The 72,089-nt window shown below is 37.9% G+C and overlaps 1 protein-coding gene and 1 long non-coding RNA gene across 2 annotated transcripts; one reads left to right on the forward strand and one right to left on the reverse strand.

Annotated features, from left to right (window-relative positions):
- Positions 1 to 4,547: 4,547 nt before the first annotated feature.
- On the forward strand, positions 4,548 to 34,612 carry SLCO4C1 (solute carrier organic anion transporter family member 4C1). Its single transcript, XM_027739281.2, has 13 exons — positions 4,548 to 4,875; positions 9,680 to 9,943; positions 13,856 to 14,050; positions 16,742 to 16,838; positions 17,734 to 17,855; positions 18,833 to 18,948; positions 19,245 to 19,389; positions 21,338 to 21,533; positions 25,695 to 25,851; positions 27,615 to 27,802; positions 29,854 to 29,918; positions 31,770 to 31,907; positions 33,460 to 34,612. The coding sequence occupies exons 1-13, from the start codon at positions 4,632 to 4,634 to the stop codon at positions 33,582 to 33,584; spliced, it is 2,052 nt and encodes a 683-aa protein (XP_027595082.1). The 5' UTR covers positions 4,548 to 4,631; the 3' UTR covers positions 33,585 to 34,612.
- A 35,053-nt stretch (positions 34,613 to 69,665) lies between these two features.
- Positions 69,666 to 70,265, reverse strand: LOC120323699. Its single transcript, XR_005564441.1, has 2 exons — positions 69,902 to 70,265; positions 69,666 to 69,797 (listed from the first exon to the last, which is right to left on the reverse strand). It is a non-coding gene; the product is annotated as an uncharacterized LOC120323699 (long non-coding RNA).
- Between the last annotated feature and the right edge of the window lie 1,824 nt (positions 70,266 to 72,089).

A 72,089-nucleotide genomic window follows, 5' to 3' on the forward strand; every position in this document is an offset into this window, starting at 1 on the left:
CTGAAAAAGACTGTGAATAGGGTTGGAGAGAGAACGCAGCCTTGTTTCACTCCATTAGTTATTAGAAAGGGCTCAGAAAGTGCATTGCCATATCTGACTTGGCCGTGCGGATCCTCATGGAGTGAGATGATCATTTTAAGGAACTTGGGGGGACAACCTAAACATTCCAAAATCTGCCACAGACCTTTCCTGCTCACAGTATCGAAAGCTTTGGTGAGGTCTACAAAGGTTACATAGAGACCTTTGTTCTGTTCCCTACATTTCTCTTGCAGTTGTCTGAGAACAAACACCATGTCTGTGGTGTTCCTGTTGGCTCTGAAACCACATTGGCTTTCAGTTGGAATTCCTTCTGCTATAGCGGGTAATAGTCTGTTCAAGAGTATTCTTGCCAGGATTTTGCCAGCAATGGAGAGCAGAGTAATACCATGGTAATTTGAGCAGTCTGATTTAATTCCTTTCTTCTTATATAGGGTAATGATGACTGCATCTCGAAGGTCTGATGGTAGTTCACCTAGTTCCCAACAGCGCAGTAAGAACTCGTGAAATTTAGCATGGAGTGCAAGGCCCCCATGTTTCCAGACTTCAGGTGGAATTTCATCAACCCCAGCTGCCTTGCCGATTTTCACCTGCTGTATGGCCTTGAGGGTTTCTCCTAAAGTGGGGGCAATATCCAATTCATACTTTACCGGTTGTTGTGTGATGGACTGAATTTGCTGTATCTTGGACTACCCGGTTGGTACTGAAAAGGGTCTGAAAGTGTTCAGACCATCGATTCAGAATGGAGGTTTTATCTGTCAGAAGTGTTTGACCATCAGCGCTGAGTAGAGGGCTTTGTACCTGGTATGTAGGCCCGTATGCTGTTTTCAGGGCCTCATAGAATCCTTTGTGATCACCCGTGTCAGCGCACAATTGTGTTTTTTCAGCTAGACTGATCCGCCACTTATTCTGGATGTGCTTGGTGGGTGGTTCTCTTCTTCCTCAACAATTCCTGGATTTCTTGATTGTTTTCATCAAACCAGTCCTTGTTCTTCTTGAGGGAGAACCCTAAGGATTCTTCAGAGGACTGCTGGATGCTGTTTTTTATATGGTGCCAGAGTGTTACAGGAGAGGTATCTGTAGAATCTGAGGAATGGTTATCTAGCCTAGTTTGAAGATTAGCCTGGAATTTGTGTCTCACTGTGGCTGATTGGAGATTGTTAACTTGGAGTCTCCTCCTTGGGATACTGCCCCTTTTAGGTTTGAATTTAAGAATGAGGTTGAGTTAACAGTGCACAAGCTGATGGTCTGTTTGGCATTCTGTGCTGGCCATCACACGGGTATGGTGGACATCATGGACATCTCTCCATCGCACCAAGACGTAATCAATGAGGTGCCAATGTTTGGATCTGGGATGCATCCATGTTGTCTTCAGACTATTTTTCTGCTGAAAGATAGTGTTAGTGACAGTGAGCTGTTGCTCCACACAGAATTCTAGCAGAAGTCAACCATTATCATTGCAGTTTCCAACACCATGCTTGCCTAATACTCCTTTCCAGGCTTCAAAATTCTTACCTACTCTGGCATTGAAATCACCAAGGATAATGATCTTATCATCTGCAGGAACCTTTTGGGTAAGGCGGCACAGGTCAGTGTAAAATTTATCTTTTTCAGCAGGGTCAGCTTGGAGAATTGGGGCACATATACTAAAGAGGACAACATGTTGGTTGTTGTGGAGTGGAAGGCGTAGGGAGATAATTTGGTCAGAATGAGCTGATGGTAGATTTTCGAGTTTAGGAACAATAGAGTTTTTGATCATGAAGCCAACTCCTGAGAAATACTTTTCAGTTCTGGGTTTACCTGACCAAAAGAGTGTGTAACCGGCACCATGTTCTCTGAGGCTGCCTTCCTCGTGAAGGCGAACATCACTGAGAGCAGCAATGTCGATGTTGAGACGTGACAGTTCATGGGCAAACAGGGCAGACCGGTGCTCAGGACGTCCACTATCTGCAGAATTGAGCATGGTGCTGATGTTCCAGCATGCTAGAGTTAATTTGGCTGCACCTTTGGAGGCAGGTGTATATGCCTTTGTCTTTTGATCTTTGTGTGACCGCATTTGTAGAAGATGTCGATACAGAGCTTTGCAAATGTGGGTAAGGCCTTTGAGCCTGCGCAATGGATTTTTTAGGTGAGACACCGTATGCGCTGAACTGAACCCACCCTTTAATTCTAAGGTTCATCTGCCAGGGCTGAGCGAGCTTGGATGGTAGCAGCGAGGTCCTCAGGATGTAGGTTTAATTAGAGTGACCTTCTCTTAGATGGATGGCCTTACAGGGTTGATCGAGCTCCATCTGCCCGGGTTTGGAGTTTTCCTTCTCTTCTGTGTGTTCCGGGGTCCCACTCTCATCTCCCACGATGGCACAGTCCACACCAGCGAAGCTCCTCCTCTCTCACTCCTGTCCGTGCCTGGGGCCGGGCCCAAGCGCATGTGTCCTGGGGCCAGGCTGAGGCCGGGCCGCGCCGAGTGCATTCTAGATACTTTCCTGGAAACCACTCATATTTTGCCATTTTTGGGTAGATTTTGTAACCAGTCTTGGATTGCCAGGAACTTAAACTTCTGTAATAGCTTTAAGTATGGTCTCAGAGTAAAGCAGTTTATAACAGCTGGTTGAATCTACTGCATTTTTCTGTAAATTGCTTCTGGGGACATAACCACTGCACAAATACATCATATTTTATTCCCTATCTCTCTCTTTCTGTCCCTCTGGCTTTCTTCTAAAATCTGTGTTCTGCTAGCATAATATAAATTCTCAAGAGTTCACTCCTATTGAATTTCCTGGATTATTCAATTCCCTATTTAATTCCCAGACTACGCCTATACTGGACACCGCAATGCTATCCTCCCCACTTTTCTTAAAAATGTTGGCTTTATCTGAACACTTTATTTTTCACAGTGAGCTCCACTCACTTCTCTTTTTCCCTTCTGTTCTGTCACCTTCCTGTGGTGATAAAACCAAAACCACCAGATGACAGCTAGATGAAGATAACAACAAACCTAGCTGATCTGGTAGAAAAAGGGAGGTTTTCAGGTATCCTTAGCAGTAGAGTAATTTAGCAATTTTGTGGATTATTCTTACTACTGTAGCATGTAGGCACTCTAGCAAAGATCAGGGTATCATTTCTAATGCCATGTCCTACTTTATTTTAATTAGGAGGGCAAAACCCCAATCAATAAAATGCAAACAAAAAAAGAAAACTCTACTAAAATATTCTTTCTGAAACAGACTAGTGTGCCAGCTGGCTCAGGCACATCCTTAGACCTCTCACAAAGCTGTTAACTGGGATATATCTTGATGACCAGCAGAGGAAAAACCACTCCAGATTATAACCTGAAATGATAATAAGCTAGTTTCAGAGTTTGGGCATCAGCAGTTACCAGCAGATGAATGCTTCACTGGAGAGCAGCTATCTGAGCTCCTGTGGGCTTGGGAAGGTCACTGCTCTCTATGGGGATGGAGTAGCACCTGGAAGGGACCCTGTGGTGGCCAAGGAGGAGCGTGAGGAAGGCCCAGCTGCCAGGGATTCCATGGCCCTCCAGCTCTAGCCATCACCCACTGCCTCTGCAAGATGCGTCAGAAGAATCAGAAGCAGCTGATTTCCCATTTGCAATTTATCTATAAGAATAAACAGACACATATTCTCTTGTCTAAGTTACTTGTTATCTTTTACAGAAGGTCATCTCCATGTTGTTTCTGTGCTGCTAATGAGTACTTGAAAATGTGTGCTTCTCTCCTAAGAGCAGATGGATGAGAATGGAAGAAGAAGATGCCCTGGCTTTCACTGTGAAGCCAAGGTCATTGATGATATCTCTAGTTTCAATCTTGTTTCACCTGTCTCTAAAATGTAAATGACTCTTAAGAGGGGAAGGACTTTTCAGGACTAACTTCCACTGCCCAGAGATGAACACCAGCAGTGACAGTTAATTGATCCCCAGATTCCCTCCCAACTGTTCTTGTGTAGATGAGTAAAATAATTTACACTATATACAAACAAACTTGGATTCTCTTATACATTTGACAAATTCTAATGGTTGATGTCTGCAGCTGAATTAATGTGTTCAATGACTGGGAAGTGCTGTATGTGGAAACACTCACTGGTACAGGAAGGGAATAAGTATTTTCAAAGGATGACATCCACAAATGTCCAGGGCTTTTGCTGTGGGTGGGTCACGTTGCCTGAAGTGGGAAAGCACCGTATCTGGTCCATTTTGCAACCTTTCCCTTTTTGCAACACTTACGTAAGGACATTTTGAACTATTTTTTTTTCATTTCCAGAAAGAAACTTTCGTGACGACTTTTTTTTTTTTTTTATTTTCTTCTCCGCACGGAACGAATGACGCTGGATAACACACTTCTCTTGGCGGCTTACACCGACCCGCCGGTGCGGGGGAATTTCCCTCAGGGAGCGGCCGAGGGGGCCGAGCCGTGTCGGGGCCGTGCGGGGGAGGTGCCAGCACCTGCCCGGCGGGGCGGTGCCGGCCGGCTCGGCCCTGCCCTTCTGCGCTCGGTCCGGCCCTGCCCCCGTGGTTATTCAGCGGCGGGAGCGTTGGGCGCGGGTGCTGCTCGCAGCCGGGGGTGGCAACGGCTTCGGGCGCCATGAGTGGCGGCGGCGGCGGCGGCATCGAGAACGCGGCGTTCGAGACTCCCAGCCCCAGCCTCGGCCGGCAGCGCCCCTGGAACTACACCAGCTCCAGTGCCAGTTCTAGTGCCTGTGCCCCCTCCGATCCCGACTTTGAGGAGGGGCCCTGCGGGTGGGGCGGCTGCACCCCGGAGTCTCTGCAGCTCTGCAACAACCCCGAGGGCTACCTGGTTGTGTACAGCCTGCTGGCCACCTTCCAAGGTAACCCGTCCCTGTGGGCCCTCTGGTGCCCGGGGCACCTCTTCTGCTGCTTCTCTTTCCTGGGGGGAAGCCGGCCGGGAACCTGGACTGGGGGAGGCAGGAGAAGCATGATGATGTTTTAGGCAATGGGCAAGGAGAGACAGGGTTCCTCTAGAGACGGTAATGGCTTTGCTAGGGGAAGAAAGTACAGTAATGCCTTGTATAGGGAAGTTGCTCGTACAGTGTTACTCTCTCTACTTCTCTCTGTTCTGCCTCTTCTTTTCCCACCTACGTTACTGGACGCTGCTGAGTCCGTGGTCCCACCAGGTCTGTGCTTCGTGCTCTTGTCAGTGCTGCATCCGCATTGCTCACGCTTCACGTGCACTTACGGGTTGGGACTTAGAAGCCAGGGAATAAAACACCAATATAAACCAGTAGACAAAATTCTAGTACCCGAGCATGTACTGTGTTACTTCCCTGCTAACTGAAACAGTATCTTGACCTGGTTGGGTTAGGACTTTGGGTAATGAGGATGGCTCTGAAGACAAGCAAATAAACAACATGTTCTTGTTCTATGGATCCCAGTGCAGCCGTCTTCCCAAAACTTAATGGTTTAACTTGATTGTGGGGGAAACCTGAAGTTTAGCTTGCCCTAAATTTCTGCTGTTCAGCTTCAGAGTTTCTTGTCCATAGTTTTGGTTTTGTGTAAAAAGATTTGTTAGGGCCTTAGCAAGTCTGAAGCTTAGGAAGCAGTAGTAGTGACTGGATGGAGGAGAAACATTAGTGTACCAAATATACAGTCTTGAGGTTTGTCCTTCAAATGGAGCTATTGGATTCATGTTCATAACCCTTCAATTTTGTTGGGCTGACTAGAAGTGAAAATGTGTTTCCTGGAAGAATATGAGGCTTTAAAGCTCATCGTTGTTGCTCCTAAAGAATGACACCGCTGTAGAAGGGTGAAGGGAGATGTTGGAGATTTGATGCTACAGGAGCTGGCATCATACTTCACCAAAGATATGCGGGATATGGATGGCTGCATTCCTGCCTGGAACTGCACTGAGATAACTGGGGTGGTATGAGGAGAACTGAACAGGAGGTTCTGCTTAAAACCTAGAAGGATTTGAATGCTGTTTGTGTTGCTTGGAAAGTCCTTGAAGGACATTGTCTCTCAGTATGAGTTTCTGTGAACTTTTTCTGATTTCAACCTGTTCAGAGTCTAATCTTAGCATACAGGTCTTGTGTTAGAAAAGAAATATCTAGGGAGTTTTGAGCAGAGCCTGTTATTTCTTAGTTGGATTTGAAAAGTCATGCTACAGCTGCTGGGATCAGGAGGTGATTACTGTTACAGTTGTCCTGCTGTTAGCTCAAATTTATTTTCTTCATAAATAAAAAGAAAGGTAAAGGTGGAAGAACTTCTTACATAGCGGATTTCAATGGCAGTTGAATAGTAGAAGACTTTTAGAATACACGTCTATCTTTTTTTGAGTGACTTAAGAGTACTAAACCAAGTGTCTTGAATATTTCTAGCACTTCTAAGTTTCTTCAGATCTGGTTTGCTGTTGTGATCTGGTTGCTGAGCTGAATAATAAACTTCATGTCATTGAAAATTTTTCTCTTTTTAGTAGTCTGTGTAGGTTGCCAGTCATAAAAGCATCTTGTACCGTAAGAATTTCTGTCCCCTTAAGAAGGCATAAATGTTGTTTGTGCTGCTTATCCAGCTCTTGGTCCTGTTATCTAACTTTATATATATTCCAGGTAAGTAGTCTAGTTCAGGTTTAGGGCCTTTAATGTAAGGAAACTTCTGATGTTGGTTTTGGAAGCTGATGTAAGTGTGGCTATCACAAGTCTTGTGGCATTCCTGATGTTGTTACTTCGATTTTCTGAATAAGAGCCTTTCCTTTGGTTTAGAACACAGAAAGGAAATTGAGTGCTAAAGACTCAAGCTGCAATTCCTTTTGAGAGGCAGGAAAAACAAGAGTCCTTATCAGCAAGAAATTCAAGGTTGTGTATGAAGCTTTGTGAAAACATTCAAGTCTGTAGCTTCAGACTTTAGATAAAAGCACACAAAATACGACTGGAATTTTGAAGTTTTGTGAGCTAATGCTGTGTGGTGGTTTTGGGTCTAATTATTTGACTTACCCTCCAAATTACAGAAACAATCATTGAGGAAGATAAAATATATCTATTTAACTTGCTAGCACACCTCTAGAACAGATTATAACGTAAGGTATTGAAGACTAACGAAGGCTTTTTTCGAGAGTGAACATAGTGGGTGATTATCTGCAGTGACCTGGTACCTGTGTGTAGATTTCTGGATGTATCTAACTGAAAGCATGTATTTGTCAGGTTATTTTCTAGCTGCTTTAGAAAAGAGATTATTGTTAGCACCTGATGTGCTGTATTTCAGCTTCTCAGAAGATTCCAGGTGGAACTTGTAATTTCTTGCTGTTTCTGTGTCAAGTATGTATGAAACCTGTATTTCCGGAATAGAAAACAATTTGTGTAGAATGTTGTTGCATGGCTAATACCTGCTTTCTGTACAGCACATGGAGTTGCATAAATGTATGTTGTGTCTTGTAATACAGTAACTGGATGTGCTGCAATTCCTAGCTGTAGTAGGAAACAAGGTAGAAATTATCTCACTATTTTGAGTACAAGAAGGACTGTCAGTAATTTTTATTAAACAAAATAACAAAACTGCTGTTTGAGGCTGGTTCATTCTAATATGTCTAAAAAAATTGAATAGCACAAATATTTTATAGGCTGGTTGGGCCTTTTTATTTTTTTTGTGTGCCTGCAAACTACTGTGTTAAAGCCACCATGCTTATAACAACTGCAGAGCAGTTTTGTTTTTTTTAAGACAGGATAAAGAAAAAATACTCTTGTGTTTCACTAGAGCAAATTAAGTTGGTTTATAATTAATCTGGATTTTATGGGTCAGTACCCACTGAACCTAAAGCTCTAACAGATGTAGTGGGACAATAAAGTTTTGGTTTAGAAGAGTTGAAAACTAGCTTCTGTGCTACAACTTTAGAGTGTTGAGATGGCCTTGCAGAACTTGTTTTTCAGATCAAGTATTAGCCAGGTTCCATCTTTCCTAGTGATTAGTCACTAGATGATGCCATTGGAGGAGTTATGCTGCCATTCATCACATCTGTGTGTTTACAGATGAAATCTAATTATTCAGTAAAATTAACTATGAGGTTTTATGGCTTCTAGGATGCAAATTAAAGGTGATGACTAAACTACAGTAAAAGACAATGCCTTCTAGCTCTGTAATCCACTTACTGTGTAGCACACTTGCTTTAATATGAATGTCTCAAGGCCTTAGTAAATGTTTGAGGTGCTGGCAAATGGGGGAAAAAGTTGTTTGTTCATTCCTTCATGCTATTATTGTTCTTTGGTAAATGCTCCTTAATAGGAAAAAGTTGCCAAATGTATAACCAATGGCAGTGGAGGAACACTGTAATACTTCTGTTCTTGACTGATAGGTAGAATTGTCAACATTAATAAAGAAGCCATAGGGTATTGGAATTAAGATTGTGCCAAGAGCTGCCTCTGTATAAAAAGTTGAAATGTTTGCCTGTGGTGGGGATTAGAAAACAACTGGCTGATTTGGAGTAATTTTTTTCAATATGTTGGAGCACTTGAAGGAATTGTTGAAGTTTGTCCTCAGTAGTTGTACTTCTGGATGGTACAATGCTTGTTGAAAAGTAACTTAAGCCTATTGCTGTCACCAGTCCTTCTGTTCTGGTTGTAGAATGACAGTAGAGAATCATGTTTGAATTTTAGAAAGAGTAAGAATAACTGTAGGGCCTGTGTCATGAGAGAGGCTCATCAGTCATCTATGAGGTTACATAACTCCAACTTATTTGCAGCTGTGACTCCAAGACTTCCTAACTTCTTTTCAGGTATATATTTTATTATGGACACAGTTTAATTAGACTATGATGAAGTTGCCTGGCACTGTTATGAACTACTGCTATTAATCTCTTTGGTGTTTCACATAGAAACAGAATGTGAAGCAGGATGGGAGATTCGAGTTAGAATCTACAGACAGCGCATTTGTAAAAATGGACATGCACTGGCAATTGCAGCTTACTTGCTCCTACTTTGGGATAATTTTTATTTTTTTGAGGTTCATCTGTGCTTCAGTAGGGCAGCTTGTGCAATGCCTTTTTTTCTGGGTCATTTCATACTTTTGCTTCTGGGAACTTCAAGATTCAGAGGACAAACTTTTTATTTTTCACTTAAAGTAAATCATCTCAGTTGCTCTAGAACAGTTGTGAAGTATTTTTAAATAGCTTTTTTCAATTATAGGGGAAGCATGTCTATTCAAGAGCCTTCTTATCTTCCCTTGTGGTGGCAGGGAGGAACTTATGTTTTTTGACAGTACTTTGAAAGCTATGTCCTGAACTTAGTTCACTTGTAGCTTTTATTCTAGTGCAAGCCATAACCTTGACTAATTTCCGTTTAACTTGTACAGTATCTTATGATACTGTAATGCATTCTGTTTGGAATCTGTGCTTCAAACAGAATCTGGAACCTTAATACATGAAAAGAGTTTGAGGCATGGTATATTTCTGGCTTAATGCTTGAGTGTCCACAGGGGAATAAAATTGAATAGCCTGTGCAATTTTGCTGGCTTAAGCTGGCACTGTATTGATCTACTATATACCTAGATTTTAAAGCTAATAAATACTTACAATGGAGCTTTGTAAATATGCTAATTTCATAGCATTGCAAGGGTAAACTTACCATTGTGTGATGGAAAGGTTAAAATGAATATATCTTTGACTAATTATCTCTTTTTTTGGTTTTGTAGGTATTGTGGTAAATGGCCTGGTTAACATTAGTATTTCAACAATTGAGAAGCGTTATGAGTTGAACAGTTCCCTGACTGGCTTAATCTCTGCAAGCTATGACATTTCTTTTTGCATGTTGTCCCTGTTTATATCTTTCTTCGGAGAAAGAGGGCACAAACCACGATGGCTTGCTTTCTCAGCATTTATGCTAGGACTGGGCTCCCTTACATTTTGCTTACCACACTTTAGTGTTGGAAAATACCATTATGGAGCTAAACCTGAAGGTAAGCTTGTCTTTGTTTTGAAAATTATACACACACACACACACACACAAAAAGAATCTCTGTAGTGACTTGGTGCAGCTCTTTATTTGGTACAATGTAACTAATCTCTGTTAAAATCCTAAAATAAAGTATTATCTGTGACACTGAAAATAATGATTCTGTGAAATCTGTAAGTTCAAGAAGTTACAGAACTCTGCACAGTGAACTTTATTTAACAGAAGTGATCTAACTGTCAGTATCAGTTCTTGCTCATAAGCAACATTTGAATAAAATGCCTTATTTTTACTTGCAGTGATATATGCAATTAAAATTCACTTTTGAGAAAAATATCTGGCACCTATTTGTGAATTGGAATCAAGTTAGATCAGTGAGGTAGACTAAGTGTCAAAGTAAAGCTTTGACTGTAGTCAAAAAAATTAGACTTGCCATCTTGTTGAAAGGTGGCTACTTTTTGCAGTTCTTTGGGGTTTTGAACCATTAAAGACATCTTGATTCATTTGTTAACAAGTTTCTAAGTTCCTTTAAAAGATGTTGATTAAAACTTGTAGATTTATTTGAAGTAGAGGCAAGAAGCAGTACTGAACAAAGCAGTATTTAAATCATGGAAGTAGTTAGCTCTCAGTTCTTACATAACTTTTCTCGTAAAAGAAGACTTCAATGCAGTGTGGTTAGTGCAGTGTGGTTTGTATTTCAATTTAGTGGCACACCTGTAACTAATACATAAATATTCGGATATGTTTAAAGCAGGATGACTTAATCTTAATTGTTATTGCAATGTTCAACCAGACTTACGCCTCCAATGACTAAGCATACTACTGTGCTCACTTAAAAAAATCAGTAGCTGTTAAGCAACCTGATGAAAGGCTTTGATTCTCAATTTCTTTAGTGTCGATCATGTCATACACTTGCATAAGCTGTCCAGACATTAGTTAAACAAGTTTGGTAAGCTATTTTTCCCCTATCTAATAAAGGAGGATCTGTAATGGAAGTTAATTGAACATTTAACTGAACAAGGCCAAAAGAAAACGGTCTTCAGTGTTTGAGGGCTGTGAGCAGATGATTATTTGCTACCTTTTAATAGAGGGGCAACAGGTTACTTGCTCCTGGCTCTGTTGCAGTCCCATTTCTCTACAGTTTTGGTTCCAGTATTGTACTTCCTCCTTCGCTGTAATATGGAAGGGAAGCTGAATTTGATATATAAGTTTTAACCTGATTGCAGGTTTTTTTTAATTGAAACAAGATACTGATAGTGTGGGAGAGAAGACCAACTATCACAACTGATCTCTTTCCTTTCAAACAACTGTAGTTGAAATCTCAAAGAATATGTTACTGTTTTATCAGACATCTACATGGATGTAGATGTTGATGCTTCATTAGGAAGATGTTCTACATGGACTTTTAAAAATTCCCCACCACTTCTAGATTTCAAAAGGAATGTGTCTCCTTCACCATGGCACTGTCAGCTGACAACATTCCTGCTGTTTTGACTGTTGTAGTGCAGGTGCCTATGCTGGGACTGTGGTGAAAGACTTAGCTGACTTAAACAGAACACTATTAAAGATAAATGACTAAGTGTAGGGAACGTTTGCGCTGTGACAGAGTCAACTAAATCTTCAGGTGCTGTGCAATGGCATCCTTTAACTGTCAAGTACAGGATCATGGGATGTCTGGTTTAGCTAGTTCTGATGTTGATGAAGCATCTTAACTATACAATTGGTTGTGGAATTTAATAGCACCACACCCCTAAGACCTTCCTTTTTGATTATTTGTTTGAATGAGTACTTAATAAAAAATATTGAAGTTTCTATAAAACTTTTATTTGATGCTTTGTATTAAAATCTACCACCTAATTTATTTCTGAACTGTTTTACTAGTTGGTTACTTGATTATTTATGTTTGTCTGCTGTATGTCACTACAGTAAGTTTTACCTGCAGGATAATTTCAAGTACAGTTCAGTGCAATTTTTAATATGGCTGCCAGGCTAATAAATAGATCTAGACTGGAATACAAAATACATATAACCTCCAGTATAAGGCTTACAGACTTCATGGAACTTACTGTTTTACCTTGGGATATTAATTTACTTTTATTCTGAGTATATACATATCCTACTCTACAAAACGACTTCATTGTTTATTTATCCTAATACCACTTTTTAGAAGTCGTTTAGTTTCATATTGAAGGAGTTGTTAATGAATGGTCTCCCTATTATTAAAATTTTTTAGCCATAGCAGACATTTCTTTTCTAATCTCCAGAAAGGCTTCAGACTCCGATTTGTAGCCTAGGTGTGACCAGCTGTTTGTTCTGAACTTTTCCAGGTTGCAGAGTCGCCGGTGCCTCGGCTGGCTCCGATGTGTGCAGTCAGGGCTCCACCTGGTGGTGTGTCCGTAGCGGAAGCAGCCGAATTTGATTAATCAGAGATGGCAGAGGGGACTGTGAAAACTGCAGATGCTATAAGCAGTGTACCTTTAAACTTCTGTCTCGGATTTTATTTTAAAAATTTAAACATATTTCAATATGTCTTTCATAGCAAACATGAATAGTAGTTTTTCACTTGACACAAGGAAGATAATTTCATTGTGAAGACAGTCAAACACTGGGACAAATTACCCAGGATTCTTCTTAAGTGCAAAGGAAGGAAATCTTTGACTCCTGCTCTTGATGTGAGGTTTTATTATCCCTTATGTTGGCCTGTTTCTGTGTAACAGCACTGTATCACCTGTTGTGAGCTACAGGGAGTAATGGTAAAGTCCATGGATGTATTTATAACACCAGTGTAGACAGTTTGTTTAAATATCTGCTGTGTGGCAAGGACTTCCTTGTACTTTGTTTTGTGAGCTCAAAGTGTGGATTGAGCTTGCCCTTTCTTTGCTTAAGTAAAAAGTGTTTTAAAATGTAAAAGGACCTGAGGAAGAAAAAAAAAAGTAGTAATTTTGTGGCAAAGTAGTGTGAATGAATCAGTCTGCTTGTTGGATCTGAAGGATGTTTTCATATGTCTGTTCAGTGTGGCTTATTCCCACAAAACTGATGAGTTTGTTGTTGTTCTTAAGGTTTCATGCTCTTCTATGGAAAAAAAGAAACATGCTTCTCTTTTATCTCATCACTTGGCACTCTTACTGAAAGTGCAGTGATAGCAAGGGGAAGGAGAAGAGAACACATACTCCCTGTCATCAGTTCCTCTTTTCTCTTCCCTCCTTGTAGTGCCAAACAATACAGGAGCAGACACAACCTCACACTGCTGCACCACTGCTTTCCTCTTTGTGTGCTTAAGTACAGAGGCTTTACCTTAGCCACTTGTTCTGGAGAGGTGGCAGTGTGTGTGCTCTATGAGAGGTAGTGGTGTAGGTTTCAAGGTGGGTTTTCTTTTCTCCTAGGGAAACATTTCTCAAAAGAGTGAATGAGAAGGGAGGATTATCTTTGCTAGTGCCTGACTGCACTTTCTAGCAGTCCAGCTTTCCTTAGGTTGTTCAGGCTGGTCTGTCAATTGAGTGGAAGTTGTTAGTGCTCCTTAGAATCATTATAACATACAAGAACAAAATGAAGTGTGTTACCCAGGAGTATTCACAACCTGTGGAATGACCATTTGACAGATAGTTGTTTGTTTGTTTGTTTTTTCCCATAAATCTGATCAGTAATGCTTTCAACAAGGCAAAGCATTTTAATAAGGCTATTTCATTCATCTTACCTTCCTGGTGAGGAAACAAGAACCAAGCCGTGATAGTATTTCTTTTGGGGGATATAAACCTTGGCACTGCCATATGGGATACCTTAATAGGTGTGAAAATTGAAGTGGGAGCCTGACATAACAGCACTTCATTTGTAGTTTAGCTTTCAGTACAGATTTTTTTTCAGCTAGACTGTGATGAGCTGGGTATCAGAATTATAAAGTCTTGTTGTCTCTGTTTTTCAGACACTTGTCAAGCTCCAGAAGCTGTGTCTGCTAATATAACTTGCAATGCCAGCATGAAGTCTTCACATCACAAGTATATGTATGTCTTCATTCTGGGACAGCTGCTGCTGGGAGTTGGAGGAACGCCGCTGTATACTTTGGGAACAGCTTTTATTGATGATAGTGTCCCAAAACACAAATCTTCCCTTTATATAGGTAACTTTTAAACTGTTTATAACATATCGTCTGGATTGATCATAAACTACAATACCTTCCAAATGCTTTTATGAATTACTCCAAAAATCTTGTAATTGTTTACTTATGTGCATAAAGTGTTTCTACATCAGTTACTGTGCAATCTAGGTATTAGTCTGCTTGAAGTATCAAGTCTTTTCAAGTTTTATTTTGTAGAGCCTGATAAAGTTACTTTGAGCACCTCTCCTGTTACTTTTTGATGTCAGTAACTGAAAATGGTTGTGGTTAATGTAGCCTGTCTGTTAACAACAGAATAGGCTGTAGCAAAAACTTGCTTTTTAGTGTCACAGGTGTTGAAAAATACTGCATATCAATTAGTCAGTAGCTAGGTCATATTGTATCCTTTAACAATTTGATTTAATTACCTTCTGTTAGTAAGCCGTCCACTCAGTAGGGAGACAGTGCTGTGCATTGTGTGATCAGTGCAGTTCTCTAGCCACGTACAAATCTGGCACTTTAGGAGGACATACTGGAAGTATCTTTCCTTCATTCAAAGCCATAGTATTGCTTTAGGGTTAGGGTTAGGGTTGTTTAAAAACTAGCAGTAGTTTTTAACTTTTTTCAGTCATCATTCTCTGGGTTGTGTGCATTTTTACTGCCAAGTTCATTGTAGTTGAAGTGTGTTTTCTCTGGGTTTAAAGATATTTGCTTCCCCCCATTTTGTGTGTAAGCTGACAGAAGCATTTTAGCTATATTGATAACTTGTAGGAGGAATTCAAGGCACCTCAGATTCCTGAACTCGTTTCCAGACTTGATTTTATGGGGCAAAATTGAAATCATCACCTATTTGCATACAAGTCTTGCACATTTGTTCCAGGCAAGCCACTTCATTTGATGCCAACAAATACAATAGTTGCATATGATAAATCTAAAATAACAAAACGGGTTTTATTTTTGCTGGTATTATACTTTTTTTTCATTTCCCTCCCCCCATCCCTGCCCCTGAAGCCAATGAAATAAATAGAGCAGAATTAGGGCTGTCCGCACGATTGGGGGATTAAGTAGTGACCTGAAAACTCAGGAGAATTATGTCAGTGTTCATACTTAAAAAAGACGAGTACAATAAACTAATGTATGCGCAATCTTCAGGTATATGAGTTCAGAAGAGCAGTGTATTCTGCCTAATATAATTAAACTGAAATGCAAGTGAGTGGGCAGGTAGCTACCTTAAGCCTTAATTCTTTTTCTTGCTTTTATGCAATGTATTAAGGATTTAAAGTATATTGTGTTGCCTTGCCTAATGCAATAAGGCTTATACAAGGCAGCAAAAAACAAACAAAAAAACCCCTAAAACTTTCTGTAAATAGCTGCTAGCATCTTTGACTATGGGCTTGCATCTCAAAAGTTGGTAGTTTCTTTCTCTTGTAAACTGGGTGCATTTTCATGAGGACTGTTCTGCTCTTGCTGAACTGGGACATCAACAACTAAAGCCACTGAAAAGTTAAGCAATTGCAAATGGTATTTAAACTGAGTGATGTGTAGGAGGAAATAGGTATCTTTTAAGCTTGGTTTGAAATTCTGTAGAATGAATGTGAACTTAGAAAGTTCTGATAGGCATGTCACTATTTCCAAAATACAGGAAAACCTGGGATATGTTTACTCAGTATTTATTTTGACTTGGGTGTCACTTTTGCTTTGGTTTCCCCTCTCGCACCCTTCTCACCTTCCTGCCTCCCCCATCATTTCCTTTTGCCATCTAACTAGAGTGAAATTAATACTAAGTACTCAGGATCCAGACATTTTGGAAACATCAGAAATCCAGATTCTTCAGCCTGGGGAAGCAACATAGAATATCAGCAGTAAGAATGCATGTTTACTAATTATTTCAGATCTTGTTTCTGTTAGTTGCAAGCCTTAATCTGCAGAGTGCTCCTGATAGCAGTGAGTGCTAAACTGCCACAGAAATCTGTGGTAGGTCAGGGAGACTATTGTGATATTGAAAGTCTTGTACTTTTTAGCAGGATATGGTTACACCTGCTACTTTGCAGGTTAGGGTTTGTTTTTGTTTTGGTGGCATGTTTTATTTTTTGGCTTTTTTTTTTTAGATGGTGTGTCTGGATTTTTGTTGATGTGTGTTGTTGTTGTCGGTATTTGTGTGTTGGTTTTTTTGTTTGTTTGTTTGTTTGGTTTTTTTTTAGTGCTGTCAGGCACTGTCAAGAGCCCTGGCTTTGTATTTTAACGCAGATATTACTCCAGTCAGACATTTTAATGGAACCTTGTCTTTTAGTCTTGAAAGATGTAAAAATACTTAAGATTGAAAAATATAAATAACTAGATTCTTAAAGATTTTGGTCATGTACTGTTAACAACTGGTGCTCATACTTTCACTTCAACTTTTTCCTCAGCTAGCTCTTGAATGTAGGCACAAAAGGTAGGTGCAAATGGCAGTCTAATAATACTTAAAGATGCAGTCAGTGAGATGTTTTTTGCTGAACCTCTGAGTTGCAGCTTTTAATGAGAGCTGCAAATTTCCTTGTTGAGGCACAAGTATAAATTTTGTCTTCTACTGCTGTAGTTGAAGTAATGAGAGTGAAAAGAACAAGTTGAATTACGGAATTTTGATCTGAAGTTGATTTAAGAATTTTATTAAAAGAAAGCTTTAAAAAAAAAAAAGCTTAAGTTATGGTGGACTCGATGTATTTTCTCTTCTAGGAATTGCCTATGCCATGTCTCTGCTGGGTCCTGCTATTGGATATGTTGTAGGAGGGCAACTGCTTAATGTTTATATTGATATCCAGATACCAGAAAGGCAAGATACAACTGAATTTATTGCTTTCTATTTTCTTTTCCTAATAATTTTAATTGAAATCTTCAGCTTTTCTTCCTGTGAGAAAGAGTTTTTGTTCAGAAAATACTGCATTAGCAAGAGCTTCATTGATTTGTAAGCAAGTTGCACTCATAAAGGCTTCAAGTAAGTGAAGTACTTCCCACAGGGAGTAGTGTGACCCCATTATGTGTGCAAGTTCCTCTACAGTGCAAATATTTAGTTCTAGCTTTTCAGATATTGGCTATTTTAAACCTGAGTAACAAAAAATACTTTGTCTTCTGTTTAGTTGCTCGTTTAGTGTTAAACTGCACCTATTGATTTCTTGTGCAGAAAGTTTCCCTGAGTTGCAATGAGAGGTAGGATAGTGCTGCTTTACTCCTGGCAAAAATCTTGTGAGAAAATCTAACAGGTTGAGTAATAGTCCACTATTAAAAAAATGTTATAAATTGTACTACTGTCCAAGCCAACAACTTCATTTAGATTTTTATTTCCTGTGTTTTAGAGCAATGCAATGGCATTCTTGGCTTTGACATAACTCATTGGTTATGAAGATTCTTTCTAAACCCAGCTTTTTCAGTATCTTAGTAATGCTTCAGGATCTTGAAGTCAGGGCCAAAGAGTAGCCTCTAAATCAGAATGGCATTTACTAATGAGATGAAAGCTATATTTGGTAGAATGCAATATTTTTATAATAGACCCTGTGAATGTGCAAAGAAGCAAACAAAAAACTTAATACATGTGGAAAACAAGAAAATTACAATATTAAAAGGCTTTCTGTTAAATCAGTTTTAAGAATAAATATTCCAGCTCATGAAATCTGAAATTGCTGATTGAAATTCAGAATGATAAACCTGCTTTTTCTGAATTACTTTTTCAGTACAAAGGTGGATCAAGATGACCCACGTTGGCTTGGAGCATGGTGGATAGGATTTCTTGCATGCTTTTTTGCAATTTGGCTTCTTATAATACCTTTTTCAATGTTTCCAAAGCACCTGCCAGGTAAAGGTTTAGCAATACTGAGTTAGTTTGGAAGAGGGATTTGTTTATACTTGTGGTTTATAGTCTGCTGGACTGGATGTTTCCTCTGATTCCATTGTTTGGTTAACTTAAGTCTTTGGCTAAAATCTGCTAAATACTTCCCCCCCCCCCCCCCTCCCCCAGTATGTAGCCTTTAAAATAAGGCAAATGGACCAGAAGAAGGATCTTGTTTATGGTATCCCCGCCCATGGCCAGGGAGTTGGAACTAGATGAGATGTGAGGTCCCCTTCAACCCAAACCATTCCAGGATTCCATGGTTCTTTTCCAGTAGAACTGGAAACAGGTACCTGAATGTGGAGACTGATGGTCAAATTTTGAAGATGCTTCCATCTAACTACCCAGAACTGTATTTAAAGCTGCTGTGTTACCCACCAAGAATAATGTGGAAACTCTAATGACTTAACTCGTGCACTGTTGTCTTTCGTTTTTTTATTAGTTTGGATGGAATAATAAAGCATGAATCAAAGTATCCCAGAACAGTCTTCTAGAGAGATACTTAGAGTGTAATCTCTGTTCAGGTAGATATTATCTAGGAGTCCCTTGGAATCCAAGCATCCAAAGGAACTTAGTATACTAATATTGAAAGAGAAATGATGGAGGAAAAGAAACAATGAAGTAGGGAACAGGGGAGAGTGTGAGGATACTTTAAAAAAAAAATCGAATGGGCTTCATACTCTGAAGATTTTAGGATATTCCTGATAATATCTTATTGCAGCCAAGATATTCCAATGGAAGCATGATGCTTTCAACAAAAATCTCCTTTCAATTTATTATTGATCTCTTTATAAATCTGTACCAATAAAACACTAAGAAGACCTGCAGTATCTGAACTACTTTTTCCAAGTAAAGGAAACATGAATTTTTCTGCCCTTTTGACATTAAGTCTATGAGCACAGGTATTCAATGTTTTCATTGTCAATAAATATGACTGTTTGTAGGAACAGCAAAAATACAGGCTGAAAAAGTCTCTGAAACTCATGATGATGGAAGTGAGGCCCTAGTTCGAATCAAGAATATTGGAAAAAATTTTAAAGACTTTCCTATATCTCTCCTGGTAAGAAAAATCTGAACTTTGCTAAAACTGGTATATTCTGAGGAATGAAATGCTTTTTTATATAATCTATAGATATTTAGAAAGGTAATTGCTTCTTTATTGTGTTGTGATAGTGGTCTCCAGTGCTACTGATAATATAAGAGATATTCATTTTGTTGATACTTGAGGTTGTTAAAGCAGAAAAGCATATTACTGAAGTTCCATTAGACTATCTACTTTAAAATATAGTGGCTTCTACTTTAGTTGGTACCAAAATCAAATGATTTCTGGAGCATTATGATAATTTCTCTCCATAGATACTGTTGAGGAATCCAGTGCTTATGTGTCTAATAATAGCCAGTTCTTCAGAAGCTTTAGTTACCACTGGATTTGCCACATTTCTACCAAAGTTTATAGAAAATCAGTTTGGAAAGACGTCAAGTTTTTCAGCAACTCTTGGAGGTAATGTGACTTTTTATTTATAAATCTTAGATATATTGTACTGAACACCTCATTAACATGGTGGAAGATTATATGGGTATCTTGTTTGCCTGATATATTTGTAAATGTGATTACATGGAATGCAATTTCACATCAGAAACAGTATTTTTGTTATTCTTGCCTGCTTTGTGAAAACTTAAGTTTTAATGTATGAGTTAATACTTGTTAACTTAAACTTAATTCATCAAGGGTGCAAATCTACTTGTCTGTAGGTTTTTTGAAGACTGTCAATCTCATATTAGAAGTAGGATGAGAAATTTATGTGCTGATGAGACTGTAGTTTATTCCTTTCTTATTCTTGGTGAAAAACTTTTAATTTTCCTTACTTAAAATCAGGTGAAGTAGCATTAGTATCTTAGTCCCACTAAAGCAATCAAGATAAATGGCAGTTGGAAAAAAAGCAGTGCTTATTGCAAATAAGGGGTTGTCTCTGCCCTTCTCTTCTTCAATTCTGCAGTAATGTTACAGTGAGATTTATTTACAATAAAATGACTAATCAGGATATGTTATAAAACAATTATGTAACAGCTTCTATAGTTGGCTTACTGTCACTTATTCCTATTATCTGATATGGAAAAGTAATAGGCAAAATTCTATGAAAAGCTGAGTATTAGAGAAACAGAAAAACTGGGTGGAAGAGCTGCGCTCAGTATGGTGCCGTGATTCACTCTGACACAATTTCTTCCCAAGAACAGCACCCGGATCAAGGCAGACATGGTCCATAATGTCCCACAGATGCTTGCAGTATGGCAGACTCAATGTTTCTAAACATGTCTTGCCAAGCTGTAGAGTGCTGCAATATAAGGATGAGGTAGCTGAGCTGCTCTTTCTCCAACAAATATGTTTGGGAGAGACTTCCTGACTGACTTACCGCTCTGGACAATACTAGATATAGTACTGTCACTATTCCTGGCTTCAGAACAAAGTATCTTCAAATTTTGCATAGAAATAGATTGGAATACATGCTCAATTGTTAAACAATAACCAGGGGTGAAGCAGAAAACTGAGTGTTGCATTTTATGTCCACAACCTTTATCTGGATGCCTTTGAGTTGAAAATATTGATAGGGCTTATTAAATGCACAACTTTAAAGAAATGGCTACGCTAATGTTGAAAGCTGTCTGTACCTGAACTGAGCTAGCTAGTCTGTTACCAATGACCGTGAAAACTACTAAAACTACCTTTGACTATGACTGATTGTGACCTGTGCAGTTTTGCCACTGTACTTGAACTGTCTCTGAAGTTAGCTGTCTCGGGTCAGTGCAAGTTATACTGAATTCTGTGTTATTTTGTAGGTTAACCATGTAGAAATGCCCAGTTATTTATCTGGAGTACTAATAGAGCAAAGAGGATAAATCATTGTGGACTATATGGCCTCGGACAGCAAAACTGACTCACTGACCTAGATTTCTTTAAATCTTTCAGTAGATGCCTCATTGCTTCTTGTGCTGTCTCTTGTATAATAGTGGTTATGTTCTTTTAGTAACAAGTTCAGTACACGTGTACAGCAAAGAAATGTGTTGAAATTTTTCACATATGGACATGTGAAAAAAGACACTGAAGCAGTGAATGGGCATTTTGTATTTTCTGAAGTGAAAAGGCCTACTGGTGTTCAGAGATTCCTGCCCAATATGTAGTACTCCTAAGGCATCGAGTTTGACTGTGCTGAAGTCAGGTTTTGGACAGCTGTAAATTATGCTGTCAAGGTAAGCTTCTGGAAAGGCTAAAGGTCATGTAAGGATAGAATAAATGACTCGTACAGTCAGATTCTGGTAGTATAGTTTGAAAATGACATCATGTGGACTGCATTTTACAGGTAACTGTTATGTTTTTTTTTTCTTAGTATAAAATTGCACTCTTAATTGCTTCACAATTATGTCTTGCATTTTTGTGTCTTGTTTTCCTCTAGGACTTGTATTAGTTCCAGCAGCAGTACTAGGCCAAGTCATAAGTGGCATGTTGGTTTCCAAGTGCAAAATGGATTTGAAAAGCATAATCAAGTTCATGATAAGCACTTGTTCAGTGGCCCTGCTATTAAACACAGTCTTTTTATTTGCCAAATGCAGGAATGAACCTTTCGCAGGTGTCTCTGAAACATATAATGGGTAAATATATTTTAATGCACTATGGGTTTGGTGTTAATGTTTAAAATAAAAAGGTTACATTACAGAATATAAATCCTTTTAAAATGTCATATTTTGCTTCTATGTATGAATCTGAAATGTTTTATGCAACTTTATAAAGCTTTGTTTTGGAATCTTCATGTAATAGATGAGAGAAGGTATGGATGCCTTGCCTGCAAAATGTTCTGAGCAGTCAAGCCCTGCTTGACACAAATCTCAGCATCTGTAACAATTTTAGGTGTGGTAGGCGCATGGCATTGACTACACCTAAATTTGTATTGCTGTAAAAGTAGAGTACTTTGTATCTTGTTTCATTTAATCAACTCTGGATAATCTGAACAGTTTGTTCCTGGAAGGAGTTGTCAATTTTGTGAAAGGACACGGAAGTGCACTGCAACTTACACTAATTGCAAGTTTTTCGCTAGGAGACATAATTGTAGCATCAAGTTCTAGGGCACTTGGCCTCCTTGTGCAAAGGGGCCTTTCTTTTTTTTTTTCCTGGTCTAATGGCTGATAGAGGTAGAAACTTAATGCAAAGAGGGAATAACTCAGTGACAAAATTTGAGACCAAAACTGGTGGAGTAACATGGTTAATTGAAACACAGTTAAAATATTTTTGCCTAGCATGTATACAAAAGAATTCTCTAAACTTAATGTGCTTTACTTTCCCTTAAACAACGTAATTCTGCTTCCTAATGAGAATGTAGTCTATCACTCATTTTTAGATATTTGTAGTAATTGTAAGAAATTCTAGGATAAATTCTTCCTGTTGCTGTGAACAAAATTTACTCTGGAAACCAGTAGGGCACTGAAGGAAAAGAAGTCAGAAAAGTGAAAGCAAAAGGAAACAAAATAAAAAAGAAATGTTTGCAAGGATAAACTTTCTTTAAATACTGAATTTTTAGGTCCATACTTGAATAAAATGAATAACTGAATATGATCAAGTCACCACTGTAGACACTATATTGTAGAAAATGCCCAATCATGCTTTATTAAAGAAATAAGTAAAAGATCATAATGTTTCAATTCTTATAGTTCTAAATAGTACAAACTTCTGTAGCACAGGCAGTGTTTAAAAGCATTGGTGTTCCAAAACTCTGCTGTCAAGCAGTTGGTTACTCTGTTGTTAATTAACAGAGCCAGAGGCAACTCCAGCTGTTTGAGGGTCTGCAAAGAGCCAGATAGTGCTATGCAAAATAACTCTACTAGGCTGGTACCTAGGGGCTGCTAGCTACCATTTGGAAAAGTCATAATAATGAGCAACTGACTGAATAACTTCCCTATACCTTTGTATTGTTTTCCCCAGTCCCCCGTTTTAGACAAGGGTTAGGTACCATTATCTTGTGGTTAGGTACCATTATCTTGTGTAAAAGCAAAATCTGAAAGTTCTCCTCCTGTGGAAAAAAAGCATTGAAACCTAAATAGGGTGGGCAAGAGGAGTATTGCACTTTACTGCCGCAATAGCATGAAGTTCACCATGAAATGCAGAAGATTGGTTTGGGCGCATATTGCTTTTGTGACCTCTAATGCACATGCAAAGTGGTAGAAAGCAGAAACATAATGTCATGATACCTCAATAATTAATATGTATTTCCTTTTCCAGAAGGTATGCAAAGTGAATAAACAAAGTTTTATATATTGGTGACCAAAAGAAAAATAAACTTACCACTCATTCAGATTTGGTCTTTACAACTTGCTGTAAAAATTGACAATATATTTAAAGGCCAGTGTTGAAATCTGATGCATAAAATATGGCTCTGCTTCAGCGTCAGAAAAAATTCTAGCAGCAAGATGACTTGAACAATTCAGGACTGTGAAAACCAGAATTCAGACTTTGGTTTTAGAAAGGTTATAGTTAGATACTGTGCAAAAGAATCTGTATTCATCAATTGAATACTGAAGAGGTGGTCTAGAAAATATAATGTGAACAGGTTGTATGATAATGAGCAGCTGACAAAAGGTAGAGCTGAACTAATTTTCATCTGAAGTTAAACACAGTTAACTTGTATTTAACAGTTTTGCGTTGCTTTGTCAGTTATGTACATTAACTGTTGCTGAAGACTGCTTGTCTACAGCATTTTGGAGTTAACCAGTCCTGAAATAACTCTCTTGCCTCAGTATCCATTATAAAAAGTGGTTTAGTTTTAGTTAATTCAATGTTAAATGTTGAACTATACTATATACAGGTCACTATATACGTGTGATCTGCATCAGAATAGTTAGTGGCACTAATACAGTGCCAGTTCTGAAACTGTATAAGCTTGTGAAAGTACAGCCAAGTGTCTGACTCTTGCTTATACTACTGAACAAATGGTTCTGAAAGAATAAATTATGAAACTACTCTGAGAACTGACTTGGAAACTTAATCAGATTCATTTTTGTGGAGAATTTAAAGAAATCCTTCATCGCAAGCATTCTCCTTCTATTGAGAAATAACCTAGAGGAGTGAGGAAAGCTTTCGTAGGCTTAGTTCCAGAACCATACCAGTACAGATTCACTTTTGAGTACATGTGTTAGTGGAAATAGTATACAGTTGGTAGTAACACTGTTCATTACTAAATTTGGCTATCAGCAGAACTAGCATGGCTTATTTTGTCTTAACAAGCACTTCAAAAGAATTGTTTTTGCCAAATTTAATTGCCCAATATTTCATTGAAAACTTAAAGGAAGAGAAATGCATTAACTATTTATGTAGTTCTGTTCATTTCCACGTGTCTTTGGGTTTCCTTTGCTGTGAAAGAACACCCAACTGATAGAGTTTTTAAAGGGCATTTCATGGTCTCATCTGCTAGGCTTTAGAAAAGCAGTGGTATCTTTTTTCAATGTTTTTCTCTGACCATACATACCTAAATGTTCAATCCCTCTTTGAAGGTCAGGGAAGAGAGACATTGTCTGCACACTTAACTGATTAAATATTTCTAGCCTTTGTGTGCCTTGCAGGCTAACAAGGCACTGTATGAACAAATCTGTAATTAGTGAATTTGCTTATGATGCACCATAGTTAATTCTTCGTACACAGAAGAATGACAGTTAGTTTGCTTAGGTTTAAAGCACTAATGTAATTTAGAAGGATTCCACTGTACTACAACCAAATGGATTCTATCAGTTTGAATTCATATAACTTTTCAGCTTAATTCCTAGATAAATTTTCTCCTACTAGTATTTTTACTATCTTAAATTCTTATGCAGGAGAAACCTGCTTTTATATAATTAATGTGGAACTTTTATTTTACAGTACAATATTTAAACTACTGGCAGTGTCAGAATCCTGGTTTTAGGTGATGGAACTCTGAACCAGTTAAACTTCTTTACTTATTAATGAACTACTATTAGAAAATCAAAGGGTGTTTTTTATTCTCTCTAGTTACACCTCAAGGCAATCCTCACACATCTCAAACTGATTTTTCATACTAATAACATTGTGGGACTACTTCAAATACAACTAGACTATGGCCTGTTATTGGAAGTAAATGCCTAAAATGAGAGTAGGTAGAGTAAGCAAGAGTTTAATTTAGCTCTGTTATTCATTAGTTATTCCCCAAACAGCCAGGAAAAAAATGTTTCAGGTCTTCAGGGTGTAATAAAGACTAGTTTCTATGTTATTGAACTCTGCGGTTAGCATATGCAGTTGTCTTGGTGCTTGTACAATTTAGATGTCTGCATAGCAGTCTTTAAAAATAGTAAAAATGCAGTGGGTTTGCAACTGGACTTGAATAAAAAATGGGGCAAAACCTTGGAATATGATCAAAAGAATAAACAACACCAAATAGTGTTTTTAATCTTGTACTTTTTTTCTTAAAATTGTAAATTGAAGAAATTCAAGTACCAAAGTGTGAGGGAGGGAGAAGGTGGTATAAGATAAGAATTGGGCTGATATGCAGAATTTTTTGATCTGTTTTGTGAATGGAAACTGCAGGGATAATCTATAGAAGGAATAATAGCATAAAACCAACTAGGTGCACAATAACTAGAAATTCCTGGAGATGTAGCTACTATGAATGTAACTTTTAAAATAATCAAGTGCATCAATAACCTGACTTAAATACTTTGAGATTTATTATGCTGTAAGTCCTGCAGTACTTATTTATGTATCTTTTGTTTTTCAATTACTTTATTAAAAGCCTGTAAACTTCTGCTTTTCAGAACAGGCACGCTGCGTAACTTGACAGCACCATGCAACGCTAACTGTGGATGTTTACGCTCTATGTACTACCCAGTGTGTGGCAGGGATCGAGTTCAATACTTTTCTCCCTGTTTTGCAGGATGCAAGTCATATCTTGTTGATAGCAACATGACAAAGGTACTTTATGCAGTGAATATAGCTGACGTGGTCTGTTCTGTTCTGGTTTCCTGCAAAATGCATTGTATTTCAAAAGCATCCTTCCCTTAGTATGACAAGAAATTGCAGTATTTATGAATCTAAGTCGTAGTCACTACAAGAAAAACTTGTTTTTTTTTAACTTACAAGTTTAAGTGGAATGAACACTGATATGTGTCGCAGTCCAGTACACTCTGACCAGGTGCTCTTAGGCATTCCACCTGTAGAGGTGTAATGTTTAATACCAAATTTACTTGATAACAGTTGATGTTACATGGGATTTATGATTTAGCAGAGTGATGCAAAATATGCTAAAAACACAACACAAATATAAGTTACCTTTAGCAAAATACACCAATTGCAATACACAGTTCAGTTATGGTACCAGTGTGACTACTGTTGCTTCTCTCTAATGTGTTCACTGTCACAATGCTGGGCTTCCTCAGTTGTTGGGAAGGCATATGAAGCCAGCTCAAGCCTATTGCTCTCTGATTTTTCTCTGGTAGTTGTCTGGCTTTTTATGCTTTATGTTGGGCTGAGCCACACTTCCCAGCTCCCCATGCTGGTCTGGCTAATTTAGAGAAACATTCCCACTCTCTTAATGAACTCAGGGAGAACCATTTACACCATTGGTTGATTGACTCAGCTGTCACAGCTGTTTCTTTTCTGTATGGCATTCTTTGCAACAGCTCTGGTCATTCACAACCTGCATTGTTCTGTGAGCTTCACGGGCACATCCCTCTTTCCCATCTCCTCTGAGCTTCTTCCCTGGTAGGAGTTTATTGGTCAGTCACAGTGTTTCTCACTTGTGTGGTCGTGTCATTTTGCAAATATTACTTCTACTAGACATTCTGATGCTGAAAATGAGTTAAATCTAAATGTACTTTAATAGAATTGTCAATCAGAAAACTAGAAATCAGCAACTGTTTTGACATTACCTACAGTTCTTTTCTACTAGATATTAAACTAGAGTTTAATATTGCTTCTGTGAAGTTTTTAAAACTTGAATGTCAGTTGCCCCTGATGCAGGAATGGTAAACCATGAAATTGGCTGGTTATCAAGCCCTTCCAGAACTCAGAGGCTTTCTGTGCTTGTCTCTACTAGTATAACAAACTCTTGAGCAGGGATGTGGGAGGACTGTAGGAAGATTCTAAAGACATGCAATCCCCTAGATACTTTTTATATCAGAAAAGGACAGTGTTAAATGAGGAGGTATTATCCATAAGAAACTATAGGAGACTGACTGCTGCTTGCTATGAAAACTTCACATTTCACTGACACGGTTTTTTTTTCTTAGAAAACAAACTTGTGTGGATTTAAAAGAAGTGCATGTTCCAGTTGGACTGCTTACAAAAGCAGTCCAATATAGCTTCTAGTCTTTCCTGCTTAAGTCTTAAGAGTAGAGCTCGCCTCTCTCCCTGCATATGGTTTGCCTTTAACTTTAAAATCTTTATTTTCAAGGGTTTTTTTTATGCTTGTAGGTAAAAACTTGCTACAAAATGGAGACTGTCACTGTCTTTTTAGGTCAAAAAAGTAATAATAACTTTTGCTCAGGTGAGATGGATCAGTCAAGTTCTGATGAACTACTTTTAAAAATGAGGGTTAGTGTCATCAGGAAATGGACTGTTTCCCTTATAGTAGGGTCAGGCTTTATTCTTGTCTGATGCAGACCCAATGAATTTTTACCAAAATAATGTCATTTTGTGTCTTTCTTGGAACTAAATTTTGTCTTATATATTTGTAGATATACCACAACTGTTCCTGTATTGGGAAACCAGTAAGAGAAAATGGTTCAGAAGACTTTCTCTTTGAAGCTATCTCTGGGAAATGTCCAACACAATGCAGATTTTTACCTATATTCTTGACGATCTTCTTTTTTGCTGTTGTTTTTACATTTATGGCTGTTACTCCAACAACTGTGGCCATTCTCAGGTACGTTTTCTGGGCTGAAAGACAGGTAGCATTCTTGTGAAAGCTCGGATCAGTGAAATATTTTTGTTTTGCTTTGGAATGTGTACTTCAACAGTAAATACCTTGTGCATTAGTTTAAGTACTCTATGTAGTAAGCAGGCAGTACTTGAAAGAGAGGAGAGTCATACAACTGTTCATGCTCTTTAATTACATTTGATTAGTAGATATGGTTTGAATCTATTAAAATTTGCCTGTTTGTATCAAAATCCTTCTTATGGGAGCACTCTTGACTGTTTTAGTTAAAGCAAGAAGGAATAAATGTGCCATGTGTTTGGATGAAGAAAATGTTTGACTAGTCTGTGTATCAATAGTGTCAGGTCTTCAAATCGTATCAAGAAAAGAATAAAAAAAACAGTCTTGCATTCTCAACTTTTGTTTCCTGTCTCAATTCAGAGTTCTGGCTTGAAAAATTGACCTGTCAAAGTCTATGGACTACCTTTCATGATATTGATGTTGTATATATGGTGGTCACAAATATAAAATGTGATAGCATGTATGTTTATCAGTGGTTTGGCTGTCTTTCAAATTGCTGAAACTGATATGCATGAAAGCTAGACTATTGATTTTGGTGTTTGGTTTGTTGGTTTTTTTGTGTGGTTTTTTGTTTTTTTTTTTACAATGTGGTCCTCATTCTGGGTGTAGGGCTGTTTTCCTGTACGATGAAGTCTGACTTGTACCTCTAATACTTCTAGAGAGAAAATATCCATGATGCATAGGCATACATGCAAAATACACATGATGCTTTGTGAAGTTGTGGCTAGATGCTCTTTGGCAGGGGCTTGAGGACATAAATGATATACTGCAGCAGTGTCTTGTAATAGCCTCCTGTTCAGGGTAGGTGTAAATTTGGAATTAACACCTTGTCATATTAGTGCGGGGGCAGAATAACATGAAGTGTTGCATTATCTTCAAAACTGAACTGATGTAGTTTTATTTTGATAATTCTAAGCAGCAGCATTTGGATATTTGATTACTTGCACACTTCAGCTAAAATAGTGAGACTGTTTTTATGGAAGAAAGGACGATAGAGTAGTTTAAATGTTCAAAACCTAGTTTAAATAGCTAAATGTCAGATAAGTTTTACAGTATATTCTGATATCTTTTCAGCTGGCCTATTCTATGCAACTTTAAATGTAAACTCACATGCTCATGACAGTGTTTTACTGCTAGATATAATGACCTGCATGATGTAAAACTCATTCTCCTTTCCTTAGCTGCCTTTTGGGTATTGGGGTCCTAACACTGACTGCTATAACTGCTCATCTTTGATGTTTTGATATCTGACTAATCCTCATACATAATCCAGAATGTGAAAATAACTTCTGAATGTGTAAATATGATATTTTTCAATACTGATAAAGTTTATTAAAGAAAAGACATGTTACAGTTTATTAAAGAAAATAGTTCTGAAACAAAATTGTATAAATTAAGCAAATTAGGTTGTATTTAGCCTTTATAGTAGTATCGTTAGGACACTGTCCTGAAAACATGTTTGTTCCCAGAGAAATATCTGAAAAAAATGGGGAAGAGGTAAGGAGGTAAGTTTTGCTACTTACTAAATCACTATATTGATTGGTATAGCATAGGCCAGAATGGTTTAATTATAAAGTCACGTAATTATATGCAAAGGTTATGAAAATACAACATGTGCTCTGCTGAAGCCTGGTCTCAATTCATTTAGTGCTTCTTTGGGAGTAGTAGCTCAGGATTACAATCTAGCACTTTTTGATTTCCTTGGTTGTTCTATGGAAAAAAAATTCGACAGTATATCAGGGTGCTGGGAGCACGCTACCTTTTTATTTATACTGTTTGTTAAACTAGTTAAATCTAAAATTTCTTGATGGGCTATGGGATTTTTCTCAGTGTTTTGTCTAAACAGCATTTGAAATAGTTTTGTTACTTGTTCTGCAGGCTGGATTTCTAAACTAAAGCATATTCACTGAGGGAGACAGCAGAGAAATGAAACAGTTAAAACTTGTTTACTGTGCCTTAAACTTCAAATCTTGTTACAGGTGTGTGCCACATAAACAGCGGTCATTTGCTCTTGGAGTACAGTTAGTGTTTCTACGACTACTGGGTACGATTTTCTTGTTGAAACATTTGCCTCTGAATAATCTTCTTATTTGACATTTCTTTCTAGACTTTTAAATAATGCATTAAGAAGCTTTCAGAGGAGCTTGAAGCAGCCTGTCATTGGCTTATAGGATACACTTGTTGTAAGGTACCATCTGGATTCAAATTCCTTGTTAAATAGGGCATTTGTGCTCGTTGTAGCCTTTCTTGTTCTTATCAGCACAAACCAGATACAGGTAACTGTCATTCAGCAAAAGGCACCTGCTGTTGTTTTCCCCAGAAGAAGGTCTGTTAAGAAGGTTGAGATAAGAAAAACTGATGTAGGTGAAAACAGCTTCACGTAGTTAACATCTGAAGATCCAGAAGTTTAAAGAAAGTGACTGTCATACACTTGTATTCTTATTGGTCATGCCAGTATATTTCAAAGTGGATAGGTGGAGTCTTCCCTCCCCTCCCTTCCTTTAAAATTCCTTTGGCTAATTTTGGCGTTTATTGAATTTGTAGACACTTGTACATAAATAATTACTGAGTTTTAACATGGGAAATATAATACTTCTAAATCTAAGCATCTTCAGCATCTCAGTAAGACAGATGAATCACCTTAAAAAACAAAACAAAACTAAATGTAGGTATATTCTGATCCACACTGACCTGAATTTTCTCAGGCATATTTTAAATTCTTGCTTTAGTAATAGACAGTTTTTAAAAGGCATATTTAATTCAAGACTGGGACAAGACATGGTTACTTATTTGACTTTTATGTCAACATTTAGTACTACAGCCATTCCTTCTCCTTTGAAATCAAATATCTAAGTGTGAGTTCTGCTTTGCTCTACCAGTTGAAACCTCAATTAATCTAAGTCATTCTACTAATACAGCATAATAAAAGCAACATCCTCGCAGGTAAAAATTAGCTGGGAGGTAGTGTTGAGTATTATATGAGGGGGCTTCTCTGTTTCATTTTACTCAAAGTTAAGATATATATGTTAGTCTTGACTCCTAATTTCACTGTGGAGTGATAGAACTTTTTGCACTACCTATACTATGACTGAAGAACTGCAGCAACTAACAGCATTACTTAGCAGCTGCTGTAGGCTTGAGGAATCACACAGAGGTTCTAGGCAGAAGACCTAGTGAGGACATAGCTACTTGTTAGCTCTAGGACAATTTAAGGCTTGGGTAGGTTAGGTAGATATACAGTGATGTACCTGGGGTGTTCATTATAAAATTGGCTATACCTGGATGCAAGACACTTGTGCTTTATAAAACACTGCTGTAACAAAAGTCACACAGATCTAATAAAATCTACACAGGAATAATTTTAAACACTGCGCTTTTTTTTTTTTTTTTCTTTTTGTGAAGTTTATTCCTGGAAGCTTGGCTACATCTGAGGGATGGGAAGAAATAAGTAGCTGAAAATACTAATATAATAATATTTTAGTTCTCTGCATTTAGAACAGGTTAATGAATATGATCTGAAGGAAGACTATTAGTTAAAATCCTGCTTCCTTGATTAGTTGCTTTCACCCCTGATTTGAATCACTTTTTTTTCCATGAAAACTGAGGAAGCTTTAAAAAACTCAAGTCTTTGAACAAACTTCTTGCTTGATAAAGTGAGAGCTGTGTAAAGAATTAACTGGCACTCTATGCATCTTACCTGTTAATTGAGTGCAATGTTTAGGTGCACACTTGCTGTGTAGTATGAGCCCCATGACTTTGTTTAAAATGTTCTGTTTAGTGTTTGGTTCTCCCTTTTTATCTTCCCCACCAGTTTGGCATTTCACTGTATGCACAAAGACCAGGTAAGACTGTTTCAAGTAATTCAAACATTCTAACATTTTATTGTATTTTTTAGGTACTATTCCTGGGCCAATTTTGTTTGGTGTTTCTATAGACAGCAGTTGTACTCTATGGGATATCGATGAATGTGAAACTAAAGGAGCCTGCTGGGTATATGATAATGAAAGAGTAGTTTATCTGCTGATGGGCATGAGTAAGTAATTTCTTTATATTAAGTCTGTGTACAAGGTAATAGATATACTGACCCTGACTGCTAGATGGGAATTATTTTAAAACAGAACCTTACACTTTTAATCTTTAGCAGCAGTGTTTTAAATTTTTTTTCATAAATAATAAAAAGCAAAATATTGTGCAAGGAGAAAGACAACATTAAGTGACTCTTCAAAGGTTACTTGGAAAATATTTTAAATAATAGTACAAAAGAGTTTTGCTCTTTAGTTTTCCTTCATTGTCACACTTTATGTACTGAATTTTAAGGAACTGGCACACATCTCACTCTGGCCATAAAGATGATTAGAGACACAAAGATGATTAGAGGGATGGACCTCTCCTATAAAGAAGAGGCTGAGAGAATTGGGATTGGTTAGCATAGGAAAGAGAAGACTCCAGAGTGACCTTATTGTGGCCTTTCAGTACCTGAAGGGGAGCCTACAAGAAGGATGGAGAGGGACTCTGTCAGGGAGTGTAGTGATGGAACAATGGGTGGTGGATTTAAACTCACAGAGGGTGGGTTTCGGTTAAATATTAGGAAGCAGCTCTTTACTGAGAGAGAGGGTGACCAGGCACTGGAACAGGTTGTCCAGACAAGTTGTGGATGCCCCATCCCTGGAAGTGTTCAAGGCCAAGCTGGATGGGGCTCTGAGCAACCTGGTCCAGTGGAAGGTGTCTCTGCCCGTAGCAGGTGGCTGGAACTAGATGGTCTTCAGGTTCCCTTCCAACCCAAACCATTCTGTAGTTATCTGGGTTGTGTGTTGAAAGCTTAAGGTCTGAGGAGCTTTCTTCTTCTTGTCATATTTCAGTTCTTTTCTCTAAATTATATAAAGTTCTTGTAACTATCTCTGAACACTGGTCAAAAAAAATTCCCAACTTGTTTAACAGTCTGTTCCCTTCAACTACGGGAACTGTGTGTACCTGTGGGAGAGAAGACAGGCTAAGCTTGCATGTGTGATAACTGTTCTTGTCATGTCTTCTAGGTACTTACAGTACATAAACTGAAGTACCAATATCTAATCCTGAAACTGAAAAAGCAATGGTCACAAGGCCAGGTTTCAGTATCTCCCAGGCATGTTTATGATACAATACAATCCCTCCTGTTTTCCCTATCCTCTTGGCCCCCCAAGTTGCACAAACACTTGTATGTAACCTTTTTAAGGTAGCTGATGAGAGAACTCTTAACAGGCACTCTATGTGGGAAGTTCTAGATTGTGGAAAAGAGACCATTGATACAGCAAATGACAGTACTGAAACAAGGAATGACTTGCACTTCAGGCTAGAATGGCGTGAGGAAATACAAAACTGAAGCAAAGGCAACAGCTGCTGCAAACAGAAACTCTCAGGCCAGTGAAGTTCGGTTGGAAGACTGCCTTTACCTGCCCTTTGCAGCTCATGTAAAATACATTTAAATGGATGCTGTGCATTTCAGAGTCTTACAGTGTAACTCCTCATGTGAAACTTTATAAATGACTGAAACACATTTTGCTACTGGAGGTGAATGCAATAAGGACTCTTCTATTCTTTGCATTCAGGTGCTGCTTGCAAAATCATCACAATCGTCTTTGTGGTCCTGGCAGTGTATTTCTACAAGCCTCCACCACTGGATAAAGCAGTGTCGCCAAAGGATGCAGAAATGGTATCTGCTGTACACACATGAATTATGAGCAAATCAGGGACTTTTGAAAGAAAGCAGTAAGAATAAGCACTTCTACAGCAGTTGTACCAAAGTTCTTGTACACCCTTGCCTGAATATAAAAGATCACATTTAACATCTGAGCAACTTAAAATATTTGTGAACCTGCAGTGTTTTTTAATTTGCTGAACATTAATTAGTATTCCATTGTGTATATCCAAAGAAATGGCACTTTAATTTGCAGTCTAATTTAAAAAGTCTAGTTTGTAACTTAATTGAAACAAGTTGCTTACTCTGACTGAGCCCCACTTACCTCTATTTGTAACTGTAGTGGGAGAAAACAAGTAACTTGGTTTAGTAAAGGGAACTATGTAAGTTCTAAAGATTTATTTTAATGTGCTCAAAATCTGGGCTAATGCCTTTGGGGATTTTTTTCTGTAGCAACACTTGGGAATATGCAAGTTTGGCCATTTTTAAAAAATATTTCTACATGTTATTTTAGTGGTATAAGTTCACTTTATAGTATTGTAGGAAATTGTAAATGGTTATATGTTGTATATGTTATATGTAATATGTTAGCTGGGTTGTAAAATCAAAATATTGCTTAATTTGAGTGTTTGAGTTTCTGTCTGGAATATACATAGAAAGTTGCTGTTCAGCTGATTTATTGAAACATTTTTAAAATGTTTCTGTAAAATTTGAAGAGAACCTATTTTTTTATAATTTCTGTGTATGGGCTGTCACTTCCAAATGACTGAGTTCTAGGCTTCTCAACTCCAAGAAGCACAATTCTGAAAGCTAGCAAGAATGTGTATGGAAAAATCAGAAGTAGAAAAATATAGCTTTAGTTGTTCTTTTTGACATAATAAGTAGTTATTCAAGCTGTATTTGTATAGCACAACAGGAGTGATATACAAGTCAGCCGCTGTTACCAGACATTAAGTTACAGTGCCTGCTACTGAAATATCATTCAATGTTGACAGGAAATTTTTAATGAGCCAGATATCCCACGTTTGTTTTACTTTGTTAATAAACACTTCTTTTTTGTTGCACTGGCTGTGCATGTCATTCTTATGTAGCTGTGTGCGCCCTCTTCATTGTGTTACAAGGACTGTCCTCATTGACTCTACCAAGATTTTTAAACAAGTGCTACAGCAAAGGATTATGCTTCATCTAATTCTTTAAATGTAGCTGTTGAATTAGGTAAAGGTTAAGTATGCAACTCAAGAAGATCCTCTGTAACTACTTGTAAGTTTTATTTACAGGAAATATTTTATTCAGGAAATAAAGCAACTACACCCTGTAACACAACACTTGAGGTCTCTTGAGGGAGAGAAGGAAAGGGGTAGAATTTGCTTGCTCCATATAGCTGAAGGTCTCCTGATAAGATCTGCGATTCATTCCTGATAAATGGGCTCAGAGGAAGATTGGTAAAATCACTTGAAAGAATGAAATGGAGATCTTCCTTAAAGTTTGGGAATGCAGCCTAAAATTCTGAAATAATTTTCATTTTCCAGCTCTGAAATGGTTTGTGTGAGGTATATCAAATCACTTAATCATAGTAAAGACATGTAGTACTGTAGCTCAGCTATTAAACTTGCTTCTCTTGCTTAGACTGAGATCATAATTTCTGCTGCTGAATGTGGTTGCACAGACTACAAAACCTGGGGGGCAGAGTAACCAGAGTTTTCTCTTCTGAGGAGGTTACCCGCATTCTTACTTGCACTGGAGTGGTTATCTGGGTGGGGAAGGAAGGAAGCATTGCTGTTGTAATTTATAACCTATCCTGTGACTTGTTAAAGATTATGCTTGCTAGTTTAGGAGTAGCAGCATAAGGACTAAAAAGACAGACCAAATAGAAGTTTACCGATTTACCTTGTGTCATAGCCATGTTAAATTAATAGATACAGCAATAAATAGTGGAGGAAAGTAGATGTTGTGTCAAAGGTTTTTAGAAAGTGAGGGTAAACATCACAGAAAAGTGCATCTTATGTGTGTGGACAGGGAGGGGTGAATTAAAAACTGCCCCCATGACTGTGCCTGGAATGTCAAAGCACAAAGTCCAGTTTGAGTCAAGTCACTGGTGCTGAACCCCACAGATCAATTCTGGGGCCAATACAGTTCAACCTCTTCTTTAATCACCTGAATGATGGGATAGACTGTGTTTTAGAGAAGTGGCTGATAGACTGGATGTTTGCTGCCCTCTCCAGAGAGACCTTTAAAAGATTGAGAAATAGGCAAAGAGAAACCTCATGAATTTCAACAGGGAAGTACAAAGGCCTACACCCAGGGAAAAATAATCTCAGGTTATTTTGGAGGTGACTACCCAGCTGGAAAGCTGCTGTTCAGAGAAGGCCCTTAGGTTCATGGTGGACAAGCTGACCACAAGGCAGTAATATACCCCTTCTGCAAAAAAGGCCAATAATGTCTTGGTCTGCTTTGGGCAAAGCGCTGGCAGCAGGTCAGGGGAAGTGATCCTGCCCTTTACTCAGTGCTGCTGAGACCATATCTGGAGAGCTGGATCCAGTTCTGGGCTCTCCAGAACAAGTGTATTATGGACTTACTAGATGGGCTGTGGTGTAGGGCTACAGAGATGATTAAGGGGTGGGAATATAATTCATACTGAGAGAGCTGGGGAAGCTTGTTTTAGCCAGCAGAAGATCAGGCTCAAAGGGTTCTGAGCCTTGAAGAGGTGGAAACCAGACTGTTCTTATTAATTCCTAACTCTATGGACAAGAGGCTGTAGACACAAAGGGAAACATCTGAAATTTCCTCTGAACACAAGAAAACATTTATTAACTGTGAAGGTGGTCAAATATCGGAACAAGTTGGTCAGGAATTTGTGGAGTTTGCCATTCTTTGAGGTGTTTAAAAGTATGATGTGTAACTTCTATATGTGTTTTTACAAGGGAAGACCTATCTGTTCTTGAGCAGTGTTTTTTGATTCCTTTTTTTTTTTATTGGTTTTGTTGCTGTTTTTTTTTTTTTTTTAAAAAAAACCACAAACTATCAGCTTGTTTCTCATATTAATACTTAGCAGCTAATACTTTGTGTATGTCTCACTGGTTGATATTAGTTCTTTTCTTGCTAAGAGTGATAAAACATTTCAAACTGAAGTTGACAGTCTCGTGATTTGTACGTGCTCTGTGAACTACTGCTTAGAGTGCTTGGACTGCTAAATTTAGGGACTCGTATCTTTCAGGTTCTGTCAACAACCACAGGTTTGGGGTTTAAGAATTTAAAATATTGTCCAAAATAAGGGCGATGTAAAACTTTTTGAAAGTTGTGTCTTGTAATGAGCATGATTATTTTTAGAAACATATCCCAGTGCAAATGAAGCTGTCCCACTAAACATTGTAGTAAAACAAAAGTTTTAATTCATCTGTGAACCAGAAGTAAGCTTCTAAACCTAAGTATATTGCCCTGTATGTCTAGTGCAAATGAGTTCTCCAAAACTTTATTGGAGCCTCTACTCAGTAAATCTGTAAGATTCCAGGATGCTTACAAGGAAGTGACAGTAATTAGCTATTAAAGTTGAGACAAAGTCTTTTTGTTGTTGTGGGTTTTTTAATCTTAAAACCAAGACTGCAAACTGTGCTTTCTCTGTCTTGAAGAGGAAGGACAATGATAAAGTAATATCAAGATCTGTTTGGACAGTGAAAGCTGGAGCCCCTATTAAAATAAGCTAATTGTTTTTATTTTAGAACTTCTTCAAAGTGAATAGCTTAACACCAAAATTCACTTGCCATGGCAAGAATACATTCTTTCTGGCATCATGAATACTGAGAGAGGGGAAAATATGAATTTTGTTTTGCATGTGGCTACTGTACTTATCATCACTTAAAAGTAATATTTTGTATATATACCTGGTTTGTGGAGTCTTTTTGCACATGGTTAGAAATATCTGAAAAAAATTACTGAAATGTATTGATTGTAAAAAGAGCAGACCAAAGTACATCTACTGGCAGATTATGGACAGAAACGTAGGAACCTCAGGAATGCTGCAGCTTTTTAGCTGTTTTTACCAGCTTGAAGTTCAGTTGCTGACCATTACTGAGATAATGACAGTAGGACTTGCGCTGCTTCCTGGTTTAAAATATATTACAGGTAGATCAGGTGCAAGTAAGTGTAAGACAATTACTGAAAAAACCCATCTTTTAAGTCTGAAAGCCTTTAAAAGGTTTTGAATTGAGTAATATTTCTGTTTAGCAATGAATGACTATAATATACTTATTTAATCTTTTGTTAGAGTAGCAGAACATACAGTTATGATATATAACTGGGATGAGGATTTTGTGTGTGTGTGTGTGTGCGTGTGCTTTTTTTCCCACCCACCAGATGGCTCTGTTTCCGCTAAAAAATATCAAGTTTTGTTGGTTTTTGTATGGAACATTATGAGTCTTTAAAACGCCGAGCAAAAAATATGCAGCTTTTGAAAAAATATTCTGTTAATGGAAGTGTGACTGGTGCCTTTTGTCTGCTTGATTTATGATTTTGCAGTGGCACTGACTTTCTTTTTGTGGTAAATATGTGAGTATGCCTGTTTGTGATTTATTTTCTTTTTATGACGTGTCCATGAAGCATGATGCAGCTCTACTTTTGAATGGATCCTTGTGGAGTTTTTTTGCTGAAAGACAGAGATCTGCAGGTAAAAAAGATCAATGTTAGATTAAAGAAGCTTTAAAAAAGTACTGAGGAAGACAGTTAATCTTGTGTCTCAGTAATAAATGATGCAAAAAATCCGGAATAAATTATTTGTCTTTGCTTCTATGGAAAATATACCCAGAAGAGTGAGTCTGCTATACAAGAATCTTATGAATTTGGGCAGCTTATTGTATGCCTTTCCAAATCTGTATAATGAGAGCGTTGATGAGTGGTTATAAAACACCCATTCCTCTCCAGTCTGCAGAACACCATAGTAAATGTCCCAAATGGAATTCCCAGTGTCACATACAAAGGTTTTTTTCTGACCATTATTAATCTCTGAGCATTCATATTGAATATGTGAATTTTTAGTATGAAATGGTACTCTTGAGCAGAGGTGAATATAAACCAGCAAAATCATATTCAAGCTGAGTATGGAAATCATAATTTCCTCCGAATTATTCAGAAACTTTAAAAAAAAGTGTCTGGGCTAAATAAAGACCTGTTTTGCCCCCAGTTTTTTGCTCTGAGATTGTCTTTAAAGGTACAAAATGAAGGAAATATTTAACTTGTCTGGAAATAAAAACAGAATCATAAAATAGGGTCCATTGGTGTGAAGTCAGGGAAGGTTTTGCTGTTTATTTAAGGGGAATCAGGGTGCTTAGACAAATTGCAGGACAATTCTTTGATGTACTTACCATGTATCCAACTGAAGGAAGTTCTTCTCACAGAACTGAAAGGCTTTAGTAACCTATAAACCTTGTAAGAAATGACTGAGCTATAGCAGAAAATTAGTGCTTTTCAGAATTTTTTTTCCTACTTAGTCAAGTTTTAAAGATGTCTCGCTTGTCATGTTTTAATTGGGTAGATGTAGAGATTAGTTTCATAGTTTAGGAAAAGCATGCTGATTAATGCCAATCCACATCTCCACCTTTGCACTTTGCATTTCTCAAGCATCTGTTGCCATTCCTTCAAATGGCAAACTGTCAGGCTACAGATAATGGAGGCTCCAAAACACTGAAATAATAACCTGCAGTAAGTGAACTGAAGCAGTTCCAGCAGGATATTGGCAAATAAACATACTAAACCAGCTATATCAGGAGACATGAAATGAGACAGAACAAATGCAGGCTGAAAATGTAATACAGGGAAATACATAGAGGAGATGAAGAAGATTACATTGCTATTGTATTATTTCATTCTAGTCAAGGTTGCATTGAAGAGCTTTGTAAATCAGTTGATTGTGCCTACCAGAACACAAGGACATCCAGTGTTTGGTTGCAAAGGGACATAATCTTTTGGAAACAAACCTTGGAAGCAAATCTGATAATGTGAACATTGCAGTATGTGGTGGGTGTTGTGCTTTAACCCCTTCTGGCAACTAAGCCCCACACAGCCATTTTTATACTCCCTCCTGGTGGGATGGTGGAGAGAATTGGAAGAGTGACAGTGAAAAAAACTTGTGCATTGAGATAAATAAAGTTTAATAAGTAAAGCAAAAACCACACATGCAAACAAAGCAAAACAAAGAATTGATGCGCTCCATCCCGTTGGCATACAGGTGTTCAGCCACCTCCAGGAAAACATGGCTCCATCACGTGCAATGGTGACTTGGGAAGAGAAGCACCATCACTCCAAACATTCCCCTATTTCTTCTTCTTCCCTCAGCTTTATATGCTGAGCATGATACATATGGTCTGGAATATACCTGTGGTCATTTGGGATCACCTGTCCTGGCTGTGTCCACTCCCAACTCCTTGTGCACCCTGAGCCTCCTCACTGGTGGGGTGGGGTGAGGAGCAAGGTCCCCCTCAGTTTCCTCTTCTTGAGACTAAACAAACCCATCTCCCTCAGCCGTTCATCATAAGACGTGTTTTCTAGTCTGTAGTGCTGCATGGGGTTTGGGGTTTTCTTTTTTTTCTGTTTCAAGGCATGCAATCTGAAAAGCAGTTGAAATTATATGGGAAAAGCAAACAATACTTTTTTTTCTAGGGCTTCCCGCATGACACTCAAACAACTCAGTATTAAATCATCTACAGGAAAAAAACATGGTATCAAAAAATACTGTGTAAAAGAACTCCAGATTGCAACAGTGAAGTACCGGAAGACTAAGCAGGTAAGATGGGTAAGAATTTAACCACTAAACAGTAGTGCTAAATATTTTGATTGTCTTTGTTTTCACTTTGAACTTGTACAGTGCACCTGCTATGCTTAAGCTGTACTTGATTTAAAGTAATTTTAAAGCATTTGTAAGTCAATTCAGAATCATGCTGTTCTAAATGAATTGCTATAATGGATGTATTTTGAATGATTCAAGTGTGTGGAATGCCACGGTCCGGGGGAAAAGGAAAATGGGACCGGGCACTGCAATCAGCGCCTTGACACAGTTGAGGTCTCGTGCAGCAATGCCACTTTATTTAGGAAGAACTGGGGCTTAAATAAGGTAGGTCCGAGGGGAGGATCCAGAACTGGGGAGGAGCATGAGACGGGCAGTTCAGGTAAGGCTGTGATAGGGAGACAGGGGAAAGGTGGGAGGAACTTCGGAGTCTCCAGGGGAGAGGGCCAGTGGGAGCTCTCTCTGCACTGCAGCAAACTGTAGCCAATCAGTGGCAGAGGAGCGGGAAAGCAGGGGAGGACAGGGTGATAAACAAGTTTGGGCGGGAAAATCTGAGGGAGAAAGGGGAACAATATGGAAGTATAACAAACTTCATAAAATTTTAACAATAAACTGGGGTACACAAAACTTCATGATAATACAACAGTAAACTGGGGAAAAACTGGGGTATAACTGTCAGTCCAGTGATTGTCTCGTCCAGTAGATGAATGTCTATTCAATTCTCATAAATCTTTCTCCACGCCATATATTTCTCCCATTCAGATTCTTCTCCCGCAACAGTGGAATGCACAGTGTTGTTAAATAACTGTTCCACTTACTAATGTGACTGAGCTTTATTTTTTTTTTGTGTGTATTCTTTGCTATGCATGATTGTGTTGTGGCTTTTATCCTGGTTTGGGTTTTTTGACGCCTTTTTTTTTTTTGTGCAAGGGTGCTTGTTGCAGGTAAGATGGTTGTTGCTGGAGGCTCTCTGCATTAATTGAGAAAAAAACTTTGCTTTTTTTCTCTTCCCCCTTTTAATTAAAAGAGCAAACATAAAACTCCTTGGAACACTGTGGGGACTTCTAACTAAAATTTCTGTAAAACTCAAAACACATAATGAGCAGCTGCTGTGATCTCTGCGTGAAATATTTATGGAGATATCACTATTGGGCCAGAAAGTGTATCACATAATAGGATGGTTGATGTGCATGTGGGAGCCCTTAAAGTACAGAACAACAGTTTGTTGGCAATAAAATGTGGTGGAAATCAATGTGGACTGGATAGAATTTGATCCAATAGAACATCTGTCCTGAATGCTGGAAGTAAGACATATTTGTGTCAGCTGCATACAAAAGCTACATAAGTAATGGAGAGTTGGAAACACAGAGGTAAGTTTTAGCACATTGCTACTCAAAGAACTTAGTATCCATGAAGACACATTTATTCCCAGGATAATAAAATTGAATAAAAAAGGAAAGGTATGTACACATTTCAGTTAGGTGCTTTTATATTCAACTAGCTTTGTGCTACTATCTCATATTGGCCTTTTTAGCCACCAGCGCTCTTGCAACAAACGTGGGTAGAGCCCTTCCCAAATCTTCGTTCGCGAAGCCCAGCCATGAAAAAGCTTTGTGCTAGTGGTGTTTCAAACTCAACTAGAATATATCATTATATGCTATTTGCTAGTAAAGATTATTGTATCGTGAAGTTAATTTCAGGAGAAGTCACAGAAGAAATGGAATTGGTGCAGGAATGAATCTGGAAAATAATTGTGTGATAGGTTTAGTGGACATTCTATGCAGTACCTTGCACATATATGTCATGGGTCTCTTGGAACTTACTCTTCCATTTGGAGGAGCTTGTGTTTTGCACGTTGTCTTTGAGACTGAAAGCAGTTCAATTCTACACGGTATCCCTTGTGTACATAGAGGTCAATATTAAAGGTAGTACGGGCATAAGTCAGCTTCCTGCTGGAAAATTAGCAAACTAAACCAGACTGACAGCAGTGATCTAGTTAATTCTTCCGTTTGTTGGTTTGCATAGTTTGTTTAGGTATAGTCAGTCTCTGCCAATTCTGTGGCTTTTAAAATATCAGCAGAACCAACTGCTGTTATTCTGTGCTCTGAAGAAAAGGCATGAAATCTTCTTATACAGTGAATGGTTGGTAGTGTCTCATTTATAAAACTGTATTCTTTGAATAGATTTAGACTTATTTTGAATGCATTTTATTCACCTTGAACTCTACAGTGGTTTGCATGGATTATGTGGTGCACTCAATATGTATTTTGCTGTCCTTCACTTTCATATTGAAATGAATAAGGCAAAAGATGATATTTACTAATTTTATCTCATAGCTTTGTGTATGTCAGACAAAATATTTTCCTTACATTTACCTTTTAAAATTTGGTTTAGAAAGCAATATCTATTTGCCTGAACAATAATGTTCTTTTAGCATAGTGCCTAACATCACTTGTAGGTAGTAAAATAACATTATTAGGAGGTCAACATATTACATATTTTAACATGAGCCATGTGTTTCACTGTAGAGACTCTTCAGAGTGTTCAGGTAAAGCTCTGCTGAAAAGCTTCAGCAATCTGAAAAATAATGTCACTTAATGAGACACCTGAAAGGACTATCTATGTGTGCAGTTGCCACACAATGTAGGGGTATCTGAGCTCCATTTTCCTCCTGCATTTATCCAACAACTCAGCTTTAGTGTTTGTTCAGGCAACTTGAGATGAATAGAAGTCTTCAATGTAGACCTCTTCAGGGCATCCCAAGCCTCAACTTGCATTAAAAAGCAAAATCTTCCATGATTGTTCTATCTGATATTCTAAGTGTTTATTTGTTGTTATCACAGGGAGTCAGGTCTAGTTGCCCTTGAGTGAGTAATTTCTTTTCAGAAAGGATATTGGGAGAGTAAGAGTAATTGAGATAGATAAACTGGGACACTGAGACCCATTTCTCCCCCGCACACTCCCGCCATGCTTCTAAATTGTTGAATTAACTACACTGTAGTGACTACATGATCTAACAGCACAAGACTATGTTGTTGATGCTCTCTTAAAATTATGATCCTAATGGGAGTTTATTTCTTCAAGCAGCAAATTCATTTGCTGAGATCAGCATATTGGTAGCAGAAAATTAAAATGAAAGTAAAATTGTAACCGTCAGCATCTGATGCAGAGCAATACACCAGTAACCATTAAATCTTATTTTTCTCTCTGCAAAGGGAAAGTGATGATCAAGATGACTGTTTTTAACACTTCCAATGCAACCCTACTGCTGTTTGTTTTAAAGAATTATGTACTTGAAAAAAGTTCCATTTCCCTTTTACAGTATTAGTCTCAGATTCTAGCCCTATAAAGTTTCTTTCAAAATTTGTTTATTGGTTTCACAGACTGAAAATAAGTTGAATCTGAAACATGGCAAATCAGCATGTCTTTTTTAACTTGACAAATTAAAATGTTATTGTAATACTGTACAGTTTGGCAGTGACCCAGTGCCAAAACTCTTGACAGGTGTTTCATGCAGTACTTGTGTCTTCATACCCAGCATGAATCTGAGTCTCTGTTGGGTACAGGGTGTGTTGTGGGTCCAAATCTCTCTTGAGAAACTGTGAAAAGCATCACACACTGATACTGCATGCTTGGCAGGGATTCAAACAGTTTGGTTTTGTTTTCTGCATTAACAGTGGAAACTGGGAGACTAAACTTTTCAACGGTCCAGGGGTATAGAAATTTGACCAACACCAGTGCTATGCTATACTGTATTTTTTTTTTAATAATATTGAAGTTAATTTTAGAGAAAGTAGTAGATCTTTCAGAATGTCAGGTCTTTGGACAAAAGATATAAAACTTATATTTTCTTAAATTGTAGCTCTTAAAAAAAAAGACTTTGAACCCTGGAAATACATGCAAACTGTAAAAACAAATATAGGAATAAAAACACGAAGGCAGTTTTTCTATTGCTATAATGGTTTTAATTTTTGATGTAATTCAGAAAAATGTTTGCCTGTTTCAGAAGGCCATTCAGAACATGGGGGCAGCCACATTAATTCAATCTGAGAGGATTGCAATGTCTGCACGAGGCTGATGACACTGAGACAGAGGTAGGACCTGCAGGAAGAAAGTTGTGTTTGGGACAGAAGTCCAGAGTTTAGAATATGTAAAGCCCTGAGCGGTTGCTGTCTGTCTCAGGAAATGCCCAAGGTCTAGGGTTACCTCAGTTTCTGTTTGCAAGCTTCTACACATGTGCCTTTGGATAAGTGTTATTAGTTATGCTTTAATGAATTCATTGTCATGGTGTGTTGCAAGTGGCTGGAAATCAGACCTGCTCCTGTTCTGATTTAACAGAAATGCATTTGACATGAATTTGATAATAAAGCAAAACTTATAAATATTGCTGAAAGAAAAGACATTGTGGTCCAGGCTTGCCACCATGCCAAGCTCAGCACACAGGAAGCATTTCTGCAGCCTAGTACCTGCCATCTCCATGAGCAGCAAATACTGGATGGTTCTGTATGTAAGGGAATTTGCTGAACAGAAAAGGCGGTAATGGGCTATCTGCTGCACACTTTCTTTCTTACATTTTTTCTTCACATTCCATAACAGATGAAACAACTTATTAGGAGAAAATAAAATACATACAATAACACACAGTAAAATAGAAAATAAACAGAAGAAATTGAAACATATTTGTAAAACAACCATGTAAAGCGTGCTTGGAAAAGTGTTTCTGTGGAAATGATGTCTTGGCACTCCATATTTATTTTCTGTTGAAGCTTCCAGATCAGATGTGCTCAGTTAATAAGTCAAAGCAAGATTTTTCCAACAGCCCACACAGCATGCCCAGTGATCTAACTGAAATTCAAGCTGTGCTATTCCACTTTCTAAATCATCACTTATATAAAGACTCTGGAGTCAGATTTTCATTGGCAATTCTGTTCATGCATTTTACAAATGAAATGTCTTTCTTTTCCTTAATAACTTACCATAAACTTGATTTGGACACTGAAATCAAACACTTATATCACAGAAGGTAGAAAAGGAGAATATATGTTCAAACAACAAGGTTACTCTTTTCCAAAATCATTTCATCGGGACTGTAAACAAAATCTGGTTTGGAAAGAGTAAGAATCTCATTTCACAGATACCTAAAACAGATACCAAGTACCTATCCTGACTTTTGTCTTTCCCTTTTCGAATTGAAACTTTTACCTTATGGTACAGAGAATGACCAAAATCTCAGAAATGTGGACTAGTACCTACTTCTAATTAGTGCTTGGAAGTAATAAGAATATTTAGAAAGATGGTGGTCATTGTCATATATAAATTAAATCTCCATGCTGTGTTTAAAACATGATAAAATTTTATGTTTGTTATACTGCAGTAATATTGAGAGACTGAGATACTGCGAGAGTATTGAGAGTGAATCAAAATAGAGCACCGTTTATATGCAAAGAAGTTGCATAGAAAAGTAGTCCTATATTGAAGGACATGCAGGACAGGACTGCAGTTTTGCAGTAACTTCAAGCTGTATCATCACATTCTTCAAAAGTTTACCTGTCTCAGATGTAGCTTTAACCTGGTCATATTTCTAGCTTGATTTTCTGACCAAAATATTATGCTGGCAAAAATAAGTGGTCGTTGCAGATCCAAACAAAGGCGGTCGGGCAGGGGGAGTGAGTGAGGAGGAGGATGAAGGGATGAGCTGATGGTATTTTCAGGACATCGTGAGAGCTCATTGTGCGTTAGCGGAATGATACCCACCCTGCCATGGAGAGTGGGAAGTCTGGAGAGCATTAGTGCTGTATCTCACTGAGTCAAGATGTAAACTTGCTCATCTGTCGTTTGCTTAATCATCATCATTGCTTAATCCTTAATTGTGACTTTTCATAGAATCATAAAACACCCTGAGTTGGAAGGGATCCACAAGGCTCCAACTCCTGCCCCTGCACAGGACCATTCCCAAGAATCACACAATGTGTCTCAGTGTTATCCAAACACTTCTTGAACTCCAAAACAAAGCAAGCTTTAAATATGTCTTCTTTGTCTATGTCCCTGTTTATGAGGTGATCATCCTCATCGTGTGACTGGGACTGGCCAGTGTTATTTCTGCACTGCCTTTTGCCATTAACAAATTTTAAAAAGCTCTTTTGTTGTTCCCGCAGTACTGACCCTCTTCAACTCAAACTGAGTTTTGGCCACACAAATTTTTCCCTACAGTGGTGAGCAGTGTCTCTGTATTCCTCCCATGTCACCCAGTCTTGCTTCCACTTCCTTTTTTCACCTTATCTCCAGAATAAGGTCCCTGCTCAGCCAAGCTGACCTTCTGCATTGCCTGCTTGACTTCCAACATTTTGGAATTGCCTGCTCATGTGCTTTTAGGAGATGCTGTTGAAAACGTGACCACCACTGATGGACCTCAGCACCTTCTAAACCATTTTCCCAGAGACCTAGTTCTCTGAGAATCCTGCAGTCTGTGCTCCTAATATCCAGAAGGATATTGTGATACTAGAGAAAACGTCTTACAATTCAATGTGGGAGGTAGTTTGTATGCAGTCTAATTTTTAATTTTTTTTTTACTAAATAGTCTGAGACTAACCAGTAGAATTTTTTTTTCTCCACTTTAATTCTTTTTGATAGTTCCTGGATGGATATTTTGGAGCAGGCACATGTGCCCTTTATGTATCAGGCAGGAAGTTTATTTTGGTGAGCTGCAAATATTGACAGCTTAATGAAGATTATTCTTTGTGGATGGTGATTCTCCTTTCTTTAAACTTTAATTGAAGAAATAGAAAATCTAAATTCCTTGTGATTTAAAGTTTGGGTGTGGACAATGTGATTTAATATCCAAATAGCTAATGAATGATTCTTAATCATGGTTGGATTCTTGTTCTTTTGCCAGTTAATGACCAGCTGAGAGGAGTTAATGGTCCTCAGCTGCATCTTGGACCATTAAGCACTGAGGAAATTATTTCTTAGTAAGCGCCTGCTGTTAGGAATTTTAGTTACAAGCTAAATGTATTTTAATGTCTTCTGAAATGATTTTTGGTGGTGGTGGTGGTGGCGGTGGTGTTTTTTTCCCCAGAACTTGTTTCACTCTGTTATGTCATTGCATGGACTTAACTTTTTATTTGATACCACATAAGTTGTCAACAAAGAAAACACCAAAATGAACATTCCTGCATGTTTAAAAATTGAAGTAGTCAATACTCCAAAGTATTTTCTGTTATTGGAATTGAGTTACATTATTTTTAATCTACTTGAGCAAGAAAGGGACTTTGTATAAAACCTAGTCTATTTTGGTCCTTCACAGGGTGTTTGGGGATAGCATGAGGACAAGGATGGTGATTACATGTTATCTCCATAATTTGCATGATGTTGGTCTGTTGCATATTGGGATTGTGCAGCATTTAGGATAACTCTTTGGGATATGCCCACTGCACATGAAGGTACTCCATGTGTTATAGTTTTTTTCTGTATATTCCCTTTTATTAATTATGTGCAACAGCTGTACAAATAAGTTTGAGATAAATGATAATGAAATCTTTTTACTGTCTCAAACGAATGGATACACCTAATATTAGAAAGGATAGAATGGGGATAAAATATTAAATTTATTAATGAGTTTATCCTAGAATATTTCCTTAAAAAACAAGTATCTTAAATATTTTGATATTTCTTGCTATTGGCCCTAGAAATTACAAAAGCTTTAGAAATTGCCCATGCTTTTTTTCTTTTCTTTTTTTTTTTATAATTACTATTTAAAAATCTTAGGCCTTTCTTGTTCTATTAGTAAAAGAGGTAGTGTTTCTGCCCCGTAATATTACAGTATATCTTCTTGTAGCAGACTTCTTAGTGAAAACCGCTTCCATGTTTCAGATTTCCTATGTGAATTCTGAAGGCAAAATGTATATACTTCTCAGTGACTAAATCTTCATAGGTGACTTAGTCAAATTATGGTTTCTGACAAACAAAATACAATGAATGACAACTTTGTAGTGGAAGTTCTATGCTGAGCTTGATGTGTAAAAGAGGTAAAGATGTTTTTGAACAGTTCTGCCCTGGCAGAATTAATTTTAAAAAAGGTAATGATATATAGTTTGTATGCTAGTAAGTGTGTAAACTTTCCAGAAACAGAGTGGCTGCTGCTGCTGCTGCTGCTGTTGTTGTTGTGGTGGTCATTATATTATTATTATTATTATTATTATTATTATTATTATTATTATTATTATTATTATTATTATTATTATTATACTTCATTTACTTATAAACATCAAAAGTGTTTAATGTCTAGATAGGCCATACAGGGTTATTGTAGTGGGTTGGCTTTTGGAGTTTTTAGGCCTTCCTTAGCAACGCGGTCAGAAATCTAAGGAAGTATTCCTTATCATCCCTTTCCGTAACACAACATATAAATAAGGCAGAGATAAGAGAGCTCGCTCTCTTCTCTCTTCTGGTGGCTGAAGGCGACAGGTCCCTCTGCAGACGGTCTTTGTTTGTATAGACCAGGGCCTGCCTGTTTGAACCTGCCATTGTCTCCAGTCCGTCTGGGAGGTGTGGTGTGGGGTGTTGGTTGGTGCTTCGCATGGTTCTGATGTCTCATTCAGGGAAGTATTTAATTTGGTGTTTTTTTTGTTTGTTTGTTTGTTTGTTTTTGTTTGTTTGTTTTTGGTTTTTGTTTGTTGTTTTTTGTTTTTGTTTGTTTTTTGTTTGTTTGTTTTTTGTTTTTTGTTTTTTGTTTTTATTCTTTGTTTGCTAGTTCTCTATTAGTGGTGTATATTTGTAGTGTATTTGTTTTGGGGTTTTTTTATCCCTGTTTCCCCCTCCCTTTTCCCTTTTTTCCCCTCAGGAGCTCCCTATTGTGTGTACAATATATTTCAATTGTATATATAATTGTAAATATATGTAAATATATATTTTTGATATAATCCAATTTTGCTTGGTCTTCTTTCAGTTTTTCTGTGGTTCGTTTTCATTTTTCTCTCTTGAAAGAGAGGGGAAGGGGACAGCTTAGACTTGGCAAGAGAGCCAGGCCAAACTGATACAGTTATATCTTTGCGTATACTAAAATGTATGTATGCTATGAACAGTTATTTCTTTATTTAGAGCTAGGTAGACTTCTATAGTCCCCCTCACCAACTGATGACCAACCATCTGCTTCTCTCTTCTACCTGAATCTTCTGGAGTTTTTTTAAGAAGTAAAAAGGTTGAGCTTTACAGCCAACAGTGTGTGCTGAAATATCTCCTACTGAAATAATTAATTACAGGTATATGAAGATGATCCTGATCTTACATTGATTTGCAGTAACTTTCTAGAATGCACTGCAAAACCTAACAAGCTGATGTGTCTGTTATATCCAGGAATCATACAAACCACTGAATTAAAGCTTTAATCTCAAACTGCCCTTGAGATTAAATGATGCTGAAACAGAGAATTTAACAGAGCCCGAACACTCTTCTGTTAGTAATGGTTTCATTTATCAATCTGAAATGATCCAAAGATGTTGTAATTAAAATGATATAGTAAGTGTCGGGAGGAATAGTAATAGAAAACTATTGAAAATTTGTCTTAATTTTTTTTATTACTATTATTTTTTATTTTTAATAAGCAGATGCAAAGGTGGGCTGGATTTATGCACACACCAAGTAAATTTTTAGGCAGCTATTCACAAGGGCATTCAAGACTGAGAAGAAACAGCCTCAAGTTGTGCCAGGGGATGTATTGATTAGATATTAGGAAAAAATTCCTCACTGAAAGGGTGGTCAGGAGTTGGAATAGGCTGCCAAAGGAAGTGGTGGAATCACCATCCTGGGAAAAGTGTGTGGATATGGTTTAGTGATGAACACAGTGGTACTGGGTTAACAGTTGAACTTGATGATCTTGGACATCTTGTGCAACCTAAATGATTCTGTGGTTCCATAAGAGTCTTATGCATTAGTTCAAAGCACAGGGGGATCTCCAGTGAAGCTGAATTGCACAGGTAATTGAATGGGGAGGTATGAATCTTGTAAATTACTTTGTATCCTCTACTGCAGCAGCAAAACGGAAATGTAATAATGAAGTTAACTCTAATAGATAACACTGAAAACTGGCAGCTGGCTTTGTTCCAAGAAGCCTTTTAGGCCCTCTCAATATACAGTTATTATTGTGCTCCTAATTACAGCTTTACTGAACTCCTTTATAAACTTTACAGTGTAAGTATTTAGCACATTTTAAGAGCAGTTGGCTATAATGTATGTCCAATAATATATAACTATGTAGGCTGTAGCATGAATAGTTTTTGCATTTTGTGGGTTTTAAAGATCCCACTGCCATCTGAAAATCAAGTATTTCATCATTCATGTTAGAAGTCTATGGGTTACAGATGTTATGGCTGGCAGGTCACGGCTGTGAGTATAGGTCTCTTATTTTAAAACAGTAACAGAACCATGATAATTTCTCTGTGTAGGTAAGTAATGGATTGCATGGCTGAATTCATACACCAGATTCTCAACTTCATTCAACATAGATTTCCTGAAGGGTTTTGGGAAGAAGCAGTGTTGTCTTTTCACTGTGTTTGTAGTGACTAAGGAGCCAAGATCTGAAGTTAGCAGATCAACCATGTTCTCACTTTTGTATGAGAAAATTGATTCCACAACTCCATGTCAGTTCTGATGAGGTACTAACTTAGGACTACTGGCATGCTTTAAATTTCTGCTCTGTGTTTTCCTCCTGCAGCAGCATATATCAGAAAATCATCAGATCAGTACCAGGAGTTATGAAACAAAGAAACAAAGCAAGACCCTTCCCCCTGCCAGCCACACACACATTCACTTTCCGGGTTTTGCACTATTTGAGGAGAAATCTTGGGAGAACTTAGATACAGAATTTTTCCACACAATCTTGATGATTCAGTGAAATCTGTATGTTTTACAGAGAGTTTTTTTGGTTGTTTCTTTGTTGTTTGGTTTGGTTTGGTTTTTTTTTATAAAATGTCCTTAAATATCAAGCAATATTCTGATATGTGTTGGAAAGTGGGTTAAATACTCTCTTCCAGGGGCCAGCTTTGATGAAACCCTGACCACTTGGTGGGTCTTGAGTCTTGCCCTGTATCATGTCCCCTTCATCACTAGATGTTTTCACATCCTGTTAGGGGCTGAGCTTTGAAGAGCTGAGGATTTGTAGTGTGCACACCTCTGGATCAGGTAGGAGAAGTTAGTCCTGAGATTTTAAGTTCTGGTCTGCCAAGACTGGGTGTTGCTGCTGTTGTTTTCTGGACAAGGAAGATCACATTCTTTTGATTTGTGTACAGACCTTCAGGATTAGTATTTGCTGTGTGTGGAGTCTTGTCAAGCCTAGAGCTGAACCTCTGACATCTGATTCAGTCTTTCCCGACAAAGGACCATTTAACGGATATGGAAAGTATCCCTTAGAAAATATCTGTGGAGAGCAGATGCTATCTTGAGCTGTATTGATACGTGTCCTCCTAATTCCTTATTCTGACCCTACAACTTAAAACAATGTCCTGTTTTTCAGGGAATTTTTTTGAAAAAATGGGGATCTTTAGAATTAAAATACTCAAATACCTTTTCACTGGGACTGAGGTACTCACTACGTTGTCTTTGAAAATGAGTGAACTCTCAGAGCTCATTAGAGGTGAAAGTTGCCCATTCAAATCAAATATGTCTTAATGAGCAGGCTTGCTTTTTTTAATTAACTCAGGTATATTCTTATTAGTTTGGCCAATATTGTGAAGAAAGATTGTCTATGATGTGAAGAATCCTTATAAATATTTGCTGCAACTCAGCAACAGATTTGAGGTTTGGGATGACAGTCTAAGGTCTGTTCCCAAAATTTTGTTTTGCGGAAATTATTCCCTAATAAACCTGGGGAAGGACAGCAGGAAAAAAGTTAATGGTCAGGCAATTTCTTATATGTTAACTGAAATTTGATATATATCTGCCTCCTGAATTCGAAAAACACCATGCAAACTTGTCATATTTTTGCTTCTATTTTCTTACAACTAGGTAATATACCCATTTAATACATAAATTAGCCATGCAATTAGTGTAAACTCTGGAGTAAATTTATTACACATTAAGTTTCTGAAATCTCTCATGAACCTTTTGATAATACAGTTTATTATATTTAGAGTGTTATCTTGTCCTTTTTGACTTTCACTTGTGCTCAGAGCTGTGACAGCTGCAGCACACAAAACATGGGACGCCCTGCTGTTTATGGTTTATTTGCCTCAGATTCTGTAGCTGTGAAATAACTCCAACTATTTTTCATCATTTCCAAGAATAAAAGATGGATAGTCCATAGAAATAGTAAACATAGTTATTCACATACCTGTGTAATTCGTAGTTTTATGTAGCTGACTTAACCTTCCTCAGTTTTCTCTTTTCTGGGTTACTGGGGACTATTTTTCTTAGTCTTTCCCCTCAACCAGTGTGACTGTCCTCTGAACTTTCTCTGGTTACCCTGTGAGGGCCTATCAACATCGCATTTCTAATTATCAGTGGTAGAGCAGAAAAAAATACCCATGCACCAGTAAGGAAACACTCAGAAGTCTTTCTGGGATATCACAAACGTGTTTATTTTGTGTTACAGCACAGAGATAATTTTATATGTCAAAATCTACTTCAAACACTAGTAAGTCTATTGCCAAGAATGAGATTCAATGAAATGTACTCCTACTCCTGTGACTTTTGAAATCTATTTTGGATAAACAGAACTTCATTTATTTGATGCTGTTCTGAGAAGTATTCAAAAGTAAATTAATATTTGCTGGCATAATTTCATTCAGCTCTAATTCACTGAATGTTGTATTTTTTCCTGTCGATGTGATGTCTCTACTACAGTTAATGCAGCCTTCAGACAGTTACTGACTGTACATGCTTCCAGTAATGTACCTCCTGCACTACTGTACTTCTATGGAGACACATAATTGTCATAACTTGCACCATCTTGAATGAACCTGGTTTATTTTCTAGACTTAATTGTTGCTTACCCAAGTCCCAGTTTATTGCTTATCAGTACTCTGGATGGTAGTCACTGTACATGTATATATTAACCCTGACTCATTTTCTGGCAATAAATAGCTTAATTAATTACATGTACTTCACTTTTTGATCAATAAAGTAGAAGCAAAAAAAAAAAAATAAAATTCAAACACAGAGAATGTAAAAATGCAAAAATGGATGGCTATTCATTTACAATAGCAAAAACCTTTAATTTGTAGTTGTTGACATCATACCCTCAGGCACCATGTTTAAAACTATGACATGTTTATATTTTGAATTTTATTTCTGGGAACAATTGAGAGAAATGTCATTTTTTTTTATTTTTAATGACTTTACTAATAATGGAATCATAGAGTGGCTTGGGTTGGAAGGAAGCTTAAAGATCAGCTATTTTCAATCCTGCTGTTGTGTACAGGGACATACTCCACTTTGCCAGGTTGCTCAGAACCCCATTCAACTTGGCCTTGAACACTTCCAGGGATGGGGCAGCCAGAGCTTCTCTGAAAAACCTGTTCCAGTGCCTCACTATCCTCACAGTAAAGATTTTTTTCCTCATATCTATCTAAACCTACTCTCTTTTAGTTTGAAACCATTCCCCCTTGTCCTGTCACTACATGCTCTTCTAAAAATTTCCTCTCCATCTTTCTTGTGGGCTCCCTTCAGACATTGGAAGGCTGTGATTAGGTGACCCTGAAACCTTCTCTTCCCCAGGCTGAACAATCCCAATTCTCTGAGCCTTTCCTCAGAGAAGAGATGCCCCGTCCTCTGGATGTCCCTCCTCTGGACTCTCTCCAACAGGTCCATGTCCTTCCTGCACTGGGGACCCCAGAGCTGGATGCAGCACTGTGGGTGGGTCTCACCAGAGCAGAGCAGAGGGGCAGAATCCCCTCCCTCACCTGCTGCCCGCACGGCTTTGGATGCAGCCCAGGACACACTTGGCTTTCTGGGCTGTGAGTGCAGATTGATGGCTCATGTCCAACCTCTCACCCACCAGCACCCGCACCCCCCAACCACCCGAACAAACACACAACCCACCCCCCCACACCCCCAACCATACACCCGCAACACAACAACACACACCACCACACAGTCACACCGCAAACCCCGCCCCCCAACACCCCACACCCCACCACACCCACCCCAACCACACCCCCCCCCAACCACCAGCACCCCATGTCCTTCTCTCTGGGGCTGCTCTCAATCTGTTCACCTCTCAGCCTGGGTTGATACTGAGGATTGACCCAACCCAGGTGCAGCACCTGGCACTTGGTCTTGTTAAACCTCATGAGATTTCCATTGGCTCACTACTGTCTGGACTTGACCATCAAAGTGTCTCCTGATCCTCCTAACAGTCCACCCATCAAATCCATCTTTCTCCAATTTAGAGAGAAATGGAGTAGAAAACTACTGATGTAGTTAATAATTTAATACAAAGGCCAGTTGAAGCCAGAAGAAATTTTTCTGTGTTTTCAGTTTCTCTTCCTGCTCGAGTGTGTTTTCTTAAACTTGATTTAGGCTTTATTTGCATATGTGGCATAACATATTGTGTATGTGTATTTTTTATGAATTTCATATAATTTCTGCCATTTGAAAATCTTGGTAACCAGATTATAATACATATCAGCACTAATGAGATTATATGTTTTATTCAGAGGTTGTGTTAGATACTTATTCTACATTATTTACTTCTTGTAAAAATTTGAGAAAAACAAAGCAATGCAATTTTACAAGGCAATAAAAGTTGCATCTGTGATCTCACGGGAGTACTTAGAATATCAGCTACAGAAATTTTTGAGCTGGTTGGAGTTTAGAAGGTTTGTTTAGAGAACAGCACCTCAGAGAGGTGGTGGTGAATACCTTCACTGTGAAAACTTAATGAGGATAAAGTTAAGATCTGATCTCAGCATTACCCTCCCTTAGGGCTTTTCTACCTCATGGCTTTTTGCCATTTGCTGTTAAGGTAGCCTCCAGGTCATTCCAGTAGAGATGAGGGAATACATCCTACCTGTGAGCCTTCATATTTCCCAAAGTGGTACAAACAGTTTTCAGGGCAGGCAGGACCCCTATTCTGGATGGATTTGCAGCACCTGTGGGTGATTGTATAAATGGTTTTGGACTGATGGTTCCCTGATGGTGTCAAATTCCTGCAAATTTCAGAATGTAAGAAGTAGTTATCTTCCTTCTGTCCAACTTCAGTGTTAATTCTGACATGATGTTACAGAGCCAGTTTGGATTTGGTCTTTTACTGGCCATTTCACTAAAATGAAATATCTTTTCCCAGGTGCATCCAGGTTAGCACAGTTAATCAGCAGAGGAAAGATGGTGGGTAGGTCTCAGTGGTTTATGTTAAATTTGTTGATCGGGGTCAGGATTATCACTAGAGATGTCAGCAGCTTGTTTTTGTTGGTAAGAGAAAAAGTGACAATATTCTTGATGTTCACACTGTTGTATCACAACTCATAGATTCCATTTTTTCCCCTAAAAACATTAATTTTGTGTCAGATCAGCTATTCTTAAACACTGATTAGCTTTTAATGAGGAACTTAGTATGGTGCCTGAAATTTTTATTGTTATTTGAAATAACTATTTCAAGTTAGTGTTTTTTTTCTTTCCCCGTAAAATTCCATGTTTTAAAAGGTCTTACAGATGCAGAAATATTTCACAATGTGTAAGCATTAAACAGCCTCCAGATCTGGATAGAATGCGAATACATTTTGCTGTGGATCTCTGACACAAGTGAAAGCAGGACTGGAGTAATCACAGGCAGGAATAGGTCCAGATCACAGTTTTGTGTGGTCTTTTCTGAAAACTGACATTGTAATGTGCTCTTCCTTATAAATGTATTGCTTCAGAGAAATATTATTGCTAAAAATAACAGGAGCTCACAGTTCTTTACTACTGACAGAGTAATGCAAGAGTAATATAGCTGGATGTGGACTCTGAACACACGAAGAAATTGATGAAAAGTATATTGAATAGGAAGTCTGAAACAAAATCATTAAAATCCTCATCTTAAGAAAAGTTTTAACTAAGTGTCGATTCTAGTATGTGTACATGTAATATAAGAAAAAATACGAAACTGGTTATTTGGGCATAAATACTGAGTTCAAATTAATGCACACATTGACAGTGACAATGCTGTTATATACCTACTTGAATGGTGATGTAGTTGAAAACCATTGTTCAGTCTTGAATTTGCTCTTTGAGTATTAACTTAAATAATTCAATTTTCTATATTGTCCTGGATTTCAAAATACAGATATGCTGTTCATCTTCATATGGCTCAGTAGGTATTGGAGGATTCCAAGATTGTTTTTTGCTATGGAAATCATGGAATGAAAATCTATTGACTGTGTTTTGCAGAATAAAAGTTGAAGGGATCATGATGGAATTTATACCACTTTTTAAAGTTACAGTCTTTTAAGCAAAATCTTGAAGGAATCTGAAGATGTCAAACTGTGCTTTACCTTTCAGTGTAGTTTAGCAGTCCCCGTGTTGTTTCATAATACTATATTATGAAAAAAATTCCTCATGTTCCTACCCAAAGTTTCCATCAGTTTACACACTTGGAAAGTGTTCATAGTTATAAATGACAAGAAAAAACCTTGACACTTTCTTTCTTTTCTCCTGCATAATTTTTTTATTTTTTTCATCTGAATGTCTGTATTCCTGACAGGAAGAAAAGACTCTAGCTCTCATGTTTTATTCATCTGGTGTATATTCCTCTAGAATTGCTCTGCTTGGATTTTTTCTTTCCATGATGAACTATTGACTTCTGTTAAAAATAATCCAAAACAACTTCAAGAAAATTCTGATAAGAAAAAAAAAATGTTTCTTCCTACCCCCAGCCTCAATCTCTAGTCTCTGGAGTGGTAATCCATATATACTAATCTATAGTAGAAGATTCACTGATGATTAATAAGTACAATTAATAAGTACTTTTGTCTTAATCTATAAATATTTTTTAGGGTGCATTCATAATTGACTATGTTCAATATTTGTAGGAGAATTTTTACGGTGGGAATCACAAGTTATTCTAAGTACTTACTTATCCGCATGGAATATAATCTCTCAAAACAAGATAGTCATGGAAAAGTTGCAATTACTTTATTAATTCTACGGTTCTTTTCTTTGAACTTGTACAGAACAGTCCAAGGAAATTGGAGCTGTTGGTTCATCCACTGATGAGGGATGTCACTGAAGTCATTAAACTTTTAAGTAAATTTAATGTAGGATATCTGTATTTCTGTGTTCTCTAGGAAAATTGTCCCACCTTGTAGCCTTATAAATTCATGATTTTTCCAGAGTGTGAAGAGATCCCTAAGCTGCATTTCTCATTTGCTAGTAGTTTGTTTTTGTCTTTGACTATTATTGTTGATTGATCCAAATAAAAGATTAAGTCTAATGGACTTTAAATACCATGTTTATAGTAGGGTTATAGTGAGAAATTCATACACATAAAATTCTGTTTGATCTACTACTTCGAGCTGTTCTGTTTCAGTGGCAGTCAGTATGTACCTCACACTCCGTCTGAAGCATAATTTGTGAGTGACCATTGGGTGTCACTGCTGCTGCTCATAATACAGATCTGTTCCCACCACTCTTCAAAGAGAAGTCGGAGGTTTAATTTCAAGATCTGCTTTTTCCCTTTTAACAACATGGAAAAGGGTCACCCAGAAATACCATGACTGATATCAGTGAAGGATAAGAGGCACAGTAACTGAGATGTAGTTTCCACAGATATTCTGCATGGTCTAATGTGTATAATTAAATCCAATTGCTCTGGGATGATATTGACAAAATTAAGATAAGTTTTTTCATCAAGGAACAAATTTCCACTTAAGTGAAATCAAATGCATCTTTGCATTTTAAGGGAATGAATGCTGTTATGTTGCTGTTCGTAAAACAAAGACAGTTTTGGTTAAGAAAATCCCAAACAGTGAAAATCCTGAAACTGCAAAGCAGCATTAAAATTAGTTAGAGCTCTTCACATGTTCACCAATAAGTGAGCGCCTTACATCACCAACAAGCACAGCAGGTGGCCTATGAACCTTGAAAGGCTGATAAAGTTTCATACTGTTGTGAGAATCAAATGTGGTTTCACACTGAGTGGAAAATAAGGCTCTGATACTCTAGCATGCACACATTGTTACCTTTAGAGACTTCTGCATTGGAAGGCTCTGCATATTCATGAAACATGCAGACTTTCACAAGACTCAGCTCGGGTGGAGAAGTCTGTTTATAAAGAAATGCTTTGTGTCCAAAATACATACTACAGATCAGAAAAAATGTGTTGTTTTAACATCCTTTGTATCTGAGAAATCAAGTCAACTGTATATACCATAAATATCTATAAAATATATACAAAATGTTTCTAAGAATGAATGTGGTTAGACTGTGTTTAATGCACTTTGTGCTTATGCATTTTTTTTTCAGTAATAAGAATTTTATCTATTGTCTTTTTTTTCTTGCTGGGGTAAGCTATTAGTAGAGGAAATCAACACTGCAATTTTGTCATACTTTTTTAAATGAAAGACATGAATTTCATATATAACTTTAACATTATCTGTGTGCCAGGTCTTAAGATGTTTGTAGACTTCTGAAAAAAATTACTTAGTCATTTAAATGTTTAATATTTTTCTATTCCTTTCATGAAGCCCTATAACTCTGTAGGCATCTGTGGATATGTGTTGCATGGACAACGTTAAGTTTAAATTAGCAAAATATGGTCTATAAAACTTTTACCTTATGGTATTTGGTGAGTCCAAGTACTGCTACTTTCCTTGTTTTTAAATATGAGGAATTAAACAAAAATGCATCAAAGACTTTAATTCTATTCGCGTAAGATATTTTAATTGGAATAAGTAATTGACCCTAACAGTATACAGTCCAATGAATTTTTAATTGCTGGATATTCCTACAAATTATATAAATAGCAAAGACAAGGGAAAAAAAACTCCATCAGATTTACTTCTGAAGTGGGATTTCAACTTTGGACCTAGACAAGTATTGCAGACTTGTAAAATAAATTAGACTGGATGAGGGTTCTATGGTCTGACCACCAGCTTAGGCCGTGACTGTCAAAGCTACCACAGGTTATGTGGGACAATGTCCCTTTTATTTTTAAGCATTTCTAAGAATGGGATAGCATAATTTCTCTAGGCCACATATTCTAGTGTTTCCCCACTGTCACAGTAATAAATTTCTCCTTTACCTCTGAACAGAGTGCATCTCTGCTGAACTGGGAGCATAAAATAGCATGAAAAGGTGCTGGTGGGTGGGTAAACTGACACAACAACTGTAAAATGAAACAAATCCCACAAGCTCTAAATGCTGGAAAATATTTTTTAAAAAATGCTTTCTTCTGAGATCTGTCTGATGTTTCATTTAAATTAATGTTCCACTCAGAGAAATCTTGGTCCCAGAGGTTGTATTGTTTTCCAGCCTTAGGGCCATGGTTGCAAAATAGTTGTTACTAAAAGCTAGAATCAGCTAAAAAATATATTAAGAGTTTTTCCTCTGTTTTCAGTTTGGCTTCTATTATCACATAGGGTTTCTAAATCTAAGTTTCTCAGTGTACCATCTTCATTTGGGATTTTGTAGTAACTTGCTATGCCTGTGAAGGTTTGAATGAAGATTGAAGATTATCATTAATTCAAAGACAGATAAAAGGTGGCAATGATTTTCCTTTATGGTGATATGGATATGGGAAGCTAAACTGATGACAGATTCAACTGTATAGGATTTTAACAGAATTCATTCTCAAAGAAGTTGCAGGATTTAAAGGGGACCATAAAGAACTCATGATGTGAATGTTTCTAATGAGGTGGGAAGTTGTTCTATTTTCTGTACTTTAGAGAAGTCTATGTTCAAAGAGTTCTCTGGCATGATCTTGTTAAAAAAAACCCATAATAATTCACATCCTTCTTATTACTAAGGTACAGGCCACTGTTTCATCAAAATCTAGTAATACTCAAAATTCTTTTGCATTTTCGTGCTTATTATGGAGATGGTCTGTACTCCAGGCTTATTTAAATTTAAAAAAAAAATGTAATGGATCTATGGTTCAAATTAAAGTGTTCACAAGATGACAAGTTATGATCAGTGTCTCTTCATATGAAATAGCCTGTAGAGACCTCAATTTTATTACTGCTAGCAGGGGGTCACAATGTCCGACTACTTCCTTAACCATTTTGCTTCAGATGTATTGCACTTCTTAATTTAACTTGGTAAAATCTTTTCTATTGGCCACTCAGTATGGTGCCTACTGGCATAAGATGCCACATCCAAAATGTTCAGAATGACTTCCCACAAGCAAAATCAGTATAAGCTGATCCCTGGAAAAAAAAGGAGATGTATCGTTCACAGTACAGGTCTGTATAGATTTTGGTACCCACTTTGCTTGGGAACTCAACTGTGGTTACTTTCCTTTTTCCCTTTATGATATGCTCCCCTACTCTGATCTGAAAATGTTTGGTTTTGAGGCCACTGAACATGATTTGTCACTTTAGAGCATCTGAATATGTTCCTATTTGATTCAAACAAGGTCTACCATGTCGTATTTTCAAGGAGTCAGTTTCAATAATGGTTTGTTCGAACATGGATTTGCAGGACTCTTTTGTTAAATTAATTTCCTTCCTCTTCCCCTCTCACACTGTTCTCTACTGTTTCCCTCCTTACTTTAGAAGCAGAAAGAAAAGTCACTTTTTCTCTCTGCTACTTTGTGCATAGGGACCAGCATAAGTACACTGCATGAAAAATGTCACTCCTACCTATGGTTCTTCTGTGTGGCTGAGATAAATAACTAGTTTCCTAAATGGTCACTTATAATAGAAGAACTGCCTATCTATTTATTTCAGTCTCACAAGGTCTTTTTCCTCAACAGCTCTATACACAGTGGAAAAAATATACCATCAGGAGATAGGTTAAAGCCAAGGAACATAGGTGTGAAAGTCCAAGGAAGGAATAAGGCCTTGGGAGTAGGCTGATGAGGAAAGATGTCTGAAGGCAGGAAGAATACATTAGGGAGTGGACAGTAATTACAGCAAAGAAAAGGAGAAAATAGGTATTACCCAGAAAGAGGGTGCAGATTCTAGAGGTGGGTCGCTGTGAACAGCTTCTAGAAATGACCAAAAAATACAAAAGTTCAGTAAAATGTAACATAAAAGATTAGGGAATTTAGCTCTTGGTATTGCAGGGTTAGGAGTGGAGACTTTTTGAAGATAGCATCAGCTGTTCTTAGAATGTATACATAAATTCCTGAGTTTTTTGTTATAAAGAGAACATCTTCATTAGCAGAAAGTTAGTTATAGCCTTGTTAAAATTAACGTCTGTAGCTATCCCTAGAGAATTACAAACTCATAATGACATTAAAATCCAATTAATTGGATTTTAAAGTAAAGCTTAGGCTTTTATAATTCAACCATATCTAAAATCCTCAGTGCAGTAAGTAGAGTTCAGTGCTTTAAGAAGTCTTTCATGTGTACATTGGGCACAAGCTCTGAGCTGTGGTAAGACCATTATGTCAATGGTTCTACCTTATGTGTATGTGAATCCTTGTCCTACTTTCTCACACATACAGGGGTATACAGTCTTCTTTCCACTGAACTTCTGTAAGGTGGTTCTGGCTCTTCTTTCTCCTTTGTTATTGGAGGCCACTTTGAGCAGAGAAGGAATGTACTTATTCATGGTTCTTACAATGTGTCGTTTTGGTGGCGGAATGATGTTGTTTAACACCAATGAATTATGCTGTGCAAGCTGAGCACTGACTATTATTGCCACTGAAAATCATTCAATATAAATTATGTAGTGTTTCCTTGTGAGTACTCCCCTGCAAGACCCTTTATAGCTTCAAGCAGGGCCATCTCCTGTAGCTTATTCTATGATCAACTTGACTTCTGTTGACACTATACTGCTGTGTTTAAAATATGTTGGCTGACTTCTGATAGAGTAAAAATAATATACAATCTGCATAGCCCAAAATTTTCAGCAAGCTCCACAGAAGATCAGATTAAAAGGAAAAAGCAGATCTGTAAATACAAGTTGTGTGGTTTACCTACAAAACCTAAGGTATATATTTGTTTATTTCCTCTGCGTCAAAACCATGAGGATTAATATTTTGTGTTCTCTTTTGTGTAACTCCATCTCATAGCTTCAAGTATTAGTGACTACTCTGTCATATGTTTAATGAACAAAAAATTTGGTATGTTTGAATTTTGGAAATATGAGCTAAATAATGGTAACTATACATTCCTCCAATTAAAATATATATTATTATCTATACATGGATCGCTACCAAGCACAGCAGTGGGAAATAACAGTTAAACTGATGACACTACTTAATCTTTTGAACAATGTGAAATTGGAACTGAAAAACTCAAGTCACTGATAAAGCAACTGTAAAAGCTAGTGTTGAGCTTTGATGCTTTGAAGTACTTGTTCCTTTATTTTAAAATGTTCAGATAAAATGCAGTATTTCAAATGTCATGTACAGCAACATGAAAGATAATCAAATAGCAGATTTTTCCATTTGACAGTTCAGTCACGAATGTATGTGTGTCAAATTATGTCCAGAGTGGGAAGAAAATGAAGATATATGATGATTGCAACATTATTATAATGGTTATTTAACACATACAGTTTTCAGCCTTGATTGTGAGTTTCTTTTCTGATGAAGAATGAAAGATAAGTCAGGGTTTATTCTCCCTTTGAAGCGGCATCACACAAAGCTAGGATTCAGAATTCTTTTCTCCCTAACCAGTCATATTCAATGACTTGGTTTTGAGGTGACAAAGGAAACTGACAAATTCCACAGCTATATTTTTTCTTATTTTTTAATGGAAGAGAAATATGTATATTTCTTCATTTGCTCTACCTCTTGACAAATACATTTATCGCTCTTAGATGGCTGTTGATTATCTCAAGGGTACCTTGCATGATGTGCAGCTAAAATGTTCCTGAGGGTTTGAATCTCCAGTGTATTAGTTGTACCACTTAACTGGTCATAGGGCAGCATTTTTAGAGTGCTGAGCTGATATAGCTTTACAGACTTCCAATACAAATCATTTAAATGGTGAGCAAGAAAGAATATTCAGGAATCAGTTTAAGTGACTTGTTAATTAAGACTCTTAGTCCTGCACTTTTATTCAGAGTGAAAAATCTGTATACAATTTTCCTATGAATTAAAATAAGAAAACCCTGTCACTTATCTAGGTGTGGGATGACATTTAGGTCAGTTCGTTTCTACAACCTGCCCAAATTCCCCCAAAATGGTAGCACTACTTGTTTCTTACAACAATTTCCTGTCATCCACAAGCCTGAGATTTCAGATGGTGTCAGCAGGCTGGCATCTCTGGCCCCCAAAGGAGCCTGCAGCATTCTTAAGACTTTCCTCTTTCCTGCAGACATTAAACTCGGACTCAATTGGTCCTGGTGAATTCCCTGGCATCTCTTAACTCTTCTGAGAAAATGCTTATTTTCTGAAGCAGATGCTTTGGAAAACAGATTTTCAGGTAAGTAGAATATGATTCTGGAGATCATAAACTGTAGTAAACATTGGAAAAAAATCAGCAAACTGGGAACTAATGAAAAAGAAAGAGAGCTTTTGGAGAAATATATATGAATGAGGTGGTTTGGCAACTCCTTCTTCACAGGTATTGTTCGCACAGATCAAGACTTAGTCGCAATTTGTGGCTTTTGGTTCTTGGAGGAATGGAAGGTATGTGAAAGTCAGATTTAAAAAAGGTTGAAGGCATATCTGAAGGTGGAGATGAAAGACAAGGAAAGATCTGTTACTGACTTCAGTAAACGGCTGTTGGAGCTAGTGAAAGGGTTGTATGTCATCTTTTGAGTCTGGTCATAAAAGAAATAGAAGAAATACTTTGTAGGATATTAGTCTTGGGAAGACCAGAGCTTTCCAGTTGAAGGCAGGGGTATACTACTAGTGTTTATGGTGCAATAGATTTCAAAGAAGATATAAGAATAGTACAGAAAGAAGGTAAGATTCATAAAAAAAAAAAAAGTAGGGGTTGTGCCGGGATTGATCAGTCTTCTGCCATTTTGCTGTCAGTTTTGTGGGTTTGATAGTAATGAGTATAATGGAATGATGTGAGAATTAAACTTACCATTTGAAGATTCGAAAATAAATGTACTGTCAGGTACATCTGGATATTTTCAGATTTTCTTTGAATTCACAGAAAATACAAAAGATGTTGATGGTTTCAAATTTGCCTTTGATAAATAATAAGAGTCACTAAAGAATGGTTCACTGTAAATAGAGAATAAACAGATGGAACCAGTATGTCAGCTGCAAAATAACAATGTTTCAGACGTTAGAGGTCAACTTTATATAGTCAAATTGGAAAATAATTAGATCAAATATGGAAAGTAGATAGAACTTCTACTAAACAAGGAGAAAGCCTAAAGTACTTGCTAAAGCAAAGGTGGGGACTAGCACAAATCTTCAGAAATTGAAAAAGACTTTCTCAGTTTTCTGGCCTAAATTTTTAACTTTTAGATATGTGGAAGTTTTGGAATAAAATAAAAATTGCAGGAAGTTTGGTCTGCAAAAAAGGTAAACCAAAACCCACATTGTTCTTCAACCTCACCAATGAAAAGAATAAAGGGAAGTAATAAAGGTACCATCCTGTGAACCTAGAGGTTTGGAGAAGTCTAGGTAAAGACCTAAAACTGGATTGTCAATGTCCATCTAGGACAATAGTACTGGTAACTGGAGTTAAACTGCAGCAGTGATCAATGAAAGGCTAGAATATGAAGAATGCTTCAACTAGGGTGGAAGTGAAAATGAAATTGATGTTTTCAAACCTGATTATCTAACCTTTCCCCTTGACTACTGAAAGAAGTGCCTGATGTTCCTTCACTACGTGTGTAGCAAGTTTCATTGTAAGTGATAGTATTTAAGAAGATGGCATGAAATGGTTTGGAACACATCCCTGCATTTTCCTTTTCCTTAGGAAAGTGATAATTTCCAGGTAGTTTTTTAGCTTTCACTAAGTAAAGTTCCATGAACTCTCAAGGACCTCTCTCACTCTGGAGGAAAGGAGGCTCAAAGGGGGACTTTATCTCTCTCTACAACTACCTGAAGGGAGGTGCGGGTGGGGGTCAGTCTCTTCTCCCTGGTAACAAATGACAGGACAAGAGGAAATGGCCCCAAATTGAACCAGGCAAGGTTTAGATTTGATATGAAGAAAATTTAATCACTGGAAGGGTGCTCAAACACTGGAACAGGCTGCCTGGGGAAATGGTGGAGTCACCATACATGGAGGTATTGAACAGATGTGTAGATGTGTCACTTGGGGACACAACTTAGTGCTGGACTTGGAACTGATGAGCTAACAGTTGTACTTGATAATCTTAAAAGTCTTTTACAACCTTTGATTCCAAAATTGCAGTGCCTTGTATGGCAAAAAGCAGTAAGAGCATTAGCCTTTTCTTAGTTATTTAATTGAACCTTTTAAGAAAAGAGAAAATATGCCCTTAGAAGTAATGGACTAAGAATTTAAAAGAAAAAAAAAAAACAGCTCATGGACTAAAAAAAGGTAACACATCAGAAAATAACTCAAAACATTTCTTTGTGAATAAATTTTGTGAAGACTTTTAAGTAGTTAAAGAGAAAATTGCTTTGACCTGCTCAGGAAAGGAAATTGTCAGGTAGGAGGAAACTTAAAGGTACGGTTGTTCAGGGATCAGTCTTGGGACCAATATAATTTAATATTTTCATTGCAGTCTTTGGCAGAAGAGAGCTAATGAGGCCTGCTAATAAAACAAAGTTGTTCAGCATCATCAAAAAGAGGGATGAAAAGCTAGGTCACCTTGTGCAATAGTCTGCAAGGTATGAGATGAAATTTAATAGTACAACTGCTTAGTCATATCCTTAGGGAGGGGTAATAAGAAAATTCATTATTAACTGAAAGCTGTTTAGTTGGAAATGACAAAAGATTAGAGGAATTTAATGTCACAGTTGATAACAGAAAAAGTACAATTCAAGAGTTATGAAAAAAGATGTTCCCAAGAAAAGGGGCAAAGAGATCCCAGGATTCCTTGCTAGCATACTATATTCTTTTCTAGTACAAGAGTGTTTCTAATGCAGTGTTCAAGAAAAAGGATACAGGCAAGGATCAATGTGCAACCTGTTATAAGAAAAGTTGAAATAAGCTATGGGTTTGGCTAGCAAAGTGAAAGCATGACCTCCAGAAAGGGAAAGGAGTGGTTTAGCTATATAACAATTCGTATAAATGACTAAATAAAGTAACCAAAATACAGTTTAGAAAATCAGGGAAAATATTCAACTCTCAGAAACAGTTGGAAGTTGTGAAAAAAAAATTCTACAAGGATAGTAGGACAGTCCAAGTGCTCTTAGGGCACTCTTATGAGTTTGTCACCAAGGAGAAAATGTAAAAGACTTCCTAAATGTGATGAAATACCAAAAGCAATTTTTTCAGGCTTTACATCTCTTAGCTAATTTGAGCTTTATTGAAGACCTAAATATTCTCCTGAGAGTTTTACTGCAATTGTTCCTGTGTTTACTACCATTTTCGTATGTTTTCTTTAATGAACATTTACTTATTAGCTACTTTGTTGCTTGTGGATGGATTATTTCTTCTGCCCCGAGAAACTGAATTTAAAAAGTTGGCAAGTAAACTAAATAAATGAATTACCTTAATGACTGATCTTGAATTCCTCTTTATCTTTTGAATTTTTCCTATGTCCCTCCTCCTTCCTTTTTGATGAGATTCTTCTCAGCTTTTCTTACACTCATCCAGTTACCAAGCTGACACATTAACACTTCCATTTTTCTCACCTTTTCTTAACAAATCAGCAGTGAATTTGCTAAAGCCTGAGGTTTTGCAGGTTTCACACTGAAGGAATGCCAGGCACCTGACATTTTAGAACAGTGTTCTTCAGCCTGCTTGTAGTTGTAATCGGTCTATGCCACTTCATACTTGGTTTAAATCACAAATTAATATTTTAAATGGGAAGATTAGAAATTTTACTTTACAAGCAATGCCTCTGCTTTTGAAAAACTTTGTGGTATGTGCATCAAGTCTGTATGAACTTGTGGCAGGTTTTCTGAAAATAATAGTGTGTTTTTTCAAGCTGAGATTCATAAACCTACACTGCATGATACCCCTAAGTAATACCAAGACAAGTCAAAGGGAGTAAAGTCTCCAAACAGTACTGAAGTTTAGTATAAATCCATGAGAGATCAGATCTTGACCCTTTTGGAAGTGGCATTCAGAACCTTAAGAGTCTCAGAGGAGTAACCACTTACTACATGAATATCCTAACAGACATCCCTATCTTCCCATAAGGCATTATTAAAAAATCTCTCCGAGACTGAGCATAATTCTTTGCTTTTGGCTTTATGGACTGCAGTACCAATCCAAGAAGATCTTTGAAATACTTGGCAGAATGCTATTTTGGTTCAGAGAATAAGGACTGTGGTGATTGACAAGAATTATGTTTGGGTAGTGATGTCCATCTATCTTGACATGCTGAGGTAATAAAAAAAAAAGGATAAAGAGATTAAAGGGAGCTAAATAGTGCATACAAATTCAGAGAGTACTAAAGAGTTACACTGGCCATCCACAACCTAATCTTTTGGGGGATGACATTTAATATTCATTTATGTGGACAAGAATATCTCTGTCAAAACTTGTGGTTCTGCCATTTTTCACAGCACAATCTTGAAAGCAATAAATGTACTAAGAGAGATTCTGAGGCTTGGTGCTGAAGGCAATGACTGAGAGAAACAATCAGCATTTAGAGAGAGGAAATTTTTATTCCACTTTTTTATTATATACAACTGTAGCTCAGATATGCATGATCATGATCTGATTTAGATTTGGATTGTTTGAATATTTTTTATATCTTAGCAATATGCAAGAATTTTTATCCTAGGAAGAGTACTTAAATGTTTTTTTGAGTTTTCCATAAGCATTTTGCACAGAGATTTTGCTAATGAAATGCTGACTTAAAGGTTATAAGACTTACTATAAATCTCTGCTGACATACTATACTCAGTTCTGTAAATCCATGGCCTCTAGGCAATGAATTTTTTAGTGAGATTAATGCTGAATGACAGCACATTCTAGTGCTATTCAGATTTTTTAATAGGGTATTATGTTGACACATGCTTGAGACCATTGAATAATTCAGAATTCTGTTGGTATATGCAATTCATTCTGATGATCTGAAATAGTTCCACTTTCCGACCTAATATACCATCTGAAGATCATAAGGAAGCACCTTCTCTGTATTGAGATCTGCAAGGCTTCCTGTCATTCAAGGCCAGCTTGTAATAGCTGCAGCTCTACTCACCATCTGAAGTGAATGGGAACTTTGCTATTGGCTTCTGACAAAAGAATACAGAGCACAGAGAAGAAAACTCTATAGAAATTTCTTACTCTGATGTAGTACCGTTTTCCTAGTGGTTTTTGATCTAACAGGGTCTTTAGGGAGGGCTTTAGGGAATTGCAGGAGTGAAACCCAGTTTTGTTCTGAGTCTGTGAGAGTGTGTTCAGCCCCAATAGTACTCACTAACTCAATAGTGTTTTGGAATAAAGCTTTTCTATTAGTGAAGTTAGAAGAGAATTTTCCATTTTTAATAAAAGATATGGCTGAAAAGCATAGCCCTGCATATTGTGCAGCTGTACATGATGATGTAGTGATAGTTAACTAGCTGTTTAGGAAAGAAATACTATTATTTTTCTCTAGAAAATATATTCCAAAGTACATTCCTTATTTCAATTTGTGTTCTTTCAACACCAATAGAAAAAGGTCTGTCTTTTTTATGAATAGAAATGTATATAAATCCTTTCTTCATTTTGTTTGGAACATTTGAAAACATTGTTTAAGTTTTTCAGGCTGCAAAAACAATAACTCTAAAAATAAGTAGCTTTTTCACCCTTTTTCGTTCTTGTTTGTCTGTAAACTGAGACTTGATGTGCTAGCTTCTCTAGAGAAAAAGTAGGATCTGTTTTTTAGGTTTAATTGAATTTTTTCCCTGAAATCTGTTGAAAGCTTTCTTGGCTAATTGCAGGCCTTCATTATGTTGTTTGGAAAGGGAGGTTAGCTTTCTTTAAACTGACTGATAGCTTGTTCCAAAGTAAGAATCAGGTAGTGCTATTTGCAGTAGTTCCTACAAAGACCAATTGCACAAGATCACTAATATTACCATCTAGTACTGAGAAAATGTGCTCACAAAAGTGTGTCTAAACAATTAATGAAGAAAGAAACAGGACAGAAATATTTCAACTTCAAGAGTGGTGCATCAACTTTAATAGTGGCATTTGGACAAGGAAGAGACAATGATATAGCATACAGTGAAATTTTGTGATATATGTGCATACATGTTTATTAATTTTACATTACCTTGTTTGATGATGATGTTAGAACATATCCTTGGCCGGCTCCTCCCAATTTTGTGTCATCTGCAAACTTGCTTAGTGTCCCTTCCAGTCCTACATCCAAGTCATTTATGAAGATGTTGAGGAATGCAGGGCCTAAGATGGAGCCCTGTGGAACCCCACTAGTGACTTGTCACCAGTCTGATGTTCACAATTACCCTCTGTGCTCGATCTGTGAGCGAATTGCTCACCCACGGGAAGTTGTGTTTATCCAGCTGTGTGCTGGACATTTTACCCAGAAGGATGCTGTGAGAGACAGTGTCAAAAGCTTTAGTGAAATCCAGAAAGATTTCAAGGAAAGCCAACCAGTTGTGCTGGTGCTGTGGTGCCACTTCTCAGACTCGGGTCAAGGCACACTCAGCAGGGCAATTTCCGCTTCAGAGGTTCTGCAGCTCTGCACCTCTGTCCTCATGGTCACAGGCTTTTCCCCCCAAGGCTGGCTTTTGGAGTGGCTGGGGCTGCCCGCTTTGACAAGAGATCCTCAGGGAGGTCCTGCCCTATGGCTTTGTAATTGGGGTGATGATGCTTAGAACTCACTGATCCTGAGGGGAGTGGTGTTAAGGCTGGGACTTGTTGGCTGCATGATGTGGCTCTGGTAATTGTGACATCACAGAGGACGGATCACAACGGGAGCTGTCCCAAAGGACAACACCAGCCAGCCCCACTGAAGTTGGGCTTGGGCGATCAGGGGGTGCACATGCAGGGGAAAGGCAGGGATTGCTGGGGAATGGGGAAGATGCCCAGGGGGGTTTCTAACTCTGAGTGAAAACTGAGTCTCTCAGAGCAGGGCAGAGTTCTGCCACTAGGACCTAGGACAGAGGTGCTCAGGACTCTCCAAAGAGGCTTTGGGGATGTGCTGGGTGCCCCTGGAATGGGTTGCTGCTCCAGTGTGGCAGGGGTGGAGCCTGGGGAGACTTTGCTGGTGTGTCTCTTGCCCCTTTGTGAGGAACAGCCGAGACAGGGGCTGACAATGAAGGTGGCTCAGGCAGGATGGACCCTGTGCTGTCTTGAGCCAGGAACTGTGTTCCCTTCAAGCCTTTATTCCCATGCTCCCTCCCACCCAGACCTGCTCAGTAAACTTTTCTCCCATCTCCTCCAGGCCATGGATGCGGCAATTGTGCTCCTCCTGGCTGTGCTGGCCATCCTGCCCAAGCAGACACATGATCACCAGATCAATGTGCTCACTGCCAAGCAGATGAAGGAACAGGAAGAATTTCTGCATCAGGAGATGATACGGCTGTGGGAGGAAATGAGCGGATTGGGGCCCTGGAAGAAGCCCACTCCTTTTGATGTTGCAGCACTGGCTTTTTTGGGTGGCTACATCAGCTGTGCTCTGCTGGCTGGCCTGGCGCATGGAGGTTGCCTCTCACAGATGCTGTGAACAGGATGGCTCCAGAAGAGAGGAGGAAGGTCTCACCAGAGCACACAGTGGTGTCAGGCCTTTTGCAGAGCTCACCCTCTCACAAATGCAGGAACTGCCCTACATGGGCAGAAATCTAAAGAAACTGGTTCGTGACCTCCTTGAGGTCTGCCAAGTGCTTTCCCAGAACACATTCAAGCCAGAGATGCACCTGGCCACTCGGAAACATGGCACCATTGAATCCTGGAATGACTTTGGGGACCGAATCTTGTACCACCTGTTCCTGTTCCTAAGGTCACCCCCCAGGCACTCTTTCAGGCTGCAGCTGCCCAGCAGAATGGATGTACCAGAGAAGTACTCTGACATCCCTGTGGTGCTGGAGTGCTTATGGTCCAGGATGATGGGGATATGTTGTGCTTTGTCCACCCCACGCACAAAAATCAGCGCTCATGCCTTGTATGCACCTCCGCACAGATTCCTACTTGAACATGGAGAAAATCGCTGGCTGGGTGCAGAATTTGGTGGAATCAGCCTGGAAGCATTTGCCTCAGTGGCACAACTGGGAGCTCAGGGAGCTGCCCTCCTCCTGATGCTGCCTGCGCCTGCTGACCAACCCCTCTGAGGTGCAGCTCTGCTCTGTGCTGATGTTTGCACTTCAGCAGGGCAGCCCAGGCATCTTCCTGGTGCTTCTGTAGGAATTGGCAACTTTCCCAGGTGCTGTTTTGAGCAGCATGGAGACTTGGAACACACACAGCCGGGTCAGCCCACCAGAACATTATGTTCAGTATATTAAGGAGCAGCAGTCCTGTCTGTGTCTGCTCCCAGCTACCTATGCACCCTGTTGTGGTTTAAGCCCAACTGAAAATCAAGCACCATCAGTCACTTGCTCAACCATCTTCTGTTCCCCACCACTCTGGTGGAATAGGTGTGAGAATCAAAAGTAAAACTTGTAAATAGAACTTGTAGGTTTAGATAAGTTTTATAAG

Source organism: Pipra filicauda, unplaced genomic scaffold, assembly GCF_003945595.2.
Source record: "Pipra filicauda isolate LSUMZ 115617 unplaced genomic scaffold, ASM394559v2 scaffold31_size4109673_pilon, whole genome shotgun sequence".
In the NCBI taxonomy this organism is placed as follows: Eukaryota; Metazoa; Chordata; class Aves; order Passeriformes; family Pipridae; genus Pipra; species Pipra filicauda.

What these genes read in the sequence shown, in the direction of transcription:
- SLCO4C1 (XM_027739281.2), top strand. Translation starts at nt 4,632, where the DNA reads ATGAGTGGCGGCGGCGGCGGCGGCATCGAGAACGCGGCGTTCGAGACT. An exon ending in ACTTTCCTATATCTCTCCTG is followed by an intron (nt 18,949 to 19,244) that starts GTAAGAAAAATC and finishes TTCTCTCCATAG; the next exon opens with ATACTGTTGAGGAATCCAGT. An exon ending in TTTTTCAGCAACTCTTGGAG is followed by an intron (nt 19,390 to 21,337) that starts GTAATGTGACTT and finishes GTTTTCCTCTAG; the next exon opens with GACTTGTATTAGTTCCAGCA.